The sequence below is a fragment of the Typopeltis vanoorti genome, chromosome 6 (genome assembly GCF_054136105.1).
Source record: "Typopeltis vanoorti isolate ZY-2024b chromosome 6, IOZ_Tvanoo_1.0, whole genome shotgun sequence".
Taxonomy (NCBI): Eukaryota; Metazoa; Arthropoda; class Arachnida; order Uropygi; family Thelyphonidae; genus Typopeltis; species Typopeltis vanoorti.
Window position 1 is genome coordinate 111,905,980 of NC_143554.1, and position 72,089 is coordinate 111,978,068.

Sequence of the window (72,089 nt, forward strand, 5' to 3'; positions counted from 1 at the left end):
GCATAACATTATAAATAATTTATTGCATAAAACTTGTCGTCCTTCGCTTCAAATATACATCTGAATAATCGAATTCGTAAAAGAAAAAACCGCAGCTGAGATAAGAGGTGACCATGATCCAACTACATGAAAATCTAAATATTATTTAAGTTCTGCAAGTATTTCAATATTTTTTAAATCTTTTATTGCCAAGTACAATTAGAATATAAGTAAGATATTTAAAATATATTACATAATAACATTGTTTTCTAATTACATTTATTAGATTATCTGGAATTCAATAACGTTATGAAATATATATTTATAGTACTATTGAATAACGTATATAAAATAAATGTAATTCTACAATAGCCGAGAGTTTTTGAAATGAGTAGCATATCGAATGTAAAATGCAGAACTAAATCGACAAATATAAATATAAATAAATAAATGAACGTCTCTGAACTCTGAAAATAATATAGTAGGAACGGCGACATCCTGCTTAAAGGACCAGCATTGCACTTATAAAAATGAAACTTTCGGTGCTTAGTCCTTATATGGACTGGCTTAAAGGGGCGAAGCAAGAATGCTTTTCATCTTCCCCGTTATCTGTAGACAAAAGTGTAGGGATAAGGTATTATTGAGCTATTAAGGCTCTGATCATGGCAAGAGGGTAACAGTAATAGCCGAGCCTCAGTTAGAACTTCATTGGCTAGAGCATTGCCACCTTACACTCCAAGGGTATTGGAATGAATGAATCAGTCACCGACTATGTAAGTAAAGGTAAAATCTCAAAAATACGGACGATCTCTAGGCCACTCCATAGTGGGCGAAAGACCGTCCTAATCTCAGCGTTGGTTCCACTCAGTGACGGGCTCCCCGACCACTGAGCAGAACCGCTCATATTCCGAGGAAAATAATTCACCGGCAAGTACCCCTCCGCGGGCCGTGCCGGAGAACACTTCCCCGGAGACTCAAAGTGCTCCCTTAGGGCAAAACCTAAGAGAGCGAACTCATTAACCCAGGTAACAGCAACAGCCGAACCTCAGTTAAACTTCATTGGTTCAGCATTACCATCCGTTATCCGTTACCCTATATGGGCATCTCATATATAAAACCAATCACCGCATCTCACGGTCGATTGATCCAAACCGTCGATATTTTCTCACTTTCAGTGCTATAAAAATGCCTAATAGATATATTCAATTACTGGTAAAATAATAAAGGTGTCCAAAAATATTTCAAATTTTAATAAAATATTAATTTAATTTAATTAAAAATTATTATTATTTCTGTGAAATTAATAAGCAAACAACTTTTTGCATATAATAATTATCAAAATAATAAATCTGTCTAAAGTTATTTATATATAAAATTCACTCCAACAATATGGTCTTTATAATTTATCCTTTTACTGACATGATTTATGTCTATTATTAGGAAAGAAATATGTCAAATAAGTAGCAGCATACTCATGATCTTCATTATTTAAATGACTTAATAGAAAGGATATATTTACAGTTGACTTAACATTGTTCCTGTTGAGGAACTTAAATGCCCCTCGTGGGTTCAGATCTTTAAACTAAATATCAGATCCTGTTGATTTTGGAAAATCTATTTTGGGTATAAGTTTTGGATATCAATGGATAACTTAGGTTTGCAAGGAAGATCTGATTTAGCGATCTTCTTATTTATTATAACAAGGTGACAAATACATCGGACATGAGGGATGCATATACAGTCGTAGATTTAGATTTCGCAAAGACTTTCGACAAACTAGTAGTTAAATTGGAACCGATTAGGTTGGACAGTAAATTAGTGCCTTGGATTGGAGATTGGCTGCAGGTTGTGTATGGGGAAGTGACAACCCAGAAAAAGAATGTCACTAGTGGCATGCCCAGGGATCTGTTTTGGAGTAAATGTACTTACTTTATTTTGTACTTACATGTATTATAAAAATATGGATTTTTTTTTCTTTTTGTCGATCTCGGTTTAAATTTAATTTCTCAGCTTGCATCCTCGAAGCTTTTTTATTAAGCCTATCTCAGTATGACACTAGTTACTTATTGTTGACTGGTTTGATTTTTAATATATTTTAATATTTTAGTAATAATAATAATAATAATAATAATAATAATAATAATAAGATATCCAAAATCATTTTTGCCAGTATATGCATTACTTGAGTAAAGTCTTCACTAGTGGGCGCGAGAAAATTTCACTACCTTGAAAATTGTTTTGTCCAAATAATTTTTTGTGATTTTTCTGACAGCAAATACTCGTACTACACTGCTTGGAAAAAGTCAACGGACACCATAGAGTAAGGAACAAAGAACCGAGGCGCCCACCTTAAATGTAGGACCTTCTTTCGCTGCGATGATGGTAGCAATCCTACTGGGAATGCTTTCCAGAAGCTTGCGGTAGCGATCAACGGTAATTTGGGACCTGTAGGATTTTAATGCGGTCCTGAACTATTGTGGGGAGAACGTCCCAGTCAAGTTTGGTAACGTTCATGTCCAACAAACCACATAGTTACAGCAACAATCCTATGACAGAGTGCATTCTCTTGCTGAAAGAGAGAATGGTCGTTTCCATAAAAACTCACAAAGTAGGAAGCATTTAATTATCCAGGATGTTTACGTACCTCTGGGAGTGCAACGTTGGTGATACCACAAACAGAGGTCAGAGGTCAAACCTATTAAAAACAGGACCATACCATTACATTATCACCTTCGAATTTCATACTTGGGGTTACGCACTTTTGTAAGAAGCTTTCACTGAGCATCCGCCACATTCACACCCGTCCATCTGCTCGTAAAGAGGGTGTAACGTGATTCTTCGCTCCATAATACAAGTTCCCAAGCTTCCAGGTGCCACTGTACAGGCTCATCGCACCATTGAAGACGACGCTGCATGTGGGTTCAGATAACGCGAGGCTTGCATGTTGTGTTCCTACAATGGAAACCCATGTGTTTAGCCTCGGTTCTGATTTTTTTTTCTGCAGCTTCGTGTTCCAGTTGATGCTTGGAACTCCGTATTCAACGTGTCGGCTGACGAATTGCTGTTGCTATATATTATCCATTGTAGCACTCTACGCTCATTCGGTGGGTGTGGATGGTCGTTCACTGCTGCAGCAGTTATAGTTAACGCTTCCATCTCAGTATGGTATTACTGATTGTTGACCTGAGATGACCCGTTTGGCAAAAGTTTTCCGAATGCAGATCGGCCTGCAATATGACATCCTATCACAACGTTTATATTGCTCGAATTAATATCTTTAAGAAACACTTGACTTGTAACATGGCACGATACACCTTGCCTATGATGATGTCCATTAACTTCTTTCCAAGCAGTGTATGTATCAGTGACAATTTTCAGGAGATTTTCAAACTTTATGACCACTTTAAAGAAACATTACTTCCAAAACTGATTGTAAACTTTGTCAGTTGAATCCATTCAGATTAGGATGATGCAGAAATGATTCTCAACTTTGCCAACATCGTCTTCCTATAAAGAACCTGCTCTTGTGAAGGGCAGCAGGCTTTTTTTAAGCTGTTTCTCCTGTTATTCTCTTGCTGACAATCATATACAAATCAAATGAATAGAGTGAACAATCATCTACGTGGAGTCACCAGTTGCGAAGGGGGGGGGGGGGGGGGGGGGAAAGACATTGCGGTAATCCACTTATGCTTCCCTAAGGTTGAAGGTATGGGAAATCCTCAATTTAACTGTTTCGTCAACTACTTCATGCAGAATTTTGAAAAAAAAAATTCATCTCAAAGTTTTAGTATAATGTGCAAATTTGTGGATGATCCATTTGGAGACGAGTAGAGTTCAATAACGGAGCCTAAAAGGTTTTTCATTGGAATTAAACACCATTCATCCTCACAAATGAATGCAGCTGTATGGATTATTTTCTAATTTATCAATTTTATATTTTTTTTGTCATTTTTAAATTAATTTTTGCATAGTCCATAAATCCTGCTCTAGAGACCAAATATCGAGCTCTTTCCAATCCACTTCAGGCCTCCAATAAGCGAGTGGTGGTCTCATACCGAATGATGAAATTCATCTCCCACCGAAAGACAATCACAGACATCCATGCCCAGGGCAGGATTCGAACCCGTAACCTGTTGTTTGAAGACCGGGCACGCTAACTACTTGGCCAACCAGACCGGCCAGATTGTGTGAAACTTCCACTGACTACTCTCGGGAGGGTGCATAAAGCCGCTGCTCAACTCATTATCTCCCTTACTTAATCCTCCAACTACATACAACGACATAACCACCATCGACATACAACGCCATCTACCGTCAATCACACAATAGTCTTTTTTTGTCTGTAAATTGTGTGTTTCCATTGGCTGATTTTTCTTTTTTAGGGGGGGGGGGGGAGAAAAACCCTGCTACCTCCGTATGAGTTCGGCTAACTCACCATCGGTTGAAAATGTTACAGCAGTAAATTTCTGATGTGAAATCCTGGGACGACTTAGTGAAGGTGCCTTCATATTATAATAAATTCCGTCATTCTTAAACTAAATAAAGTTTATGCTTTTCCGATATTCGGCTTCAGTAGAAAGATTCGAAAAAAATAAAATAAAATATTTCGTTATATCACAACAAACGCAATGAATTATGGATTCTCCACTTATGTTAAAGCTTGTTGCGTTTGCTGTTATAGGCATCTTCTTCAGTGTTTTGATTTTTTTTTTTTAAGTTTATTAAATCTGAACCTTTCTCTTGAAATATTGAAAAAGAGCGTAAATTGGACCATAAATAATAAAAAGAAATTTTGGAATTTTTAAGATTTATATAGATAATAAATTGAAATAAAGTAACGATCGATTGTTTCTCACTCTCTCTCTCTCTCTCTCTCTCTCTCTCTCTCTCTCTCCATCCCCACTATTATTAAGGAAGAAGTATTCTTGTTATTACACGTTTAAGACAGTAAAACAGTCCAACTGTTTTTCTTGAAGGATAACGTACGGTAAAAAAACAATAAATCTAATCCAATAAAAAAGTGCGTGGTGGGGGGGGGGGATTTTCCTCTAGGCATCGTCACATTGTTTGATTTATTCTGTCTTGGAAAACTAAATTTCTACAAGGATATCGAACGTACGATCATGTGGAACCCTCTTTCTCCTGCCTTGGCCAATTTCTGCCTTGAGCATCTAGAAATGTTCTGCACCATATAACCTCAACCATCATTCTGGGTACGCTGTGTAGATGATAATTTCTCCGTATGGACTCAGTCAACAACCCTCCTTAGTAAGTGAAATGAACAACTTACACCTTCTTTATCAACTTCCTCGTGGGGTTAGAAAAGAATGGAAAATTAACCTTCTCAGATGTCCTCCTCCAGCGCCTTTCCACTGGCTGCCTCTGTTTGCAAACCTACTTTCCTTTGACTTTGTATACGTTCTCCCTCTCAAAAAATCGGACTCATCAGAACTTTGCTGAATTGGGTTCGTGTTATTTGCATGCAACCCTCATCATCTCAAACTAGAACTTGATTTGCATGATAAGCGATATTCCAGCGTATTATACAAATCTCTCCATAGATGATTCACTTCTTTCTTATCTTGTACAGAGTTTTTTTCAATCTCTCTTCCTGGAATCTCTGTCAATAATCTCTTTGTTACTTTGCGTCAATGATAAGCAGTCTCTCCACTCTTTCCTTCCCAGATGTTTACCAAGTTCCTTACGATAGTCATATCTTTGACTTTACACAAACTGGAGAACGTTCTGCTGAAAAAAGACCTTGGAAATGACAATCGGATCTATAGATAATCAACACTTCTCAGGCTTATCTATAATAAGCCTAAGGTTGTCTAGTCTAACACAACGAGGAGTTGATACTGATCACAGGATCCTCTAGTCAAAGGCTGGTCTACCGCTTCACGTTCGAGTGTTTATTATTATTATTATCTGAACATTATTAAATGTTCAGAGAATGACGAAGTAATAATCAGATCGCCCCGTGCTGAACTCGAATACTTTCTTTATCTAAAATTTGGGAGAATCTTAAGAAGGATTTTTTTGTTTTGTTTGTTTTCAATCACATATCGCAACTATTCCACTGTATTGTGCTAGGGTGCGGCTGGTATCTTTTGAAATCCATTGTTGCTGTTCTAATTCGTTCGAGTTTTCTGATCATTGAGAATTAAGCAGATCATTCGAATCAGATAGAGCAGCGACAATGGTTTTAAAAAAAATAAAATAAATAAAATATCAGCCGCGTGCTACGTGTTATGAGTCAGTAGTGTGACTACGCTACTGACGAAGAATACAAACGTTTCTATTTGCATTTATCCAAATGGAATAATGAGTGGTAATTGAAAGGATTTATTGAAGAGAGTGTGTCTGTACATTTCAGCAATTTTCGATTCTTGTCTAGACATAATATATATAAATAAATAAGAAAATAGTTTTAAATATAATATAGAACAAAAATGTAATAGAAAACTACTATTACTCTAAAATTTTCAGAATTTCATGCAAATTTGTTAATACAACATTTTTTATATATTTTCCTACTAATATATGAGGGTTGTGATGTGTTTTAATTAATTTCATCCACGTGAAACCTTAGGAGGGTAATGGATGGCAATGCTGTAGCCAATGAAGTTCTAACTGAGGCGCGACTGTTGCTGTTACCCCCTGGGACGCTGAGTTTCGCTCTCTTAGGTTAGCTCCCGGTGAGGGGGGGGGTTTGTTTTTTTTTATGCTTTTGATGCTTTTTGATGCTTTTCCCTGGAATATGAGCCGGTTCTGCTCGGTGGTGGGGAAGCCTGTCACTCAGTGGAGCCAACGCGGAGTTGGACGGTCTTTCGGCCACTATTAAGTGGTCTGGGGATCGTCCTTAATTTTAGAGATGGCTTTAATTAATCAGTAGCCAATGAAGTTCTATCTGAGGCTCGGCTATTGCTGTTACCCTCCTGCCATGATCAGAGCTTTAATAGCTCAATAACGCCTTATCCCTACACTGTCCTCTACAGATAACGGGGAAGTTGAAAAGCATTCTTGCTTCTCCCCTTTAAGCCAGTCTTATATATAATTAATTTTATCCCCGTGTGGTTGCCGAGATAAGAATAATCCTAACGTAAATCCATGCGTGTCGTAAAAGAGGACTAAAATGGACGCTGAGTTTCGAGAGTTTTGCTCTCTCAGGTTTCTTCAGGAATTTCGCTCTCGGTGAGGAAGCTTAGATTTCGGGGGTTTCCCCCCTGATAGAGCATTTTGAGTCTCTGGGGAGGGTGTTCTCCAGCATGGCCTCGAGGGGCCTTGTCAGTGGATGCTTTCCCTAGAATATGAGCGGTTCTGCTCACTGGTGGGGACCGCCCGTCACTGAGTGGAACCGACGCTGAGTTGGAAGATCTTTCGGCCACTCGTAGGGAGTTGTCCGAGGGATCGTCTTAATTTTTAGAGACGGCTTTACCCGTGCATGTTGTACGAGACGACTAAAATGGGATACACAGGGAGAGTAATGGATGGCAATGCTATAGCCAATGAAGTTCTAACTGAGGCTCGGTTATTGCTGTTACCCTTCTGCCATGATCAGAGCTCACAGCTCAATAACACCCTACCCTTACATTGTCCTCTACAGATAACGGGGAAGATGAAAAGCATTCTTGCTTCTTCGCCCATCTAGCCAAAAAATTAAAAAAAAAAATAATAATTTCAGTAACATCGTAGCTGAAAATATTTATGAAAACAATGCGTCTAAAGTGGTAAGAGGTATGTTTTAAAGCGAATTTTTTCCAGTCTATGGAAAATGCATTCAGTGTCCCGTATGTAAATATCAAAGGAAGAAGTAACGGATTTGATCAGAGTATCATTAAATAAATTAAAAAGAAAGAAATTATAAGAAAGAGAAAGTAAAAAAAAAAAGAAAGAAACGGAAGAAGCGTTTAGTTTCCTTACTTATCAAGTTGATATCGCAACTGCATAAGAAAGTTAAATGTAATTCAGCTCTGATAGCGGATGCTAAGTGGCAATGATTGACTCATTGCACTAGAAAACAAGAATGTAAAAAGTTAACTGAAAGGTCTGACAGATGGCGCCACTTAAGGATTTTCACCTGACAAACTACGATAGAGATCGAAAGGAACCGTACGAATTAGAACAGTCTCTAAATGCAGAGAGCGTTCTAAACTAATTCAGCTTACGTTGGGGGACTATTCCCTGTAGCATGCTTCGAACAAGATACTGAAAACACAAGAGGGGAAATGCTGTTTTGCATAAAGTTTGAATTTTAGCCTCGATAACATACTGTAAAGATATTAACCACTGTCATCGATTAGATGACATTCTCCTTTTTTTCGGATGTTGGAAAATAATAAGTTAAATATATCCATTGCAATATTAATTTATTAATTTTCTTTCATTTATTAAACTCATTTTTTTCTTAAAAAGTAGCATTTAATATATTAACTATATTGTGTTTTCATATCACAAGATGGCGCCACTACTAGAACTCACTACTTTGATTTCCTCTGTGCGTTTATTCCGCTTTTTTTTTTTTTTACTTAATCCAATGCAAGGTCCGCGTGTTACACGTGATACGACTTTCCTTAGTACAACCCCCCCCCCCCCACACACACACACAAATCGGGCTGTCCCTTGGGAGGGATGTATTTTTTGACTGTAGCAGGGTGTGTTCACAGAGCTGATTTGCCTGTTCTTAGAGACCCAAAACCGGATTTTCCGGTTTTTAAAAAAAAAAAAACTTTTCACCCCCATAACACCAGCTAATTCATCTTTAGTGGAAAGAGACCAGATAAAGGTTCTTCTCGTCACTAACGGGAATCGAACCCAGGTCTTTCGGATCAATGGACTTCATCTGTACTGAACAACAACATTTGGCAATGAAATCCACTAAATGAAGTTGTGTCAAATTATTCAGTTGTGTGCCAATTGCTGAGTGTTTCTTGGTGAATGTCTCTTCTTGCAAAAGCTCTTTGCTTATATTATTCTGTGACTCATCCATGAAATTTTGTAAGCCTACAGTACATTATTAACGTGTGTGGACTCAGGCTTGTATTGTTATTTTTTTTTAAATATAAGTTTTTTTTTCTATATTAATTTTTACTTGATCTGAAAAACCAGGTCAAATTTCATATGAAAAATTTCTGATATGAAGTTTTATATAAAAACAAAAAAATATAAACTTCGTATCAGAATGATTTCTGGACCTCCTACAGATGTCCAGATTCATGATCGACTCTATCAAAAGATCTTCCTTGATTTTGGCTGATTAGTTCTAACTTTTCATTGCGACTGTTTGCAATATGGATGAGATCACTAATTAACAGTAATTTATCATGTTCTCATTGATCTCTCTCTCTCTCTCTCTCTATCTATCTATCTATCTATCTATCTATCTATCTATCTCTCTCTCTGGTATTGAATACATTTATTAGTGGCGGATACCACGTGGTCTTAAGTCGCTTTGCAATAACTTTGGAAATGATTTTGCAGCCGATTGTATTGGTAAGACGGAAGTAAGTTTCGAATGCTTGTGTGGGAATGAGATGAGTCACTGAGGCAGTGGCAGAGTGTGGTGGCACACTGGAGAAAGCCAGCCATCCATCATTTTAAGGAGGAATGGTCTGAGTTGATCCCAGAAGAACCGTAATATGAGTTCAACTATGCCATCGGGATAAGTTTTCCTCCGCGATTTTTATGCTGTTTTCAATTCTTCGAAGGTGAGTAGTTTCCCAGGCTGTTCTGAGCTGTGAGTGAAAGTCCTCCCAATATTTCATAGATGGCGTTACTGAACGCTCCACTGAAAAACGAATCTTGTTTTGTTGTATTTCGGCAGCTTACAAGTGTTTTTTTTTTTTTTTTGGATCCTCTGCAGTGCTGTCATCTTGCAGCTGAATAACCGAAATAAAGTTTATCGTGTATGGCATGGAAGAATGCAAGAATTTCTGACTTTCTTCTTGGAAGATCGAGTATCAGCTCTACAAGTTGTCTGATGATGATGATGATATTCTTATGATCACTTTCCGGATGACTATACAGCTTTGTGAAAAAATTTAACTTAGATTTCAAGTAATGTAGCATGTTGTTTTTCATTGGTTCTGTTTGATTGAATTATATTCGATATCATAGGCAGCCTGAAGGATTATTACATCTTCTCAATCTTGGAGGAAAGAGTTGTTGAAGATCTAACAGATGCTTCCTGGTTTGCATGCTTTGGAAGATAGTGAAAGTTGCAGTCTAATGATTGTAGTGATCCGAGAGGTAACAGTTTTCTTTCTTCGTCAATGCAGGTGTAAGACACTTCTCTGACAGTTAATGGCAAGAGATGCTAATTGGCTCATTTTATTTATTATTGCTTTACAATTTTGATTATTAAAATACAATATTCAACACGAATTTTGTAAATGTTGAGCAGATGGAGCGTATGGTAGTTGGGTGGTTTGAAGTGAGAATAAAAAGACATTGTCTAATAGTTCGAAAACAGTTTAGTTTCTATTTAGTAGTGCCAAACTCCTGTTTATTTTCTTATGTAAGCTACTGTTCTGAATTAAGGAGGGACTGTCCCTAGCTCTTTTGAACCTTTTCTGTTGGGCGTATTGCCCTTAACAAGCATTCTGTTCAATGTTGCTGAATTCGGTGATGTTTCTTCGCTGGAAATTCTTCTTTGCTCAATGGATTGGCATTTATAAGCGAAATTATTCTTTCGTTCTTTCTTTTTGCAGTGTTTACAGTGTTGGTCTCAGCCGCAAGTCTCTTTCGATGGTGTGTGCTCTCATTTAAAACATCTGATCCTGTACATTGGCAGACAAGCACAATGTCTGCCTAGTGACAGAGGAACAGTCGCCGGTGCCTATTTTGATGTTCCTCACATCCACTTTATGTGGATGTGAGGAACTGTCCACACATCCACATAAAGTGTGGCTGAAATACACCGGTGTGGTTCCTACTGCTTATGGAACCGTCTTCTGTTAAATCGTCATCCAAGGGAATGTGTTTCTTTGGGTAACAAATTTCACATTTCTAATTTCTCGAGAAGTGAAGCTGGCAGCAGTATTGGTTACCGAAGGCTTGTTTAGGCTGCTATTTACTAATGCAGTATTTATATTTATGCGATCGTTTTTGCAATAAGGTATCGAAAAAGATAATAGTGTAATTAAGAGAGGAAGGCTGCCTTATTCAAGCCAATGGAAGAAAAAGTTGTGGGGCAACGGACCATGGAATATAACCAGGAAGGGGGGGGGGTTCCGTATCACAGTCCTCTTCCGTATGACCTTCAAAGTGCGTCCAGTGAAGTACCCAAGCTTACGCCTAATCATCGACAACTACGGCTTGCTTCTTAGAAACATCATTTTATCCAATCAAACCTCGTTAAAAGTTGCCTTTTTTGGATGAATCTTTTTTTCCGTCTATGCTGTGCGGACGGTAGGTGGCGAGTTAGGCACAACCAGGAGAGGAGAATCACCCCAATATCATGGTGCTCAACAGGAAGGAGAGGTCAACATTAAGGTATGCAGAGTGTTTTTCATAGACCATACGATGATTGCTAGTTTCGCTTGCGTTCCAGCAGGATATTGCACCATGTTTCGTTGCGCTGTCTTTCGGGATTGATTCGCCAAACACGACATCGACTTCTAAGGGTTATTATAGCTGCTAATCTGACTGGATTCGAACTCTTTGAAACACCTCTAGGATGGAGTGGAGCGAGAGATCCGGAGTGTGAATTCTCTACTATAAACACTTGCAAATCTACGGGAAGAAATCCTGACGACGGAGTACAATATCCTCCCCCCCTCCCCGAAATTCAACGGTCTTAATCCACATCACCCCGTATAACGGCATTTCTGGCAGCAAGAGGGAAAATCTCGAACTGTTAGGACGTCGGTTAGAATATTTTGACTGGAGTGTGTGTAAATGCAGGTTCTTCCTTATAAGTCGATTCGGATATTCTCTCTCTCTCTCTCTCTCTCTCTCTCTCTCTCTCTCTCTCTCTCTGTCTTAAGATAACAACAATCATATTCACGAAATTCATCGGACATTAATTAATATTTCCTTACTTTTATGAATAAAGGTTCTTATATATACACGTATTTCATGGTACAACTGTTATTAAAAAAGTTTGAAAGCCGTATTAATTCTTGATTCTGTTGCATAGAGCTACAAAATAATAAAAGAATATCAAATTTTGTTTGAGGATCCCATTTAGTTGATGGTGCATCTAATTCGCGACTTTGATGGCAATTGTATTTTCGTGATCAAACAGTTTCTCAGTTTAAAAGACAAATCTGGAGAAAGGATTCATAAAATAAGTGTTACGGCTCGATTTCGCACTAATTAAGCTTCGGTGAATGCCATCCAATCGTGACTTTAATCCCAAATCGAGTGTAGTTGAACAGTCAATCTTTTTTTAGTCTGCTTTATATCGAAATAAAAATACGACAGAGATTAAGATATGTGCATGTGGCTTTTAACCTCATTTCTCCTTAACGCTGTAAACATTGAAATGACCATCAACAATGAAAAAAAAAATTATTATTATAAATAAGAGCAAGAGATGTGATACAAAATACAGACATATTAGCCGGCTACAACAACATACATTAAATGTAAATCACGTGATAAGCTCACCCCTATATATTTCAATGAACTCACTTTTCACCGATTTTAAAAATAATATTCTATATTTTCATTTAATTGTTATATAATATAAAATAAATAGAAACTAAAATTCTAAATGTCTCTTAATTTTTTTGATATTTTATAATTCTTATTTTAAAAGGATAATAAATTAAAATTGCTTATAATTTATTCTCTTAATTTTTAATAATAATAATCGAAGAAGACTGAATTGCATTTTTGCAATATTATTAAACAAATAATTATTGTTATGCCTTTATTTGATTGTTATTATTGTGAAGCACCAAGTCCTTTTTAGGAGTTCCAGGGTAACGGATGGCAATAGCCAATGAAGTTTTAACTGAGGCTCGGCATTGCCGTGGCCCTGGGACTTGTGTGAGTTTCGCTCTCTTAGGTTTCTTCCGAAATTTTGCTCCCGGTGAGTGGGGGGGGGGGGCTTAGATTTCGGAGGATTGACCCTGAGAAAGCATTTTGAGTCTCCGGGGAGGGTGTTCTCTGTCATGGCCCGTTGAGGGGCTATGGCGGTGGATGCTTTTCCCTGGAATATGAGAGGTTCTGCTCGGTGGGGGGGGGGGCGTCACTGAATGAAGCCAACGCTGAGTTGGACTGTCTTTCGGCCACTAAGGAGTGGTCTAGGGATCGTCCTAATTTTTAGAAATGGCTTTACTTATTCAGTAGCCATTTATTTGATTGTTATGCCATTTTACCCGTGTGGTGGCCTGAAGAATAGCCCCACTGTAACCCATGCATGTCGTATGAGGCGACTAACATGGACGCAGAGTTTCGAGAGTTCGCTTTCTTAGGTTTCTTCCGGAATTTTCCTCCCGATGAGGGGGGGATTGGATTTAGGGGGTTGCCCTGAGAGAGCATTTTGAGGGTGGAACCGCTCATATTCCAGGGAAGCTTTTCCCTGGAATATGAGCGGTTCTGCTCGGTGGTGGAGGGGCCAGTCACTGAGTGGAGCCAACGCTGAGTTGGACGGTCTTTCGGCTACTCTTAGGGAGTGGTCTGAGGGATCGTCTTAATTTTTAGAGGTGGCTTTACTTAAAAATCCCATTTATTTGAAAAATACTATGATACCTCATGTTGGCATAATCAGCCGGATTAGCTTTAAATTTCGAACTAGCGATTCCTTAAGAAATAATTTTAAAAATCCAAGTAATCGCTTCACGTTTTTTTTTTTTTTCCAGAATTCTGAAGATTGACTTTCGTTTATTGTTTGTATCAATGAAGAAGAGGTGATTTTCAATTGAAAGTTGGAATTCGTTACTTTGTAAAGAATAGAATAGTTTGCCAATGCATTTGATCCTGAACATTTAATTACCTGACCAGCGTTAAACCGCTCGAAGAAAGAGTGTCACGAGTTCGATTCTGGTCGCCGACTAGATAAACTTTTTCTAAGCCTTTTTTCGACCAGTTCCCGAGTTCGTCGATCTCTGGCACAGGCAAGAGGGTTTTTTCTCCCGGAAACACGGGTTTTTCGTTCCGTGATCTTAAGAAAATCGACCGTAGAACCTACAGTATTTCAGACATTAAGAATATCGTGTTAGGGTTACGGACCACGAGATGGCGGCACTTGTTGAGCCGTATCTTCACTGTGGATTGCTTAATTAGTGACAGCCTTGGGCCGGCTATCTCTGATCGGCTACCGGTAGAGATTTAGTTGCCCACTCAGTCTCTAAAAGTTAGATAGGGATAAAACGGCCTCGCCGAATTCCTATGAGGGAATAAAAGGTGTTAGCTGATTTTTCCTTTTTTGATTAAGGAACAAACAAACACGAAACAGTAGCATTCATTCATATCATGTTAAATATAAGACCATTGCGAGCTGATAAATCGAAAACTACTACTGATCAGACAATGCGAAACCTACAAGCTTTAGGTGAAGATCTGAAGATCCCTCTTCCCATAAGAGAAGATGGACGTCGTTAGTAGAGTGGTCGAAACAATTAAGACAGGTCAGCTATGAAGTTAAAAATTCCACATTATTCTTCTTGGTCATTTTCGGCTTGGTCTGGTCCAGGAAGTTTTAAGCAGACCATCTTTCACTTCTCGTTCCTTCCATGAGAAACTAAATCTCCACGATCACTTCATGATTCTCCATATGGATAAGGAAACAATCTGAATGGCTTCACTGTGTCAAACATTTCCCATCTTCTATCTCGCCAAAAAAAATCTAAATCCTGTCTTTACCTTTGATCCAAAAATGATATTTCCAGGATTGTTGTTGTTTTGAATTATGGCCGAAGCAACTAAGACAACGAGGGCAATGTGTCATGTCAATTAACGGCGTGTATTCTTCTGACCAGTCTGCCACTTTTGCGGGATCAAAACGTTCCACTTTCTTATGATATCCGCTAACTGACCTTCAATTAAAAATCCTTTGGAAAGGTTCTTAGCATCGGAGAATGGATTCGAATCTAGATTTTCCCCATTCAAAGGGAATAGTCAAACCGGACTGAATTATAGAGATCGGAAAATCTCCAAAAACACTTAGAATTCATGTTCGAACTCGTGGTACGACTTATCACTTAACCCTAACACCACCCAGATACAATTCTCACATTTGAATTGATCCGCTAACACTACACCCCTCCCCCATAAAAACTTGATGTTCAGAAGGGAGCATTCCTGTTAATAGAAAACTCCCCCTCTTTCGCAAGCTTAGACCAATCACAGACACTGTGTTTCTGTCTCCAGCCTTTATATTCTTTTACACTTCATGAATCATGAATTTTGCAAAGTTTTTTCACTAAACAATTTTGTAAGAATTTTCATTTTATAATATTCGTTTTTTTACTATTCGGAAATATGCTATTTTATTATTTTGGATAAATAAGTTATTATTCATTGAGATGATATGATACAATACTTCTTCCCACTGCGCGTTGATATATTAGCTCAATCACTAGGAATTACGTCACAGTTTACTAAGAAATGTATTTCTATTTCTTGTTTGTTCTTCAAATATATTATTTGTCCTCCGATACGTATTCAATGCTGATGCCTTCTCTCAAGTTTGGAATTTTTAATCTTTCACTCATGATTTTTGTTTTGTAAAATTAATTTCAAGTCCCACCAGTTTGCTTGTATTGTCCAGTTCGTTAATAATTTCCATCCAATCACTGGCGATCTTCTGAGAACATGACAGTATCTCAGAAAATCAAAAATTGTTTGGTTTGCTTGCTGAGATACTGATGCCTTTGTTTGTCCAGTCACTTTTTTTTCTGAATATGTTCAAATGTAATGTAAAAAAGTCTGGCTATTGTATGTTTGTTGAGTGGGAAATAGTCTCTTTTTTTTCTGTGCATCAGTTGTTTAACTTTTGCTGTAAAATGCTTGAAATAGTTTAACGTAACCTCTAAAAGAGGGACATTGGCTATGGGTTCAAATACTTTATTACAATTTAAAGTATATGCAGTTTCTCACTTACATCTATGGCTTTGATAGGCTTCTATAACATCTTAAGCACACTTGGATTTCCTAATCGTTAGCCCTATGCCAATAGCCTAATTTGGATGTACACTGCATGTGTTCTCTTGGCCGATTTACCTGTTTTCGGGGAATGCAAACCCTATTTTCCTGGGAAGGGGGAACCCATCTATCTCCTTATGATACTGGCTTACTCACCATCAGTTGGAATGCCTTAATGAAGGCTCTACACGAGATTCGAACCCGGGTATTTCGTTCCAAAGGATATCGTTGAAACCAACTGAGCTATAAAGGCTCATCCCCATACATATAATGTTAAAAATCATTATTCTGTGTATTTATTTTAAATAATCAATAATAAATTATTAATAAAAATGATTTCTTATCGTTTAATAATAATTAACATACTTAACGAATTAAATAATCATTTAATTAAGTAATGCTTAATTATATTTTTCATAAAATAATTAAACATAAAACTAGGAATCCCCAAATGTTTTGTGTCCATGCCCTTAGTTTTCGTTTGCATGCCTAAACTGAAGATCAGATGATGGATTCAGGTTGATCATTGATAATTCTTCTGAAAATAACTGACTATAAAATATAAATGAGTTCACAATTGCAAATTTTATGGTTGGGTTAAGGTCAAATTAGTTGGTTTGTTTATGTTTTTTTCCCGTTTATTTCGTTTTTGAGATCTTGTTGTGGCATTGTTACCCTAAGGTGAATTTCTACACTTTCATTGAGGTTATTATTCTTGCAGAACACAGATTGTGTCCTTACCTAATGAGTGATTTGAAATGTTGAGAGATCTTGGACTGTGAAGTCCTGTTTCGAAAGCTAAATAAATTGCTTAAAATAAAATGATCTGATAGAGTACAAGTCATGTCACCGAATCACTCCCTTTCCGCAAACTTTGTACGTGGTGATATCCAAATCATTCATCGCAATCCGCAGCTCAATACGCTTCCGAGACTTCAAAAGATTAAGAAGTTAGTTACGAAGGATTCCGAGAGATCAAGAAGGAAAAAAAAAAGAAACAAAAGAATACTCTAGTCATCCTATGGACATAAGGTCAATGTATGGTAACCGCGCTTGGCATTAAACCTCGAAAGATTAGCTTTCTAAAAGCTAGAAACACAGATCAAGATGTCCGCAATCAGCCTGACTGTGTTGTGGCCTTACAAAATTAGATGAAAACTTATTAGCGGTCCGCTGAGTGCTGAAGTTCTAACAGATCTTCTAAATCGAGGTTTCAGTTCTATCAAAGTCATTTCAAAGCACAAAAATGACCAGTGACACCTGTGCTGAATGCGATCAATAAATAACAGCTGAAATTAAGGATAAACAAACAGTTTACAATTTAGTTCTTGGGTGTGAGTCCTACAGAGCAGATCGTCGACCACTCAATCGCATCCTTGAAAAAATTAAAACAGAAACATCTAACTGAACAAATAGCGGTGGTCGACAACTCGCGCTAAATACAAAAGATGGACCCAATTCCTGTCGAGTCTAAAAAAAGAACGATAACTAACCAGAGCTCCAGAAAAAAAAAATCAACATTTGCGCAAGCCGTGACACGCAGGACCAAAACCGCCACAGCAGCACCAAAGAACATGCAAGCGAGTAGACTACCTTTTCCAACCAGAAAGCCAAACTCATTACCGACAATTCTTTTTGAAATGTCAACCCCCACTGGGAAATAAATTACACATATTTCAGGAAAGTGCCGCCAGTCACGTGACGAACTCATCCTTATTACTTAAACACATCAGCTTCCCTGTTGATAACCCAAAACCTCGGAATTGCACCCTTCATCGTAATAATCGTCCAGATATCAAAGGTGGATTCGCGATCTTTATGAAGACTAATATAGCGCACCCTGCTACTATCAACCTTGAGATTCAAATCGACATAACCAACGAGAGAAGTCTAATGACGTAATCGTTGTATAGTCCTACCAGTACGCGATTATTTGATTTAATCTCGAAGCGGTTTTCAGGTACAAGCTAGTGAGTACGTGTTTTTCAAAGGTACCTAATTGCAAAGTCACTGGGCTGCACGAGTGTGTACAGTTCAGTGGAAATGGTTGCCCAAACGTCTTGAACATTTCTTTGTTAAAGAATGTGCCATACGAATGCCACCCGATAGACGAGCTTATTTCGAATCACGACATAACCATGTTCCAGCTGTGCTCATAATAGAGTCATCTCTGACTGTTCACCTTCCATTAACTGAGGATGGAGACCTTTAACTTCTCTACATGAAGATATTGGTCTGCTTCCAATCATAAACTGTACAGAAAAATTCGATAGTTTAATGTCGGAACTATAAAAACGTATATTAACCGCTCACTTAACCACTGCATTTTCTACCGTCTCTTAGAGGAAATGATACATCAGTTCCGCTTTTCACATCTGTAAAAAAATACAGCAAGAGGCCCTTGCGACAGAACAATGGTTCCGGTTGACTGGCAGATGCTCAACAGGACCATGAATCTAGTCAAGCATGAGCTTAAAGACCCACGGAAACAGCAATGGAAATCGGTGCTCCAGCCCTCGAACACTGGAGATGAATCTCAACTAAGAATGATGAGTGATCTCCTTGTCTTTTGAAAAGGTGCATGCGTGCGCAGAGCAAATAAAAAAATGAACCCCGCCTCTTCTAACGAGAAAACTGTCACAGTTTTCAAAATCTCTAAGCTGGAGGCAGTGCATTTTCATCAGAACTATCTCCTTATTAGTCATGAGAAAGATCTCTGAAAGAGTAATTCTATTAAAAGTGCAGTTTATGACCTCTGTGGAATCCAAGTAGCAGTTCTCCCAGATAAACAGTTTGGATTCACATTATGAAACATCGCATTATACTTAACTACGAATATGACTGGATACAACACTCCAGTGCAATGTTCTTGGATATTGTTAAAATTTCAGAGACGGTTTGGCGCTATGGGCCAATCTACTCGACAATCTTTTCTAAACCAAATTCCCACCAGCTTTAATTCACTTCATCAAATAAGGTTTTCAGAAAGAAGATTCGCTTCAGGTATCCCACAGAGTTCCTTACTGTTATCCCTTCTTTTCAATCTTCATGGTTGATATTCATTGTACGGATTCAACTATCACGGCCTTTTATGCCAAGGATACAGTTCTACAGCAGGACTAGAAAAACCTGCAGTACTCTGTCTTTGACCTAGAGGAACAAAAACTCTATAATTGAACTAGAGGACTGCTTCAAGAAGTGGAATATCAACATCAACCCGAAAATAGTTCTTCAGTTGTTTTCACAAGAACACCGAAGTGGTCATAGTCGGTCCTGCCATTTTGTGACAACCTCAAGCTACAAATACTCGCGTTTGAAGCTTGAGGTTGTCACAACATTAAAATCATTACCACAATCCATAAGGATTATTAATTTTTAGCGGTGGGGTGGCAATATTGGATCATGAAATGTCATCAAGTCCCATAAAGGAGACTGCATCAATAAACCTGAGAAGAGTGACAATATTTTAATATCACAGCTAGAATACAAACAAATAGAAAAATTAAGCATCAGCTCGCTAGCGATGTGCTGCATCGATTAGCGGTATATCCTCGCTTGTTGCGCTTGGAGTCGGACACAGCGGCAGAGGTTGTGTGTTTGGCAGTGCGCCACTTGGTGTCGAATTGTCCTCGGCATTAAGTTCGTCAGGGACAAGTTTCACCTCAATAAATAAATCGTCTTCTTCTTCTTCTTCTTCCTCTTCGGAAGCAGATTCGTGTCCTGGGGACATCCGGGAATCTCTTGGCTCTCCTCTGAGACAAGATTCGTGCGAGTGGTGATGGTGTTGGGCACATTGGCGAGGATAGTCCTGACTTATGACGGTCTCGCTGTGGCAAGTAGGAAGATGACAAGAAAACGGGGGTAACATTTGACTATGACTTCGCACTTGGAGCTTCACACCAACAAATTGAGTATTTTGACTAGACAGCGACCTAAGGAAAGCAGGAAGACTCCTCAGGGATATTTTCTTCAGAGAGTTATCCGAACTCGCTTTGCGACGGGTGAAGAGTTTAAAATCCAGACCTAAATTGCTAAGACTACTTGATTTGGGCTTAGAAACGTTCTCTGCACTGACGTGCAGATGAGATTGGTCAGCTGGAGGATCATCCATCTGCACCACTTCGGCTATGACGTCACGACCCGCGTCACGACTAGCCAAGCCACTGTGATATCTTTTCGAGTCCAGTCTTTCCAGTTCGATGTACGGCTTGAATTCCATATCCTCGCTGTGTTGCTCTGACAAGGAAGTGTCCACAGTATCCTTTCCAGAGTCAGTCTTCTGATCTCCTGTGGATTGGTCACTTGACAAGAGAACTTGGTCATCTTTCGAGGTTGCCGCATCGCTGCTGTCTTCGTTACTCGTCTCGACCAGTCGGTTGTAGAAACAATTGAACTTCTCTTCGAGTTCCTTGCTTTTGAATTTGAGGGATGGTACGGTGTCCCTTCTGCCACAAGTCGAACACAATCCCGAAACTGGTGGTGACCTCTTGAGAATGACCACATCTGTAGATCGTGGACAACCTCTAACCAAAGGGTTATCTTCTACTGCTCCTTGTCGACAAAGCTTCGGCTTTTCCTTACTGGTTCCCATGGAGTATCGATTGAATCCACAAGCTCCTGCAAGCAACTCGGCTTGAGCCGCATTGGATCTTTCCCTTAAAGATTTCCCGTGAAGCGAATTAGAAGTGTCACTGCTCACACTGGAACGTGAAAGTCGAAACGTTGACGTAGATGAATCCTGGCGACTACACGAATTACTGGAATCTTGCGATGATTTGTGAGTGCAACTCCAGGAGTTGCGTCTTCCTCCCCGCTCTAGTAGACGAAGAGCAAAGTTCCCTTGTCTCCAACTGTCAGAGCGAGAAGAGAAGTTCTCGCTGGAAACGCTAGATCCACGCATGTTGTTATTCTCTGCGTGACGTTGTATTCTGGCGATGGCACAAGTATATTCGCTCATCTGACCATCCCGACCATTTTTGTCTCTGCACAACAAGTATCTCATCGCTAGGGCCTTCCAACGCCTTCCTCGACGATAAACAGGTGCTTGGTCGTCTTTCTTCTGAGCCGCACATTGACACAACGGATGCTCCCCTCCACTCTTTCTGTCAGCAGCCGAGTTGGTGTTAGCTGGAGTGTGTCGGTTGGAGAAGTTGGAGCTGTGACGACATCTTCCGATCCCTCTGGTAACTCGAGATTCTTCTATACGCTTGCAGATAAGAACGCAGTCTTTCTTGAATTGTTTGGTGAAAATAGCGTAGAGAAAAGGATTGGCACAACTGTTCAGTGGAAGGACGAAGATGGTGAACACTTTTGCCTCCTCCAAAGAAATGAGTTGCAGACCGAACACCGCAGTCAAAGAGAAAAACGCTATGGGAGCCCAGCAGATGAAATCTGTGAACACTAAAAGTGCCATCCTCTTGGCTATTCGAGAGTCGTTTGAATTCCATGCCTGCGATCCTCGGATGACCCAATACATCTTCAGGTAGCAACCCATCAGGATGAGGAAGGCAATGCCGTTGATGAATATGAGAAAAACCACATAAATTAAAGACACCAAGTCTTCGGTCTCGAACGGAAGACAAATGGCGAATTTTCTGTAGTCACTTATGCCAAACAGCGGTAGGACACTCATCAGCAACGCAAAGATCCATCCTCCGCCCATTATGTAACCGGCATGCTTTAGAGATAGTCGTTTGTTCAGGTGCATGGCATGGGTTATGGCGTAGTTTCTCTCCAGGGTAATGACGGCGAGAGTGTACACGGAAAGTTCGCTGCTGAGTACTCCAAGAAATCCAGCTATCTGACAACCAGCCGATGTCTGCCACTGAATAGCATAGATCTGGTGATTAAATAAACAAGATATTGAAATTAGTTTCGTTTTTTTATTAAACATTTACAATTATCATTATTTGTTAATGTTAATTCTTATTCTTGGAAGAAACTTGATTTTTTAAAATTCTGCAACTCATTATAAGGCCGTAGAATATACACACCACACAAATATATTACATTCTTTCTTATATATAACAATGGTCTCATGACAGCGTTGAAAAGCAGTGATATATGCTTCTCAATATCATTTTGTGTAGTTCAGCGTGCTCAGTGGTCTTCACACCAACCCAGAAAAAACAAGAATCAAAATTTATGGGAAATTCGACCCTGCCAGTCTTCCGTATGGTCTGAAACCCACAACCGGCCCATTAACAATACTAGGAATTCCCTTCCTAGAGACCCCAGTGTTGCAAACACAACACTTAATAGAAATGTGTTGCGAAAAACTAAAACCCTTCAGTCCCAACTACCTATCATTCGAAGGTAGAGCAACAGTTATCAAAACAGTCCTAAAACCGATGTTACTGCACACCATTAACCTCACAAACATAACAGACACACAAGACAACGCCATTCACAAACATATCACTAATTTTTTCTGGAACAACAGGAAACACGAGGTGCGCAGGGCATTTCTCCATATTCCCCCCACACAAGGGGGATTCGCCCTGCCAATCCTCAAATACTGCCACCTAACCAACGCTGCTCAGACCATACGGAAAGCACTGGCATCAAATCACCCTTCCGGCAATCTGATGAAATACTTCTTAGGATTTTTCCTACCCTACTTCGGGATCACTGGCCACGCCGGACCATGTGCGGAGACGGTGCCTGAGTGGTACTACACAATATGCAAACTTTTTAAAAAATTGGCAACGGATGGAGTTCGAGTGCTTCAGCTCAGCCCAAACAAGCTGTACTGGAAAATTTTTGACAGCTTTGACTGCGAAAAACCCGATCTGGGCACAAACGAAGAGGTGCTGTTCACCAACATAAAAAACAGCTGGGGGCAACCATTTCACCGGGACTTAGCCTGGAGAATCGCCTACGGCAGACTCCCGGTGAAACTGGTAAAATCAGCTTACAACCCGCGACCATGCAACCCCTTCTGCGACGTCTGCGGTGCGATAGAAACCGTAGGGCACCTCTTCTTTCACTGCCCGCCAGCACAGCGTGTTTGGCACAGACTGGCTGAGGTGCTTGCGATCCCAGCGCTCACATTCCCCGAAATAGTCTTTCTACAGTTTCCTCCCCCAGTAACCAAAAACAAGAAACACCTGATTTTCCTAATAAATGTGATTAAACACCACATTTGGAAAACCAGGAAAAAACACCTTCTTAACGAGGGGGATCGCATCTATCTCCGTATTAAGAACTGCCTCTCAGCCTACCTCCGCCGCTTCCTGGAGCAGGAAAGGTACTTACGGGGAGAAGAGCGGTTCCTGAGGAGATGGTGTGATCCAGGGGGGATCATAGGGGGGATGGTGTGATGGTGAGATGGTGTGATACAGGGGGGAATCCGGTTGTGTCTGCACCTGTAACACCTTCAAGTTGTAGGTGTTGACACTATCTCGATCTTCCTTCCTGTTCAGCGTTTAACCCACAGGTAGGTCTAGTCCTTTCACAGTTGAAAGTTTTTCTGATCCCAGGTTGGGGTTGACCTGAACAAACCCGGACTGCGAAGGCCAACATCGAGGTGGTCCCAAGCCCTTTTCAGGGCGGGGTCTTCCGGGCCAGGTCATCTCCCTTCTTTTCCTGGTTATACTGTTCTGGGTTTGCTCGGCAAACTCATTCCTCTATAGAATTGTCTTCCACATAGTCTTTAGATTTATTTACACTTGTTAAATTTGCTTAGTCTCTCATTTTTTTTCCTTTTCAGGATTTTTCCTTTTTAAAAGTGAAAAATCAACGACCGTTTTAGAAGAACCCCTGGGGGGTCAACAGCTAAACAGGTCAGCTGAGGCCTCTTTCATCTACTCTACTACTATGCACTCTATCTTTATTTCCTCTCCTACTATCTGCTGAATCTCAGCCTATCTTACTCCACAGGCCAATGATGAGATACGTTGAACTCACAAAAAAATTTTTTTTTTGTAGTTCTTTTGATTTAAGTTATCTTAAATACTATCTTAAATGAGTTTTGTATTTTTTCAATTTTGTTTATTGAAATTGAAATGGAACTCTTCTTTACTGATTTAAAATACTGAAAATGTTTTCATGTAATTTTCTATTAAAATGGAACAAAAATAAACTAGAAATGCTAGATTTTTCAAGAAACTGTGAACAATATTAATAGCAACCTACACTATTAAACATGCAGATAATAAAATTGTGAATAACGCACATAAAATTAATGAAATGTTAAATACATTTTAACAATGTAAATATTATTGAATAATAAAATAAAAGTTGGATTGGATGAAATGTGATATTTTATAATATGAAAGATCACACCATTCCGGATGCAACATAAAATGCATTTAAATGAAGATAGTAAAGGAAATAATATTAAATTAATCCAATACCCTTGGAGGGTAACGGATAGCAATGCTGTAGCCAATGAAGTTCTAACTGAGGCTCCGCTATTGCTGTTATCCACCTGCCATGATCAGAGCTTTAATAGCTCAATAACACCTTATCCCTACACTGTCCTCTACAGATAACGGGGAAGATGAAAAGCATTCTTGCTTCGCCCCTTTAAGCCAGTCCTTATAAGGACTATAAGGATAATATTAAATGTTACCCTCTATCCATGATCAGAGCTTTATATTTATTTATTTATTTATAATATTAAATAAAAAAAATAGGTAAAGATAAAAAAAAGTAATAAGTAAACATGTATTAAATATTAAATAAGAAATAAGTAAAATAATATATTAAATAGTAAATTAAAAAATAAGTAAACATGTATTAAGTATTAACTTTAAAATAATAAGTAAACGTATTAAATATTAAATAAAAAAATAAGTGAATTATTCTATTCATTTAATAGAAAAGATGGTTCAATACCTATCTTCTACTACCTACAAAATAAAATCATCCTTATTCTCGAAAAGCAGAAACTATCATTTCGACTTGTTTTTTATTCCTGAAATGATTGAAAATTAACACAAGAATAGGTTATGATTAAATATGAAATAGTTATATTAAAATCTTACGTGGATAAATTTAAAGAGAGAAGTATTTATGTTTCAAAGTATGCCACAATAACCTAGTTCTATTTCCAAATGTAGAAATATTAAGATTACAATGACTGAGATGATATTTTCAGTACGGTAATAATGTTTAAAACATAAGCAACTCTTTTGTAATGATCTAAAAATGACATTTCTACTTTTAAAGGACAATTTGTACGTATATATTTTTATTTTAACTTTTATAAAATAGTCCATTACCCTAAACTCCCCAAGTGTAGAAGCGTCTATAACTGCCAACATCCCCAAGTAAATACCCATAAGGAAATCAGCCGCTGCAAGATTGCACACCAGAAAGCGAGGGACGTCCATTTTGCTGCGACCAAAAAGCAGGACAATCACTACAACTCCATTACCAAGCATTGCAAGCAGGAAAACAATCCACACTCCGCAACGGAGACTCCACCATCCAAAAAGGTCTTCGCAGGGCATAAACGGACCTGCAATAAAGAAGAAAATCATTTAAATCACGTGATCTTCTGAGAAAGGCAAAATGTAGACATACAGTTGCATTGGATAAACCCCTTGTTGTAGGAAAAAATTCGTTAAAGAAATAAATGCACCCTCACCTGGTTCAGGGAGACACTGTACGGGATGTCTGCTCTGCCCTTCATCCGTGCTCTGCACCGATCGGTACTCTTGAAAGTATTCCTCGGCATGTTGGGCTAGGTTGTCCGGAATTGCGTATTCTCTTCCGTATGTGTTCCACAACTGACTAGCGAACTCTTCGAATTTGGAGGAGAAGTTTTCTAAATGCAAAAATAAATAAATAAATATATAACGATGACACCGTGCAGAAACTACGGCATGCTACAGAAGGAATTGTATTATAATTGCAGACAATATTATATATGGTTAAGAGTTATGGACACCACGAGATGATAACAGTCGTCTTCTGTTCTCTCTTCCCCGAATGCCAATTAAAATCGCTGATGCCATTGAGCCAGCTATCAGTGATTGGCTAAGGGTGAAGTTGGCGCCTTCTGGCAGTTTCCAATCCGTTTTCCAACGGAATCTATTTCTTTATTTTAACCAAGTGTTAATATTAAGCCTTGACTTACCGTAACCTGGCCAGACATCAGTAAAGTTGGTGCTCCACACAGTCATGTCCACCTCCTCCCGAGTAAGCCATACAATGGTCTCCTTGAGGGATGCTGGAAGAGGAGAGTGTCTTACAAGAGGACGAAAAGAACAGCAGTGGTATGCGTAGGAAAGGGCGAGCGTGTGGACTTTAGGAAAGTCCTCTGGTGGAGGGAATTCCTTGAGATTGCGGTTGTTGAAAGTTTTGAGTTGTCTTAAGCTTTGGAGACCTTGACTTGGAAGGTACGGATATCGATTATCCCCTAGGTTCCTGTTTGAGAAAAAAAAAAAAAGACAAAGGTCATCAAACGGATTTTATTTGAATGCAAGTTCAATTTGTATTGAAATCATGAATACTTTTGCCATGAATTTGATGTAAGAATAATACCATGATTAAGTCCAAGTTACAAATAACAAGAAGTGATACTTACAGATCTCGGAGTTGGGTTAGGTTTTGGAAAGCTTCTGGATGAATCTCAGTTATCTGGTTGTTCATAAGATCCCTGAAAGTTTAGAAATAATTTTTAAAAAAAATGCAAATGTCTCTCGATGAAATTGCATCTGATGTGAAAACAAAGCCAGAGAATAAATTAAAGTTGTAAGATTTGGGAAAAAATAAACGGATAACAGAGAAATAGATTCATTTATTTCTATTCGTCAAATAAACTGAGCACTCCTTTAGTTCTTTTAATCTAAGAGCGTGCGAAGAAGACTCATTTCTTAAATTATTTCAATAAACATGTAAAATACTTGAATTGTATTCAAATATATTTTATATATTCAAGGTAACATATTTGGAGGCAAATAATAAAAACGTTTCGTTAGAATTTGCAAAGAAAAGGTCGAATACTCAATTAAAACAAAAAAAAACGAAAGACTGAAAACCATGGGATTATAATTTAATCGAATTGCTTTCTATGAATACATTCAGCGATGTTACGGGAGATTTTTAAGCGCCTAATCCCAGTGCACAGTATTCCAATATTTTATTCTTTGTCAATCAAATGAGTGGATAACGTGTCTTTCAGTTTTTGTATCTTCTTCAAAAAAAGCTTTCATTGGGGAGGGGATAATAATAATAACGTGCAAAGAAATGTGTGAAAGACAAGAGGAATATGAACAGTTGCCATAGAGGAAAATTATTTTAAAAAATATTATATTTGAAGGGAATTAACAGTACAACTCCTCATGCAAAAAACTTGCTCCTTTTCCTCTTACTCACTCACTTGTTACACAACTTATAGGAATGACTTCTTGTTCTCTCCCTCTTTTCAGCCATTTCATGCAAAACCTCCTTCACATTAATCTGGTAATAACCTTTTAGCAACTTGTGTAGTTCAATTGAAGTGGTGTTTACACTCCTCAGCACTAAACGAAGAAAGAGCGTCACGAGTTCGATTCTAGTCGCCCACTAGATCAACTTTTTCTAAGCCTTTTTTCGAACATTTCCCGAGTTAGTCGATATCTGGCACGGGCAAGCGCGTTTTTCGTCCAGTAAACTCAAGAAAATCGACCGTAGAACCCATACTATTTTCTGACATTAAGAACATTGTTTTAGGATTAGGTATCACGAGATGGAGGCACTTGTTAGCTGTTTTTTTCCTGCGTGCCACTTAACTAGTGATAGCCTTTGGCCAGCTATCTCTGATTGGCTACCAGTGATGAATGAACTCACTCAGTCTGCAAAAGTTAGACAGGGCTAAAACGTCCTCGACTACTCCCTATACAGGAATAAAAAGGCGTTCGTTGATTTTTTTTTTCTGATGTCACAATCACATCCTCATTTCTCCTCCTATTAACAAGTTTCTTCAGATTGCTTTATTCTTAATCTTTCCTTTATACTCAACATTCGAAAGATCAGAAAAAAAACCACCTTAGTCCATCGTCTCTGAACTTTTTCCAATACATCTTCATCTTTTTGAAAACCAAGCGACCATATTTATGCTCAGTAATCCATATGTGGTTTGATCCAAGCTTTAAAATCCTTACTTCTACAAGTCAGTGTCCTCGGCATTATCTGTTGTGCTGTCCTCACAATTTTAGTAACGTTAGATAGGTCATTGTCCACAATAACTCCCAAACCTCTCATCTCCTCTACTCTTTCAAGATATTTCCACGGACTGTGTACTCTATATTCCATCTTTGCCTCCCAAACCTCGCTTCGTAATACCTCAAATACATACATACACACAAATTGCAGAATAGAATAGCTTCTTAACATTTCTTAACGAAACTGATACTGTTTCTCAAAGAAATACCATCACAATTGACAATTCACATTAATATCTTTAGGGGTGAAGCAAAGTGCTTTTCATATTCCCCGCTATCTGTTATGGTGATAGTGAGGGAAAAATTTTATGAGCTCGCCCTGAATGGGCATGGAGATTATGAATCGCTTCAAGAAATTAAAATGGTTTTGGTCTTTTATGTTTGAATATATCCGTTCCCTCGTAGGTTACAGCTTGCTGAACTAGATTGTTGGGGTGTATGGACGTTTTTAGGAAAACTTTGTTGCTAAAGACTGTAGGAAAGATAAGAGAAAAGGAATATTTGTATCTCGATGAAGTTGATTGTTTCTGATGAACCATGGGGGCGTTTAGAATCATTCGCAGGCACTTTTTTTGTACACGTTGCAGTTTGAGAATGGAGAAGTGTAAGTGACTATGGGATGTATCGTCAGCTGGTATAAAAGCAATTTGATTCTGATGTTTAGCTTGCTGTTCCTGTTAATTAGGGGGTAGATCTGGGCGATGGCTTTAGATGCCTTTCCACACGCAGTCTTGATGTGCTGGTTAAAAGTTAATTTTCTGTCGAGGAAGACACCAAGGTATTTTGTTTCTGTCTGCCAGGGAATTTTAGTATTGAATCGGAAGATGTCTCCTGCAGGAGATATCGATCTTTTCGTGAAGAGACTGGATGAGATATTTTGGGGATTCACTTGCAGTCTCCATTTGGAGAACCATTTCTCTAACTGTTGAAGGTTTTCTTGAAGTTTTTAGTAATGAGGTGTGCCAGGAGAGATCTGGCTAATAATGCTGTATCATCCGCTTATAGGGCCATGATGGATGACATTAGGTTGTGTGGAACATCTGACATGTATATAGAGAATAGCCATAGAGCCAATGAGGATCCCTGCGATACTCAGGCCAAGATATGGCGCTGGGATGAGGTAGTACCATTGATTTTAACTTGCATTCTTCTATTCTGTAGATACGATCTAACTAGATGTACCATTTTCAGTGAGATAAGTTTATGTATCAATCCGAAGTGCCGTATTTTGTCAAATGCTTTGGATAGATCAAGGAAAACAGCTCCAGTGTATTGACGCCAGTTGTAGCTATACAGCTATATTCAACTATTCTGAGGATTTGCTGGGTAGTACTATGTTTCGACAAAAAACAAATTGCTCTTTAGGAAGGATGTTTAGTTCATTTACTGAAGCTTGAAGTCGTAAGAGGATGACCTTCTCTGCAATCTTACCCAAGTCGCGGATGAGGCTGATAGGACAATAATTGTAAGGCAGGTGAGGGTCCTTGCCTGGCTTATGAATTGGGATTACATCAGCCTGTTTCCAGGTGAGAGCAAAATAGTGAAACCTTAAGATTGCATTCATTATTATGGTCAGGTGCACTACAGCTTTTCGGGGCATCATCTTGATCACCCTATTTGTGATGCCATCTGGACAAAGAGCTTTTTTGTTCTTTAAATTTTTTATAATATCATATATTTCAGCAAGTGATGTGGGTGCAATATGGTCAGCACCGGTATCAGGGAGTTTTAATGAATGTTTGACCTGTCTGTCAATTTTGTACAAGTGATCAAAGTCGAAGTTTTCATATAAATTTTTTTTGCTATGGTTTCTGCCTTTTCTACGTCTGTGTGAACAAGGCCCTGGTCAGAAAGTATAGGGGGAAGGGATCTGCCTTTGTTTCTGATATTCCTCAGTAGTTGATTCTGTTCAGGTGTTGACTTGTTTGAAGGGGCCACATCTGCATAGCTTCTTGTTTGCCTTTGGCGCCCTCTATCTTTGAAGGCCTCCGCCTGTGGCCGCCGAGACTCCGGCTGTGGTGCAGGGGCCTCTGGTATTCTTGTACTAGAGGAGGAGGACTGTTTAGCTGTATCCAACCGTCTGTTCTTCGGGTGTGCTGAGTACATCCCTTATAATTGGCAGGGGGGAGGGGCACCGCAGTTGACGCATTTAGCCGAGGTGGTTTTCGGCTTTGTACAGACATTGGTTGGGTGGCTATCCCCACATTTCAGACATTTAAACTCAGCTTTACAGCGTTTCTGGGTGGGCCCAAACTTTTAGCACCTGTGGCATTGCCCAGAAGATGATCTTTTCCGGAGTGACTTTGGTATGATGATGCGCCCGCAAATTGATTTTAAGTTGTAAATATTTTTGTGAATGTTATGGATCTCTACAAGGACTAACGGCATGGGAGTCTTGTCAGATCTATACATTCTGCTGACCTTAATAGGAGGCACATCCTGGAAGTTAAGATCAACAGCTATCTCTTCTGGATCAATGTCTTCACAGACGCCACGGAGCACAACTTCTAAACTTTTTTCCGAACTGAGTGAGAAGGTATGATACTGAATACCTCTGACGTCCATTTCCTTTGTTAATATTCTATAACCTGTCGCCGTGTCGGGTTGTATCTTGATACCCTCGTCTACATTTTTGGCCTTTGTGTAATCAGTTTGTAAACTGGACATTTTAGATCTTATAACTGACCAGCTGTGTTTTTCCTCTTAGTGTAATCGGAGGCACCTTTTCTTTGGGAGAATGAGTGGAGTCCGAAACTGAACCATCTTGTTCCATTTCTTAATAACAGAAATACCTCATGAGGGAGTAGAGATCACCGAATCAAACTGTTTCCTCCATATTAGCGGCGTCATCGCCATTGACGCTTGCTGGGGGGGGTCATAAAGTTTCACCTTTCACGGGCAGTTGTTATTAAGCAGCTTGCCAAGTCTGATGAATATATACTTCCTCAAATATCGTCTCATCTATTTGTTCTTCCATGTCTATCAATGTGATGTGTCAGAAGCTATAAAAAAAATTAATTTAATTTAAAAAAAAATACGCTTACCGACTACCGGAATTAAATACTCAAGATTAATACTCATAACATCATTGGCCAGAAGGGTGAAGCAAGATGCTTTTATTCCCCATTGTCTGATAGGGAGGATGAATTGAAGGAAAGATTTATGAGCTGTGAGCTCGCCCTGGGGGGGGGGCACGTAGATTAGTCATTGTTGCAAGTATTCAGGATGGCTTTTGGCCTCTTGTATTTGAAGAGGTCAGTCTCTTCATAGTTTGCTGCCTGTTTAACTAGATCGTTGGGGTGTGTAGAGATCTTTGAGAAGAATTTTTCTGCTGTAGTTAGTAGGAAGGGGTAGATGTAAGGGATGTTTGTATCTCTATGCAGTTGGACGTTCTTTACAAACCACGGTGTATCCAAGATCATGCGCAAACCCTTATTTTGCACTTTCTGTAGCCTGAGGATGTTGGTGCTGGATGTGTGGCTCCAGGCTGGAGATGCATATATCACTATGGGGCGGATCGTCAACAGGTAGAGGAGTACTTTGATTCTGGTATTCAGTTTGCTTTTTCTATTTATTAGAGGGTAAAGTTGTGCAATGGTTTTAAATCATCAAAGATTAACATTCAACCCACACATCAAAGCCTTATGCTTTCGCGCATAAGGCTTTGATGTGTGGGTTGAAAGTTAATCTTTTGTCTAGAATCACCCCAAGATATTTTGTTTCTGTTTGCCAGGGGATTTTGGTGTTGAATAGATAAAGGTCCCCCCTTGGAAATTACCAATGTTCTGGTGAAAAGTATCGCTATACTCTTTTGGGGATTCACTTGTAATCTCCATGTGGAGAACCATTGTTCTAGTTTTAGTAGGTTTTCTTGCAGTTTTTTAGTGACAAGATGTGGTCGTAGAGATCTGGCAAGTACTGCTGTGTCATCCGCATAAAGTGCTAAGATGGAGGATATTGGGTTGTGTGGGATGTCTGCCATATATATCAAGAATACGATCGGTGCCAGTAGGGAACCTTGGGGAACACCCGCAGAAATCCGTCGCTGACTGGAAACTGTTCCGTTTATTTTCACTTGTATGTGTCTGTCCCGGAGGTAAGATTTATTTAAGTGGACGATTCTTGATGGTATGCCTGCTGAGATGAGTTTGTGTAGTAATCCGAAGTGCCATATCTTATCAAAAGCTTTCGCTATGTCGAGGAAAACTTCTCCAGTGTTCTGGTGCCAATTGTAGCCGATGGTGATGTATTCAATTATCCTATGAATTTGTTGAGTAGTACTGTGATGTTGTCTAAAGCCAAATTATTCCTTAGGAAGGATATTTAACTCGTTTACTGAGGCTTGGAGTTTAGAGAGGATGATTTTTTCGGCAATTTTGCCAAAGTTTGAGATTAGGCGATGGGTCGATAGCTTTCAAACAGGTGTGGATCTTTACCTGGTTTATGCACTGGGACCACATCTGCGACTTTCTAATAGCTGGAGAAATAGTTAAATCGGAACATAGCGTTGATTATGGTGGTGAGATGTACGACAGCTCTTCAGGGCAGCAGTTTAATTATTCTATTTGTTATGCTATCTGGGAAAGGGGCTTTTTTATTCTTTAGCTTCTTTAGAACTTCACAGATTTCCGCTGGTGAGGTGTTTGCAGGTTTGATGTTGCAGGTGTCGTTGAGTTTTAGTGCATCTCTGACATGGAGGTGGATTTTATAGACATGCTTGATGTCCAAGTTGTCGTATGCAGGGCTACACTGTTTTTCTAGGTTCTTTGCTATCTCTTCAGCATTTTCTGCTTCCGTGTGTAGTAGGCCCCTGTCTGACTTGATTTGTTTTTGTTTCTGAGGCTTCTTAATATGCTCCAGATGGAGTGTTCGCCGGGTGCTAGTTTGGCTTCCCATGTTTCGTTCCTGTGAGCTTTAAGTGCTTCTCTAACTTCATTGTTCAGTTTGTTTAGGATCTTTTTGTCATGAGGTGCACGGGTGTTGTGGTACCTTTTCCTTGCTTTGTTTTTGTCCCTAATTAAATCCATGATGTCTTCGGGTAGTCGGTTTGGCTTAAGAGTGGTTTTGGTAGAGGTGACAACCTTTATGGCTGTGTTGATTTGCTGAGTCAGGCTTCTGACAGCATTTTCAATTTCTTTTATGGATCTGATGTGAGGACAGGTTCAATGTTTTTCGATAGTACTTGTGGTAGTTTTTTCCATGAGATGAAGGAATGTGAGGGAGGCAGCAGTTGTTCTTGCTTTCCCAGCTGGAGCAGGATTGGATTGTGATCGGATGTCAGCTCGTTTAAAGAGTCTAGGCTATACTGTAGCTTAATATTTTGTAGGATAACAATGTCAAGTATGTCGGCTGTGCCATACGTACTATGATGTGTTGGTTCTGCGGGGCCTGCCATCACTGCATAGTTTGAACTGGAGTAGCTGAAGAGTGTGTAGCCGTTTCTGTTGGTGGTTTTGCTGTTCAATGCAGGGTATTTCGCATTTAGGTCACCGGCAATGATGACTTGTTCTTTATTGCCCAGGAAGGCATCCAGATCTGAATGTAGTAGATTCTTTGATCGAGGGTTGTAAGCTGCATAAAGTGTTAGTTTCCCAGCTGAGGTAGTGAGTACTGCTATTCCTGTGAGCTCTAGATTTTTGGTTGAGGGGCGGTTACAGAGTGGTGATCGATGTGCCTTTTTATAAAAATAGCGGTGCCATCTCCTCTGTAGTTTATTCTGCCGTTTCTGTGGAGGAGGTATCCTCTAGCTTTGGGGTTGTCTGCTGGTCTTAAGTTGGATTCGTTTATTAGGATAATGTCTGGGTTGTATCTCACTGCGAATTCTTGGAGTTCCAGAATCTTGTTTCTAAGTCCGTTCGCGTTCCAAGCGAAGATCTGCAGGGAAACTGGGTGCTTTTGTTTTTATGCATTTATGAGAGCTGCTAGGATGGATTGGGTTTCTTGTAGAAATATTTTTCTGGAGTCCGATGTGGGGTTAGATTTGCTGAAGTCTTGCAGAATATTTGCGAGGGAGTTTGTGATGACGGCTGCTAAATTTGGGTGGTATTGTTCCTGAGCGGCCTTTGTTGAGCGGACTACATCTGCGTAGGTCTTCGTCTGCCGTTTGAGGTTTGCTTCGATCGGGGATTCTGGTTGCGGCAGTTGGTTCTGTATCGTGTTTTATCGACCTCTGGTGCGTTGAGGAGCTGGGACTACTGCTATGGTTTTTGTAGATTAGTAGAGGGAACAGATCGTCTGTTTTTTTTTGGGGGGGGGGGGGTGTTGTATATATCCTTTGTAGTTTGCTGGATGCGGGGCCCTGCAGTTTGCAAATTTAGCCGGGGTAGATTTTGGCTTGGTGCAGGTGTTTGTGGGGTGGCTCTCACTGCATTTCAAGCACTTGTATTCGGCTTTACATAATCTCTGGGCATGACCATACTTTTGGCACCTGTGGCACTGTCCTGATGAGGTCCTTTTTCTTAGTGGTTCCGGGCTGATTTTTAGCCCGCAAATTGATGTTAGTTCGTATATGTTTTTGTATGCCTGGTGGATCTCTACTAAGACGAGTGGCATCGGACTTTTGTCTGCTCTGGTCATTCTGCTGACCTTGATGGGTGGTAGGTCTTTGTAGCAGAGATCGGCGGCTATGTCTTCTGATGTATGTGCTCTGATACTCCACGGAGAACCACCTTCAGGCTCCTCTCGGAGGCGAGAGTGAAGGTGTGGTATTGTACACCTTTATTGTCTAGCTCCTTTGTGAGTCTGCGGTAGTCCATTATAGCGGCAGGCTGGATTTTGATGCCATCGTCTAAATTCTTTGCTGTTGTATAAGCTATCTGTAGACTAGTCATGGAGGCCATTAGTTCCGTCCACCTGTTATTTTCTCTTAAGATAATTGGAGACAATTTCTCTTCAGTGGAGGCAGGAGGGTCAGAGTTGTATCCGTCTTCCTCCATACCTTCATCTGTGGGTGGTTCTGTCGTCTGTGTTTTGCGTTTTTTCCGCGGGTGAGTCTCTCCTTGTTCCTGGGGGGGGGGCACAAAATCCAGTTTTTTCTCTGTATTAGCAGTATCCTCGCTTTCCTCATCGTCCTTCGTTGTGGAGTACAGGTTCAAGTATCCTGGCCATTCCACTTCAAATTTAATTAGTAATTTTTGGAGCAGGCTTAGCGCCAGATCTTTGTGTAGTGTTTCTATCAGGGCGTCAGTGTCTATTTCAGTCCTAATTACGTCTAGTAGCTTTTGATAGGGGAAGGGGTCAACTACTAAGACTAAAAATTAATAGCGAAACCTTACCTTTCGCTGAGCGAATCTCAATCAAAATCCACTCCTTTGTATCGAATGCACCTGGTAAAGTTTTCCACAAGTTTGCTTTCTGCGACAGCTACCGTTAAAATCCAATGACCTATTTTCTTTTTCAGAATTCACTACAATTCCGAAATTCCATCTAAATCAATCAACGTCTAACCAATTCTCGTAACCGAATTCAATTCATGAACAAAATGACTATGCAACAGGAATAAAAGTCACAATCCAATCGAACCTTGACTACCACAATTGAAAAACATGACTATTAATAAATATATAAAAAATGAAATGGTGTTTTAACCTAATGTTGTTAAAATTGGAAATTCTTCAGAAATTAAAAGTTTTATTATTTATTAATTAAGTAATTATATATAAAACATGTTTTTGTTAATACTAATAATCAGTAAACACAAAGAAATATTGAAAATATTATTTGTTTCAAAATAGTCTTCTCTAAGCATTGGTACCAGATTACCTTCATTTGTTGCTTTTTGTATTAAAGGATAGAATTTGTTTTTGAATTCTTCGCTAGTAAGAAAGGAAAACAAAATAGAAAAGGACAAAATTAATGAAATCAACTGTTGTAATGGAAACACGAGCTCTTTTAAAATCATAATGGAGTCTGCCTTGCTCATTTATTAAAGTATTCATTTCAGTGTTTTTTAATTGATCATTTTGTATTTTCCCATCTGCTTGAAATAACATATTTCTAAAAAAAAAATAAAGTATCCGATATTAATAATAGAGATGCTACATTAAGAGAAACAAGAATACATTCCACACTTAAATACATGAATTCGAAATAGCGGAAACGAAATTGTTGCATTGATTGAGTTCATTCGACCCGAAATTGTTGGAATAAGTGAAACGTGGTCGGATGAGGAGTACTGTTGATGGTAGCAGATGAGTTGTGTTCCATCTAAGGGCGCATTTGCAAGGGACAAACAGTTGCAGCAGTTTTGAGGCGACATAGTGTGAGGTGGAAGTGAACATCGTACATCTGGGAGCAAGTGGAATGAATTTCTGTAGTTTTTGAGACAATTCCCTTGGGCAATACATAACAGAGGGTACATTAGGATCAAGGGTTTTAGATTTGATCATCGCATCAGATGACGTTATTATAAATGGGGTATTAAATCTTCCATCAATTGGTGAGAATGACCAGTCATATGAGGATGTCTATTAGATAGGAATAAATGTGGAATTATAAGGCTGGTTATTATGAAAAGATCAGGAAACAGCTCGCGGTAATAAATTGGAAAGAGGAACAGGGTGGAAAGGATATCAAAGCTGCTTGGGCCCTACTCATGAACTATTTGGTGGCGGCAATATCAGAATGTATTCCAAAGGACATGAGGGTAAATTTCGCAGGTGTGAAATGGATGAATCAAGAGATAAGGTATGCAATCTGGAAGAATCTATTATGGAAGAAGCAGTTGCATGAGAAATACAAAGAGCAGGCGAGGAAGGTAACTCGCGTGATAAGGGTAGCAAAAGGGCGGTATGAGCAGCAGTTAGCTAATGCGGATAAAAAAAAATCCTCTGAAATGATTTCGATATGTAGAAGAAAGAATGATTATGGAAATGATTAATGAAGAATGGAATGATTAGGAAAGAAAGAAAGAATGGTTAATGATCATGAAGAACTCGGATAGTGTGAGGAGCAAGTACATGAAAAATTGAATAAACTTGACGTTAATAAAGCTGTGGAAATTGATGCTATTTCACCACGTGTTTTGAGGGGAGTTAAATAACAGCTTTTACATATCTTTTTAACGTGAATCTTATACCAAGTTAAGTTCCAAAGGAGGAAATATAAAAGTACCAAAGAGTGGGTAAAGGGTAAAATTGTTCCCTTCATAAGGAAGGTAATAAGACTAAAGATGTCAATTACAGGTCAGTTCTGTGTGTGTCTGGAGGTTGTGGTTAAGATGTTGGAAAAGTTAGTTAGGACTAAGAATCAAAATAGGGTTGACAACAGAAAAACCATCTTTGATGGGTAGCATGAGTTCGTTAAATGAAGATCGTGTTTTAGTTAATAGAATAAGGTGGAAAATGACTTAATATGACTGCTTACTTGACTGCTTATGAAAATGAAATGTGAAATATGAAAATGACTGCTTACTTAATAGAATAAGGTGGAAAATGCATTGGATAAGGGTGTTGCATACATAGTTGTATGTTTATATTTTGCAAAGGCCTTCGTTGAATTGCCACATGAGAAGCTGGTAATTAAATTGTGACGAATGGAGCTGAAGAGTAGATCAGTTCGCAGGATTTGCAGATTGGCTGTCTGATAGGTATCAGCGAGTTGTCTGTGGAGGAGCGATATTTCCAAGGGGTTTTCGAGTCTATTGCTGTTTAATTTGTATGTAAATGATATTTAGAGAGGTCTGAATGGTGATATGCAGTTGTTTGCAGATGATGGCAAATTGGGGGAGAGCTATCAGGAGTAGAGCGATGCTGTGGCTTTGCAAGAGGACTTGAATACACTCGTTCAATGGGCAACTTAGTGGGGTTGTCAAGTCGAAATCCTTAATTCTCGTGTATCCTCTGTTATGTACTGCCTCAGGTAACTGTCTAAAAAAACTACAGAAATTCATTCCACTTGCTTCCAGATATAGTCTCTTTAATTATGGTAATAAGATTGGCCCATAATGACCACTCGCTTCTTGCTAGCCAAGCTAATTTGCCTTCTCATTAGCCTTTATATTACCAAGTCTATAGCAATATTCAACTAAATATTTCAATCCTGTTCACTTCCACCTCACACTATGTCGCCTCAAAACCGCTGCAACTGTTTGTCCCTTGCAAATGCGTCTTAGATGGACACAACTCATCTGCTACCATCAACAGTACCCCTACTTCCTTTCTTTCCTGTCTGTCTTCACGAAAAATATCATATCCGTTCATCTCCATTCCTGTCAGGATGTCACCCTCATCCGACCACGTTTCACTTATTCCAACAATTTCGGGTCGAATGAACTCAATCAATGCAACAATTTCGTTTCCGCTATTTCGAATTCATGTATTTAACTGTGGAATGTATTCTCGTTTCTCTTAATGTAGCATCTCTATTATTAATATCGGATACTTTATTTTTTTTTTAGAAATTTATTATTTTAAGCAGATGGGAAAATACCAAATGATCAATTAAAAACACTGAATTTAATACTTTAGTAAACGAGTAAGGCAGACTCCATTATGATTCTAACCGAGCACGAGTTTCCATTACAGCAGTTGATTTCATTAATTGTCTTTTTTATATTTTTCTTATTAGAGAAGAATTCAAAAAGAAATTCTATTCTTTTATAAAAAGCAACACATCAAGGTATCGGGTTATAATGCTTAGAGAAGACTGTTTTGAAACCAATAATATTTTCAATATTTTTTCTGAATACTGATTATTAGTATTAACAAAAACATGTTTTATATATAATTACTTAATTAATTAATAATAAAACTTATGTTTTCTGAATAATTTCTATATTTAATAAGAATAAGTTAAGACACCATTTTATTTTTTATATGCCTGTTAATAGTCTAATAATCAGTGAAACGTGGAAATGTTTCTTTGTCGTTAAGAAATTATGCTTCATGTTGATTTGCACTTTAATTCAAGTGATAAATTGATGTTTGAGCAGAGAAGTACAGTTTATTTGCCTCTAGTCAGGTTTGTAATGTGTAAATGTATGTATAAATGTATATATGCATTTATAGCCGGCGTTATGGAACAACGTAGGAGAAAATCAGAAAAACGTTATTTATTCTGTTCAGGTACATTATGACGAGAAAATAACACTGTTTTCATTTGGAGATATTGGAATTCGTTGCACTACGCATTGTGATGATGTGGTGGATATTTCCACTGCATTAAAAAAAAAAAAAGTAGTTTCTTCAATGTATGGAGCCTGTGTAGCTCAGTAGAAGTGGCGTTTGCACTCTACAGCGCTTGACCGTACGTTCCTCTAGTCGCCGACTAGAGGAACTTTTTCTAAGCCTTTTCTCGACCGGTTCCAGAGTTAGTCGATCTCTAGGTTTTTCGTCCCGTAAACTCAAGAAAATCGGCCGTCGAACCCACACTATTTCCAGACATTAAATATATTGTGTTACAGTTAGGGACCACCAGATGGCGGCACTTACTAGCAGCCTTCTTCACTACGTGCCGATTAATTAGTGATACCTCGGGCCAGCTATCTCTGTTTGGCTACCAGTGGAGATTAAACTGCCCACTCGGTCTCCAAAAGTTAGATAGGGCTTAAAAACGGGGTCGCCTACTCCCTATACGAGAACAAAAAGGCAGTTAGCTGGATTTTTGAACTATACATATTTTCACGTCGTTTTCAAATTTCAAGTCGTTCTATCTAACGAGCTATTGTTTGTTGCACGCGTGCTTGCAGATTCTCGTGAGCGCCAGTATTGAACAACTGCAGCATGGCAATCAGGGATGTTATAACTCAAATTGCTGTTCAGATGTTCAGGACTAAGGATGATTTCCATGTACTCCACGATTCTCCATTCAAATCTGCAGCGAAAAATATTTTGGTATCCCAGCAAACTGAGTGACTCTGTAGATTGTCATGAAGGTTATTAGAGAAAAGAACATCTGCGCTATCCAGTCATGTTCTTTTCTCTAATAACCCTCATCACAATCTCATGTGATCTTTTATAGGAGATGTCTCTCTTATGCTCCTCAATACGCATTTCAACGGATTTGTTAGTCCAAAATAAGGAATATTACAGAGAAGATCCACAAACACCCTCTTCGCCCAATTGTGGAAGGAATTGATGGTCCTATTTATAAGCTTTCGAAACATCTTGCAGAATACCTCAAGTGTTTCTCCAATAAATCTTCATCGTTCATCAAAAACACCACAGACTTCGTTTCTGGTATCAAAAATATTTCAATCAGTGAAAATGATATCATCGCAAGTTTTGACATTATCTCATTATTTACTAACGCCCCTACGGAGGGCATATTAACATTACTTAAGGACAAATTATCTAAAAAAGATATTTGCTTTATTAAAGCATTATATCCAATCTGGCTACTTCAGATATAGGGACTCCATTTACAAATAAAACCAAGGCCTAGCAATGGGCAACCCTTTATCCTCGGTTCTAGCAAACATTTTCCTAGAAGATTTTGAAACGAAAGCCATATCGTCCTTCTCATTTAAGCCGAAACTTTGGAGACGTTATGTTGACGACATTTTCATTACATGGCGTCACGGACACAAACATCTCTCATGGATTTTCTTCAACATCTTAACAACCAACATCCTAATATAAAATTCACTGCAGAACCTAGAACGAAATAATTGCCTTCATTTCCTGGATGTAATTCTTACTCGATGCTCTGATAGATATAAAATCTCTGTATACAGAAAACCCACTCATACTAAGAGACATCTGCACTGTCAATCTCATCACTTTCCATCACAAAAGCTCGGAACTATTTCTACCTTAGGACACAGACGACGATCTCTTTTAAATGAACCAGATGAACTCCAAAAAGAAATTGAACAACTTCCTCTTATCTTTAAACAAAGTGGATATTCTGAAAAAACAAATAAGAAATTTCTTCTGGATCCTCCTAGGCAGCGTACTACGGAACACCATAACTTGTATTTTAAAGGTAGCATCTCAATACCTTACATTAGTTCAGTCTCCAATAAATTGGCTAAAGTCCTTAAAAAATACAACATTGGGACGTTTTTCACTACACTCCCTAAAGTTCGTTCTCTTATAAGCCATCCGAAGCCTATTCATCACAATCTGAAATATACAGGTATATATAAGTTATGGTGCGATTGTAATATTCCTTATTTTGGACAGACTAACAAATCTATTGAACTACGTATAGAGGAGCATAAGAGAGACATCTCCTATAACATGCATCTGCGCTATCCAGTCATGTTCTTTTCTCTAATAACCCTCATGACAATCTACAGAGTCACTCAGTTTGCTGGGATAAATCCCAAAACATTCTTCGCTGCCGATTTGAAAGGAAAATCGTGGAGTCCAGGAAAATCCTCCTTAATCCTGAACATTTGAACAGCAATTTGAGTTATAACATCCCTGATAGTCATACCGCAGTTGTTCAATACTGGCGCTCATGAGAACCTGCAAGCACGCACGCAACAAACAATAGCACGTTAGATAGAACGACTTGAAAAATACAACGTTTTTTGTGTCAATTATGTATTGCATTTTTTGCCTGTAATTTTCGGTTGTACCTGTAATTTTCGGTTTTTTGTAACTTCAATTTTTTATTACTGTATTCTACCTTTAGTGGATACCCGAAGAAGGCTGAAACTAGTTGTATCATTTTCATTAAAATTTAATATTTTATCTCGGTTTAAAGTCATTTAAAAATTTATTCTTTAAAATGTATCATTAACTGAGTAGAAGCTCAGGAATATACACACACACACACACACATATATATATGTGTGTGTGTGTGTGTACTGAGGTTGATTTACCCGGTTGTTAAGCATATTTTTTAAAAGAACTGAATGACATAAACCGAGAGTAAAGGAATAAGGTTTAATGGTATCACACGACTAGTTTCGGCTTGTTACATCCTTCTTCAGGTGTTTTTATACAAAAAGAAACATTAAACATTAAAGATAAAAAGCTGTGAACAGCACAGAAAAGTCACTATATATATTTAACGTGAAAACGTTGTAGTTAACATATTCAAAGCTGTTCCTGCTTTGGCCACATTGTTGAGTGAGTGCGTACGTATAGCATCTCGTGAGCGCCAGTATTTGATCACAGCAGAATGACAGTCTGGGAGGTTGTAGCTTAAATTATTATTTAAATGTACAGGGTTGAGGATGATTTCTCTAGATTCTACAATTGTTCTCTCCAATTCGTCATGGCAAAAGAAAATGTTGTTAGATCTATCCCAAAGAATTGTATGGTTTGATCATCAGAATCGGCAGACAAAAGGATATGGCTCGATAGAGCACTGGCACGTGTTCTCTTGTAAGCGATGTCCCTCCTGCGCACCTCCATACGCAGTTCAATAGACTTATCCGTCTGGCCAAAGTAAGGAATGTTGCAGTCACACCATATCTCTTGTATACACCGAAATATTATATGTATATAAGATGTGTGAAATTTGCCCGGTCCCTTCAAATATTTACGGACATGACCCGTTTAAAATTTCACTACAAGAGATTTTGGGGCTAAATATTGTTGATTATAATGTAATTAATGTATCCGTACAAAAATATCAAAAGGGAAATACTTACAAAACCTGCAGGCTTTCAAGACCACAAAAGGCATCTTTGGGAAGGCGTGGAATGAAATTGTTACTTAAAAACAGATCGAGGAGTTTGTTCTGGTTGAGAAAAGGGGTCTCGTCCAAGGTTTTGATCAAGTTGTAGCTGAGGTCACTGAGGTTAAAAAAAAAAAAAAAATAAATAAATAAAAAAATTTAAAAAAAATCAATTTAAAATAAAAATAGCCTAATAATTCAAATGCAATTTAAGTATAATAGTATATATTAATTGTAAACATTGCTTTAGCAAGTATGAGGGTACAAAATGGCGAAATACTTACAGAAAGCGTAATTCTTTGCAGCTCTTTAAGAAAGTTAAAGAATTGAGACGATTTGATTTCAAATTCCTGCAAAACAGTAAGAATCCGCTGAGTTGATAGAACTTGGTTCAAATAAATAAATAACTTGAGAAAAATTACTTCTTTTTTTTTTTTTTTTCTAGAGAAGTAAATGTTCAATTTTTGATTAAATATATAATATGCATATGTGGAGAGAGCTTCTACGCGAACAACTTTTGAATAACTTTAACCATTAATAATAAAAATAAAAAATAAAGTAGCCCTCGTCTAATAAGGATTAAATATTTTAATTTCAAGAAGTCCTCACTGAATACTTTACCGAGATGCTAACAGATGACGCCACTTACAGGCTTTTCAACTGAGGAACTTTACGACAGAGATCGGTTGGTACGGTACGAATTCTGGCACGGTCTAGACGCAGATGTTCAAGAGCACTCGTTCCGCTTAGATCGGGAAATGATTCCATGTCACGAGCTTCGGACAAGGTTCTGAAATTAAAAGGGAAAAAAAAAAAAGGAACAACAGTTGTTTTGTATAATTGTTTGCAACATATGTGTTTTAATAAAAACATGTGAATATAATAAAATGCACATGCTTTTAATGTATTAAAATATACTGTTTTAATGTCACGAGATGGCGCCACAATTCCAAAGCACATCCTGGCACTATAACTTCACGCGAGAGCAATAATTAAATATTTATTACGTAATTATTCCAAAAAGTAATTTAACTCTTATTCAGTAGTTAATTAATGAAAATTATGTGACTTTATTACCATTAAATTATAAAGTTCCGCAATTATGACTGCTATTAGTTTTGTTAGATGTGGCAGGTAATAATAATAATCTTTTTTTCTCGATTTTTCAGAAAAGCATCATTATAGCAATGTTGAAAAAAAATGTTTATTCTGGTATCACAAGATGGCACCACAATCGCCAACCACATTTGCCTAATTGAAGTTTATGTCAATTTAATTAGAAATGAGTGTTACGATTATACTACATAACAATAACAATTCATTTTTTGTCAATTTACGTTTAACTTAACTTTTTAATTTGCGTTAATTTACCTAATAATAACCAGGTAAAAGTAAGGTTCGGGTATTGGCAGTGCCATCTTCTGTGTGAATTAAAAAAATCAAATCGAAAGCTTGAAAAAAAAGTCAACTTTTTTTTCTATATTAACAAGAATGAATACAGCCTAATAAATAACACAGATAATATTTCTATGGATTTGTTTTCCTATATTTTAGTTTTATGCACACTTACAGCTTTTTTAAGCTGGGTAGATGGGCAAAAGTTGATTTTCCCACAGTAGAAATCGGATTGCCGCCCATTTCCAACAGCGTCAGTTTAGAATTGTGAGAGAAGGCGTCGTTGGGAAGGGACATGATGTCATTGTCGGCAATGATTCTGTAAGGAGATTTTTTAAAAAATAATAATTATATGAGTTTTTTTTTGCTATTATTAGTTTGCCTTTTAGAACTATCAAATAAAAAATGTTATTCAGTTAGATTTCTCTAGTTTGTGCACATTACGTTTGACAATAAAATAGTTTATGAAAGAATTAAATTTTTGAATACAATCATTGACTATCCTCGGTAATCGAAACTTTAAATCTGGAGATAAGAGTCTGGATTAATCAGTCCTAAGCAGTTCAACTAAATAATTTATTACAATTTAATGTATATTTTTACTTACAGTTCTCTTAAAGATGGAAGACTTGCAAGAGCATCGGGAAGCTCTGTCAATTTATTATCGTAGATCTCCCTAAAAGAAAAAGAATATATATCTTTGTGACGTTGGAATTCCAGATTAAATTTTTAACAAAAGTACGCAAAAAATAACCCACGATAATGAATAAAAAAATATTTAGACCTATATTCATCTGTACAGTAAACAAAGACTAATTAAAAGTATAAAATTAAAACTTTTTGTAGGGAAATTTCTAACAATAAGAGTCAACAATGTAGGATATCTGGCGCCACCTGCCGGAAAAGAAGGTGAAAGCCTTAACTCAGTCGCAAATAAGCTGATTATACATATTTTTATTCTCGATTTTATTAGGAAATAGCTGTGTGCATCAAGTTCTTCTCTAAACTAGATAAAGATAGTCACAGAAAAATGGGAAAATAAGAATTCGGAGAAATAACGTTAAATTCATTCATATTTCAGTTTAATTTTCGATTAACATAAAAATTTCACAACCACTGAAGTTACTCATAAAGAGAAAACCAATTGGTTGATTAATTTAAACTTTGGCTAAATAAATAAATAAACAGCTTATATTTTTATACATTTATTTTTATTCGGAAATGCAAAACTACTATTCAGTTATCAAGAAAGCCCAAACTGTATATAACACAATGCATAATTATGGATTAGTAGTTAAATACCGGCTAGTAATAACGCAATTTCTGTTTGTTATTTAATATGCAAGGCGATGTAATTGAAATGCAGATGAGTGGCGATCTATGAAACTTGGCTGCGTTAATTGCCCATATATTATGGCCATGATCTGCACGCTATCCATTACAGCTCGCTGCATGCGTTATGAATTGTTTATGAGAGGATGAAAGGGGGCTGTTGGTGCTTACTTAACATAGGAGTGTACAGAGTCGGTAATATAAAACAACTTACAGCACTTTCAACGATGTCAACCCATCTAATCCATTCTGATCAATGTGAGTGATTTCGTTTTTATGAAGCATTCTGAAGAACAAAAAAAAAAAAAAAAAAAAAAAAAATCATATTATAAAATCATGTTAGTATAATTCCTATTAAAATATCTAAATCCGATATTTAAACTCGGGTTATATCAAAAAAGTAGATGGAAAAGCTTTGAGAGAAAAAAAAAAATAATAATAAATTAATAATCGCTAGCTGCCAGTACTTTTGATGCCCGCTGACAACCTTCCATTTAGATACGGCAAGTGGTGTGCCTGTCATTCATGAAACAGCTGAATTTAAAGGCAACACGATTCTGTTCTCTCCCCCCCCCCACACACACACACACTCCACTCCTTTAGTAGATCGGTTAGGCATCTGGCAAACAGATCACGCAATCGTATATACAAAAATGACCTGTTTATGGCTTTCGTTTTCCCAAAATAACCACGTAAACACTTTAAAGTAATCACTTAACAAGACGTAGCATTTTTATGGCACTCCCATCCACGAAAAAATTTTATATTATTTAATTTTTTATATATTTTTATTTATTTTTAACATAGTCTAGAAGCCACGCTGTATAGACCAAATACTTGCAAGCTACTTCAGGCCTACAATAAGAGACGAATCTTATTGTTCACACCAGTCTAAAGCACTAACAGCTAACAATAAAAAAAAAAAATTAATTATTTTTTAAAATAGGAAAAATATCATATCCAAAAGAAACTATTTCGTCTTCTTATTATTATTATTGCAAAACATTCTAATAAGAAGCATTACGACAACGGATGGGGGGGGGGGGGAGGAAGCGAGAAATCCACCATGAAAACTACTTACAATATCGCCAGCTTGGTCAGATTCTGGAATGTATTACGTGGAATATTTTCAATTTTGTTCTCTCCCAGATTCCTGCAACAGAGAAACTGATGAGTATATTGATAAACCAGTACGTAGAAATAATAGAAAAAATATACGTTACATTCTATTTATATATATTAGATTATTTTATTTTGTTCATATACATTATATTTTATACACTACTACGTTTTAGAAATATTGGAAATTATCGGAAAATTTGTTTACAATTATACGTATTTTGTAGATTTATTTTAACACATCGACTTTCGATTGGATTTTGTAAAAATCAATAACCAATACTTTCATGTAATAGAAGAATCGTTACAAACGAACATCTTGCCAAAGTTCTATTGAAGCATTTAATAAAATAATAAGAATAAATAAGAATTTAAAAAAAAACTTTTTTTATTCTTATTGTTTTATTTAAATGTTTCTGGCAGGATGTTAGTGTGTAATGATTCTTATAACAATAAAAATAAGCGTTTTTTTTTTCTTGAATTTCAACTAATATTTTTTATTGCTATAATTGAAACATTTCGAACAAATAGTATTTATTATTTTGCAATTTTCTCCAGATGCATACCAGGTTATTTCTCTTAGGCTAATAAACTAACAGGCAAACTTCTGTCTTTTTTTTTTTTTTTTTTTTTTTTCATGCTACCAGCTCATGGTTTTTGTGACCTATTAACCTCATTTACAATTCACATGTGAACTTCTGCTTTACGGTGTAGTCTAGCGTGCATTTGAAACGTAGCTTTTTGTATGAAATGATCTTATTCTCCGGTAGCACTTCTTTTTTTTTTTTTTTTTTTGCCAAGTCATGGTTGATTTTCTAAAAGCAGTGATTCGCCATCAGCATACTTACTTGAGAATGCATTTGAATTCGCATAAAGAATCGCGTTCTTTATGCTAGTTTTTTATTATTCACTTCATAATGTTATGTGTAAGATTTCTCTCTTTCGTCGGCTGGAGAGTGAATTCAATTTCTATACTTTCGTATGAAAGTGTTATTACTGCTTATGATTTAGCCCAGTGCTGAAGCACCGTCCTCACAGAATCACCATAACAAACCTACACATGAATATCTGCTATCACCAGCGTATTTATTATTATCATTCCGTGTTTTTTTCTTAATTTGACAAACATCTCTCGTTTTGTTGACGAATGTATATAACACCATTCGCATCTTTCAACAGTCTAATGGGTTAGGATTTGTGTGAGACACATTGGACATGCTTGACAAACATCGGAATAATAACACTTTGCAAACAGATCAAAAAAAATCGAGTGGGTACAGCAATACATTATTCATATCATAAGGCTACAACGCATCACCGTATTAATAACATTGTTTGGCAAGCTGTATCTACTACTGTCGACAGAAAAGAGAAATTTTGTTTATGTGTAAACTGCTTGACTCCAGCGGTTGATGTGTCCGAGGTGAGTGCACTGCTCCCCCTTCCGAAGCATCGACACTGGGTCATATTAATATAGCAGATAAAAACCACAACTGTCAAGCTTGAAACCTGTTAAGCCTTGTTTAAACTTAGGAGATATTGTTATAACATGGAAGAGTATGCAATTGACTGATCGGAAGACATGTTGGTCAGAGAAACAGACAGATGGGTTAAGTTGACTTACAATCACGATTTATGGGAAAACTTACAATATGATTATATCGTGGTATAAAAGAAAGAACTTATAATTTACTCTGTCACTTCTTTGGCCTGCAACACACACACACCTCTGAGATTCGTGTCCCTCCCTCACACATTTCTGTCTCTTCTACTTGCAGCTACAGACGAAGTGTCTTTTGCTGAGTGTCCGTATCAGATAACAGCCGAGACAGGACGCTGACTAATCTTACAAAATTTGATGTCACCCTCCACGATCCATCGCTTCTCACGGACTATCGGGACGCTAGATTGGCTAGACGTCTCTCCTTTCGTTGGCTCCGTTCAACTGTCGGAGCATTGATAAATATGGGTAAGTCGGCATCGATTTTTGCTCAAACTTTTCTGCTTCGTCGAGAATTCAGATGCTGAAACAAGTTATCGGGTTTTACATCAAGAGGAAACTAAGTTTCCACTTCTTATTGCTTCATATCCTCTCTCTCTCTCTCTCTCTCTCTCTCTCTCTCTCTCTCTCTCTCTCTCTCTCTCTCTCTACTACATCACATTCTTTCGTTCAACAATTCGGAGTATGCATCGGGTTCTGATGCACCGTAAAAGTGATGATGAATCGTCTCAAGTTCTCGCTCCAGTTGCCTTCCCTTTCGAAGATAATAGATCCAAAGGCAATTAGATATCGTGGAAATATGGACATCAAAAAATGTAACCTTAGGGAGAAAGAGAAGAAACTGCTTCTCTCCTAATTGATTATTTATTTGCTACACACGCAGCGATTGAGTTATAACAATATCCCTATCTTAATGAAAATATCCTCAAGAACACATTTTTCATGTAAGATTTAATATTAAAAAAAAAAAAATCTTATTCTTTGGGCTATTTAGATTAGGGAAGTTTCAACAACAATCAAATACGTAAATATATTTGAATCAATATACAGTAAATTAATATTACAAGTAAATATCTGTAACTACTTATTTCCCATCAGTTATTACTGAATGTATTTCCGTATACAACATAGTTCAAGAATTAATAAAAGTGATCATAAAAGACACTCACAAGGCTTCTAGCTGAGATAATTCGGATAAACCCAATGCTGGTACCTCTCGGAACAAATTGCCATCCAACCATAGGCGCTGAAGTCCCCGAATTGGAGCAAAGCTGCCACTTGGTATAACCATCAGCTGATTATCTTCCAGATGGCTGCATTAAAATGAGATTCGTGTGAAAGAAACTATAAAAAGGAATTATAATCTTACAGGAAATCAAAGTTTTCTTATACACTGCTACTCCGAAAAGGAAAAGATTAATGTCCTATTATAGTAAACACTAAATTATATAAGATTTTATAAAAAATATGTAAAATTATAATAATATTAGGGATTAAAAATAAAAAAATATCAAATGTTAGCTAATATATATCTGTAAGTTAATACATATTCGGCTCACTAGGTGGCGTTGTGGATACATACCATGTTCAGCAAATTAATTGCTTCTTGTATGTTTCACTCACGTTACTAATTTAACATAAAAATCGCATTTGATTAGTTTAATGGATATCAGGTTATTCAATTAGGGAAGGCGTAAACACAATAAAAACCGATTTCGGAATCTTTATGACATCACTTACAGCGTCTCCAAGGCAACCAGTGGATGGAAAGATGCAGTAGGTACATTTCGAAACTTGTTGCCGTGCAAAGATCTGGAAAATAAAAGTCAGGGATATATCGATTGTCTGTGGCATAAAGGTAATTAACATTGCATAGTATTTAGCAAGAAATGAAATTAGAAATAATGAATGGTAATCATAAAAAAAATCTTGTATTGTTATTAATCTCGATTCTTTTCTATCATAATAATTAATGCTACCTTTTAATCATTAACACACACACAAATCACTAAATAAAACTACAAATTTACAAACTGTAACTTACAATGAACGCAGTTTGGATAGTGCTGCAAACGCATTTCCGCTGATGTTACCAAGGTGATTGTTGCCAAGGTTACTGAAATTTAACAATGAAAAGAAAAATTAATATCCATTTATCTGACGTAGTAACAAACAGATAAAAAAGCATTTAGGAATAGATTAACTGCTATAATTACATGACCAAATGGAAATACTGTATCAGATAATTACACTTTAGCGGGGATTATGGTTAGACAGCATTAGTTTAGGATACAAAGAATGAAGGGAGACATATCTTTCATATATTATATGAAAGATATTATTTCATATAATTTATGGAATGTACAAAAATACTCACAGTTCCTGTAGTTCTGTCAGGTTTCTAAAGGTGGCGCTATCTATCGATGATATATTGTTGTCACTCAGGTCTCTGAAATGGTAACAAAATTGGGAAGTCACACAGTAGTCCAAATGAACTTTTTTTTTTTTCATTGTTATGTAGAATTGAATAAAAATGAGCCTTTATCCAACAGCTGTTCTGCGTTCTTTCTTTGTGAGGCATTTTTAGATTTGAAATCAATACTTCTTTATCAGTAGCTCATGTGATGCAGAAAATCGACAAAATGAATGGTAGGCAGTAAAATATCACAGCACAGTGTCTATTTCCAAGAGAGAATGGTAATAATAGAACGAATATTCACCTTTATGGCCTTGGCTATAATGTACAATAATTTCAATTTGAATAAATGATAGTGCACATTATGGGTTTATTAAAAAAAAAATGTATGATGGAGTGAGAAAGAGGTAGGAGGAAAATGATGAAGTGTAGAGTGTTGGGTCTTAATAGTGAAGTTCCAAATAAGAACTTTTTCTCGGTATTGAATTCCAATGTCCTTTGTCATGTGAAGTCTCGCATTTTATTTACAAATGTCAGACTTAGTTAGCGGAAACCCACTAAAAGTATCGCATTGCTTTCAATAGAAAAAAATGAGAGATACAAACACTTTCGTGATTGTATCTGTTAAATTACTTCCAGAAAGACACAAAGAAACAGATGGCATATGTCGAGCACATAATAGTCAAACTGAATTAAAAGAAACTTGTGCAATCGATGTTTTGAAGGTAGCTGATGATGTGATATAATACAGAGTAGAGCCGAAAACTCTACACACACAGAGGAGAGCTATTTTTATATCATACATTTAATTCTATTATTTTTTTTTTATTTGAGACCTAATGGAATTGATTTTTGACAGTATTTTTTATTATTTTTTTAATGGAAGGTTGAGAACATAAACAGTTTCGTATTGTGGACAGACATGCGCCTAAATAAACAAATTAGTTATCTTATACCGCACGATTGTGCATCTGTATTAATATAGAAAGCGAATGATACTTTCTATGTGACATCCACCCATGAAAAGTAAATCTAGAGTATATTACTATTATGGATAAGATATCGATTTTTTTTCCTATTTTTTAAAAAATTAATTTATATAATTTTGTTAGCCCACCGTAGTCGAGTTGGTACAAATGAATCTCTTTGGTTGGAAAGATCCGGGTTCAGGCCTCATGTATGTTTCGTTGCATATATGAACCACCTGGAAAACTGTCATTGACTATTATCAGCGCTAACAACAATAATGAGCTCTCATTATCCATGCGCAAGACTAGATACTAAATATACAGGGTGGCCATAAATTAACTTTCCCTCTTTGGAGGTATCTGTAGCTAAAACTAATACCCGGAATGAGATCGCATTTTATGTTGAGCCTTTCGATGGCATGGAGAGATGAATTCCTCGAAAAAATGATTTAGTACCGAAAGTTGCCGATAGGGGAAATTTTGGCGCTGGAGGAGCAGAAAGCAGGCAATATTTGCAGTAAGCGCAGGTAAAAAGGATTATGCAAATTTAACTGTGCGTAAGTGACAGCAGCGCCACCAATTCAACTTAAAAGGGATTGGGAACGTTCAGGCAGTTATTCGAATGACTGACGAATGTGCTCAATATGCGTCCTACTTTGTCTCAGCGTGCTTTACTTGTTAAGTTGTTTTACCTTAAACAGTGCAATGCCGTAGCGGCCCTTCGGGAATTTAGAAGGCTTCATAACCTGCGTACAGGTCCCATGTCAGCTGTTGCACTGAGAGCTATGATTAAGAAGTTTGAAGAAACTGGATCACTAGGAGTTAGACCTGGCAGAGGACGGAAAACAGTGCAAGAAGTGACAATAACAGATGTTGCTACTGCGGTGTTCGACGACACAGGGACCAGTACTGATCCAAGCGCTCGTGCCATAACTCGCAAACTTGATATAGCTTATGGTACAGTCTGGAAAATCTTACGGAAAATGCTTCACTTCTATCCGTATAAGTTCAGTCGTGAAATTCGCGCTAACGTTTCTTGCCCGAATGGAGTTCGACAATGACTGCCCTTGGAGAATATTGCGGGGTGATGAGGCTCATTTTTATCTGAATGGGTTGGTCAACACTCACAACTGCAGAATTTGGGCATCTGAACATCCCCAAGCAATCCAACAAGTACCACTGCATTCTCCAAAAGTAACCGTGTGGTGTGACTTCACAGCCGATTTCATAATAGGACCATACTTTTTTAAGGGTATTGCCCCTACAGGTCCTGTAACCTGCTCCATTACTGGAGAGAGGTTTATCGACGAATGCGGGAAAATTTTGTCATTCCTGCATTGCAGCAAAGATAATGTTTGGACTCTATAATTTTTATGCAGGATGGAGTACGGCCATACATTGAACTTTTAGTACCGCGCCTTTTACGCCAGCATTTCAGTAATGAGAGAGTTATCAGTCAGGTCTTTCCGATGGCATGGCTGCCTCGATCCCTGGACATCACTCCATGTGACTTATGGCAGTGGGGGTATTTGAAATCCTTTGTGTATGTTGGTGGCGTTCCCAATTTGCATGTTTTGAAAGAGAACATAAAACGGGCTTTTATGAACATCCAATCCGACTCCTTATGCTCAGCTGTAGAGCATGTCGCACACCGGATGCAATTTGTTGTACACAAGAAAGGTCAGCACATTGAAAATCGTGTATGTGGTCCACTGAACCCGGATTCTGATGAATCAAACATTATTTCCTGTGAGTTCAATCACTACATTAATTTCTGTGTCTCTCGCAAGTTGTTGTTTTAGTTTAATTATTATTATTATTATTATTATTATTATCATTGTAACGCGCCACATATCCAGCTGGAATGAGTGACGCAGCTGTCGCTTACACCGTCGAAATGTTATTATTTCATTTTATCTACCTTTAATGTAATTATCCGCTTGTTTTCGGCTATTCCAGCGCCAAAATTTCCCCTATCGGCGACTCTTGGTACTTTTTTTTCTCGGAAATTATCTCCCCATGCCTTCAAAAGTCTCGATATAAAATTTGGTCTCATTCCGTTTATTAATTTTAGCTACAGATGCCTCCAAAGAGGGAAAGTTATTTTATGGCCACCCTGTATATAACTGTGAAAACAAAATCTATAGCCAGAGCAAATAAATACAACTGAGAATTTATATAAATGTGTTACATATTTTCTTTCAAGATTATTAATGCGCAACTCCTTTTAGATAATAAAAAAAATTAAAACGCGTGTTAAAAAGTTATATTTTTTTAGACTGATTTATAATCCCTCATAAAAGAAACATCTCTAACTCTCAGATACAATTTACTAATTTCATAGTAAATTGTATCTGAGAGATACCGCGATCTCCGATGTCATTGTAATATTGGTTTAGTTTTTTTTTTCTTTTTCTTTGTTCAATAATTTCTAGATTGTAACTGAAAACAAATAAACCATCATGTATTATATTTGCAGTGTTTTTTTTTTCTAAGTTTTATCTCATTTTAGCACATACTAGTAATGAATGTATCTCTCAGATACACGCGACCTACGTTGCAATTTTTTCGAGTGCAACCTCCGCAGGGTTAATATAAAGGTTCACAACAGCACACTTCGAAAGTCGACTTGCGAATTTGTATGAATTACTCGTAAATGTATGAACTTATCGTAGTACGATTATTATTATTACACACAAAAAACAAAAAAACATGCACTTACTAATGCTTAATAATAATGCCATATTCAAAGGTAAAGCCCTCTCTAAAAATTCGGACGATCCCTAGACCACTCAATCGTGGGCGAAAGACCGTCCATCTCAGCGTTGGCTCCACTCAGTGATGGCCTTCCACCCACACGCCACCACCGAGCAGAACCGCTCAAATTCCGAAGAAAATCATTCACCGACAAAGCCCCTCAGCGGGCCGCGCCGGAGAACACTTTCCCCGGAGACTCATATTGCTCCCTTAAGAGAGCGAACTCAAACTCTCGAAACTCTGCGCCCAAGGGTGTAACAACGGAAGCTCAGTTAAACTTCATTGGTACAGCATTGCCATCCATTACCCTCCAAGGGTATTAATCACCGCTCCGAAAGTACCACGTAATTCTGAGCAATACCACCACACAGGGTACACACATACACATATACTATATACTATACTTATCCTTATAAGGACTGGCTTAAAGGGGCGAAGCAAGAATGCTTTTCATATTCCCCGTTATCTGTAGCGGACAGTGTAGGGATAAGGTTATTGGGCTATTATTAAAGCTCTGATCATGGCAGGAGGGTAACAGCAATAGCCGAGCCTCAGTTAGAGCTTCATTAGCTACAGCATTGCTATCCATTACCCTCCAAGGGTATTGGATTGAATGAATCAATCACCGCATCTCACGGTCGATTGATTCAAACGGCATAATCTCATCCCTCAAATCTCATATATACTATATATATATACTATATATATATACTATATATATATACTATATATACTATACTACATATATTTGAAACTTAATAATCAACTATTATCAAATATATAAAATGGTGTATTTACAAAAAAAGATATTTATTGTTCTAATTTATAAAAAAAAAACAGTTAAAATGTAGCTTCATCGTTTAAATGAAACTTAAAATAATATTAAAATATAACAATTTTTAGACAAAATGATTCCTTTTTTTATTAAATTAGTGTTATGTCATTACAATCAATCTTTAATTTGAAACGGATTTCGCTTTTTTTGTCTTTATTTTCAATTCCTCTTCAACTGTCAGTCGCTGTGGAAATTATCAGTTCTTTTAAATAAAATTTAGCATTTGGAGCTGTTCGGAAAAGTGATTTTCTACATAATGATAGTAAATCTGTACATTTTCAGAGTGAGACTTCCTTTTTTGATATTACCTGCTTTATCGTTTCACTTAACGCAGTAATATTAGTTCATTTTTCAGTCAAATAAAAAAAATGATCTTGTGAAATTATAGTTAAAAACATGATACCTTGTACATTATTCGTTTTGAATCGACTTTCGATTACATAAAAAAGTCTTTTAAAAATTCGAAATCGCTTACAAGTATTGAAGTTTAAATTCATTCCCTGCATTTCTAGCTTTCCTAATTGCTGAACGTTTTATTTTTTTCCCTTAACCTTTGACTTTTCTTAGTTTTACTTCTCTAACAACATTAGAATATAAGCACGTTTGCTCTTTTTGTTCTACTAATGAAAGAATACAGTCTGATTTATCTATAATAAAAGGAGAATATAAATAATAATAACCATAATAGATTTTTCAATTATTCAAAACAATATATATAAAGAAACTTAGACTCTTTTTTCATACACCATAAACATTTTAAAATAATAATTGATAAATAGAAATGATTACATTGTTGGTAATTAGCATAGGTAGTCGAGCTGTGAAAATTCCAAAACATTTCGAGGGATTGTGACTGAATTGTGATTGAGAAAATTTAGATTTGGAGTGATCGGTAGTGATTCTGAGATCTTGGTGGGAATGACTTTTGTAAGTGATACTTTTTGCAGATGAGTTCTGAATAACTCGCCATTTTATACCATTGCTTTTATCCAAAATTCGGAGTTTTTCAGAAGTGCCGGCCAGGTTATAACTGCACGGTAAGAATTTATTTTTTCAACTTCTGACACTTCACATTGATAGACATGGGAAAATAAATAGATGAGACGATATTTGAGGAAGTATATCGTGAATTCACCAGACTAAGCGAGCTGCTTAATAACAACTGGCCGGGAAAGGTGAAACTTTATGATACGTTTCCCCGCCGCAAGCGTCACAGGTGAGACGCCGCTAAAATAGAGGAACAGTTGGACTCGGCGATCTCTACTCCCTCAGATTTTGAAGAGGTCCGCGCACGCAAGAAGCGCAAAACAACCGTAGAAAGATAAAGAAATGGAACAAGACGTTCCAGTTTCAGACTCTACTGCTTCTCCCAAAGAAAAGGTGTCTCCGATCACACTAAGAGGAAAAACACAGATGGTCAGTTATAAGATCTACAATGTCCAGTTTACAAATTGATTACACAAAGGCCGAAAATGTTGATGAGGGTATCAAGATACAACCCGCCACGGTGACAGATTATAGAAAATTAAAAAAGGAAATTGACGTCACAGGTATTCAGTATCATACCTTCTCACTCAGTTCAGATGGGTCTTCGTGGCGTCTGTGAAGACATTGATCCAGAAGAGATACCTGCTGATCTTAACTTACAGGATCTGCCTCCTATTAAGGTCAGCAGAATGTGCATAGATCTGACAAGACTCCCATGCCGTTAGTCCTTGTAGAGATCCACAACATATACAAAAATATTTACAACTTAAAATCGATCTGCAAGCTCATCATCACACCAGAGCCACTCCGGAAATGGGCAGTGCCACATCTTCTGGGCAATGCCACATCTTCCAAAAGTTTGACAACGCCCAGAAACTGTGTAAAGCTGAGTTTAAATGTCTGAAATGTGGAGATAGTCACCCAACCAATATCTGTACAAAGCCGAAAACCGCCTCGGCTAAATGTTCCAACAGCTAAACAGTCCTCCTCCAGTACAAGAATACCACAGGCCCCTGCACCACAGCCGGAGGCTCGGCGGCCACAGTCAGAGGCCTTCAAAGATAGAGGGCGCCAAAGGCAAACAAGAAGCTATGCAGATGTGGCCCGTACAAACAAGTCAACATCAGAAAAGAATCAGCCAACAGCACCTAGAAACCTGGCACCTGTTATTACGGCCTCTCTAGCAAATATGCTACAAGACTTCAACCTGTCAAACCCTTCAGCAACCTCCATTAAAAGATTCCTACGTGAAACCCAAGCCATCCTCATAGCACTTATAGATGAATAGAAACAAACTAATTTCAGCCTCTCTTCAGATCGTGGCATGTAATGCAAATGGCCTCAGAAACAAAATTCTGGAGCTCCAAGATTTTATTAATAGATATCAACCAGATGTTATTCTAATAAGCGAGACACATCTAATACCCTCGGGCAACCCTAAAATAAGGGGTTATCTCCTATACAGAACCGACAGGTTAAACTATAGACGCGGCGGCACTGCCATCTTCATTAAAAATTATATCAAACACCATTCTGCAAACAACCCTCCAACCACTAACCTTGAGGTCACAGGCGTGGAAGTATTCACTAGCTCGGCTGGCAGACTGAAAATCTACTCAGCTTACAACCAGTGGTGAGCTATAAGGGGCTCGCGGGAGCTCGTGCGAGCCCCTTGTTCTTCTTGTTTAATAATCTTGTAGAACTAGAAAATACCACCGTGGAATGTGTATATGCTGCTGTAATTGCTGCTTTAAATTCATATGAATTTTCTCATAACTATATAAAAAATTTTCATTGCATTTTGTTCTGATGGAGATAGTGCAATGTTAGGAAACAAATCAGGTGTTGCAATCAAACTTCTACAAAAATTTCCCAACGTTGTGATTTGGCATTGTGTTCATCGTTCACACTTAGCATTAGACGATTCGATAAAAAAACATTAAAGAAATAATTCATTTTGAAATCACTTGACCAAAAGTAAAACAGAAGTAAAACACTTGACCAAAGACTATAGACTGCAGATATGAGATTCTTGAGAAAGATTATAGGAGTGAATAGATGGCATCAATGGCAATATGATATTAAAAACGAGGATATTAGGAAAGAACTTGACATTGTCAGCATCCAGGAATGCGTTAGCAGAGCTAATCTCAGGTGGTATGGTCACCTAAACAGAATAGGCGAAGAAAGATTAGCAAAACAAGTGTTCTCTGCCAGGTTGGCAGGAAAAAAAGACCCAGAGGAAGAGCATGATATAGGTGGATTGATACGGTACAAAGTGCCTTAGAAGATAGAATTATAAGATCTGGTAATGTTGGAGTCTTGACAAGTAACAGACTGATTTGGAGGAAAATTGTAGATAGGAAGTTAGTAATGATGTAATTTTTTTATCTACAATCTACATGTACTACAATCATATGCAGGATATGATTGTAGTACAATCATATCCTGCACACCCCTTGTGGGTACATGGCAGGAATTTGATGATGATGGTGATGATGATCATTTTGAAATATTTATGGATAAATTATATGCTTTTTATCATCAATCACCAAAAAATGAACGAGAATTAAATACGATTGCAAAAGACCTTAGCATCGAAATTTTAAAGATCGGCCGTGTGCCTGGACCACGATGGGAAGCTTGCAGTTTGCGAACGGTTCTTGCTTTGTGGAGAAATTACACAGTTTATGCAAGGATTTTGCATCGAACAATAAACATAAGGGGCAGGAATTATCATATCAGTATCTCTACAAAGTCGCAATATAAGCATTATAAGGACTAAGTTAGACTGTTTTTTTTTTTTTTTTTTGTTCGACGATGCCAGCCATTTGTTAAAATTTCCATAGCTCACCACTGCTTACAACCCACCCTTAAAAACTCCACTGCATTCTGATCCATCTTAGGTGTTAGAAGTCCATCATTATTGCCGGAGACTTAAACTCCAAGCACCCTGCCTGGAATTGTAGAACCACCAACAAGAATGGCTGCATCCTTTCCGACTACATAGGATTAAACCATGCTGGTGTAGCAGGCCCACACAGAACGAACTCATCATAGTACGTTTGGCACTGCTGACATCCTGGATATAGCTATCCTGCAAGATATTAAACTTCAGTACAGCCTAAAATCATTGAACGAGTTGTCATCTGATCATAACCTAATTCTGCTACAGCTGGGAAAACAAGAATACCAGTCTCCTCCCTCTCACTCATTCATATCGTGGGATAGAGTGTCAAAAGTACTCCGTGATTACATTGGACCTGTCTCTCATATAAGTTCAAAAGAATTTGAAACCGCAGTCGCAAGCCTCATCCAACAAATTAACTCCGCTATAATAGCAGCTACCTTCTACAAATCTGTCCTCAAGCCTGGTCGTCTGCCCGAAGACATTATGAACTTGATCAGAGAAAAACACAGAGCTAGGAAAAGACTTCGCAACTCTCGGACGCCAAAAGACAAAACAGTTTTTAATAGACTAAATGGGGCAGTGAGGGATGCACTCAAACTCACAGAGACCAATTATGGGAAGAAAAGTTAGCCTCTATCTCACCTACTGACAACTCTATCTGGGGACTACTGAGGAATATCAGAAACAAAGGCAGATCCCTTCCCCCCAATACTTTTTTGACCAGACTCTTGTTTACACAGACGTAAAAAAGGCAGATATTTTAGAAGAGCAGTGCAAACCTTCTTATGAAAACTTAGACTTCGATCACTTGTATAAAATTCACAGTCAGGTCGAAAACTCATTAAAACTCCTTGATAGCGGTGCTGACCATATTGTATCCACATCACTTGATGAAATATATGATATTATAAAAAATTTAAAGAACAAAAAAGCTCCTGGTCCAGATGGCATCACAAACAGGATGATCAAGCTGCTGCCCCGAAAAGCTGTAGTGCACCTAACCATAATCATAAATGCATTCTTAAGGTTTCACTATTTTCCTCCCACCTGGAAACAGGCTGATGTAATCCCAATTCATAAGCCAGGCAAGGACCCGCATCTGCCTCAAAATTATCGTCCAATCAGTTTCAACCTGGGTAAGGTTGCAGAGAAGGTCATTTTTTCACGACTTCAAGTCTCAGTAAATGAACTAAACATCCTTCCTAAAGAGTAACTCGGTTTTCGGCAACACCATAGTACCACCCAGCAGATCCACAGAATTGTGGAATATATTACCACCGGCTACAACTGGCGTCAATACACGGGAGCTGTTTTTTCTTGATCTGTCCAAAGCATTTGCCACTCTATGGCACTTCGGATTGCTACATAAACTTATCTCAGCCGGTATCTCACTGATAATGTTACATCTAGTTAAATCATATCTACAGAATAGAAGCATGCAACTCAAGATCAATGGTACTATCTCATCCCAGCGCCATATCTTGGCCGGAGTACCACAGCGATCCCTGCTGGCTCCATTGCTATTCTCTATATACATGTCAGACATTCCGCACAACCCAATGTCATCCATCATGGCCCTATATGAGGATGATTACAGCATTATTAGCCAGATCTCTTCGGCCACATCTCATTACTAAAAAGCTTCAAGAAAACCTTCTAAAGTTAGAGAAATGGTTCTCCAAATGGAGACTACAAGTGAATCCCGAAAAAAGCTCAGCCATTCTCTTCACGAAAAGATCGATATCTCCTGCAGGAGACGTCTTACTATTCAGTACTAAAATTCCGCAAACAGAAACAAAATACCTTGGTGTCTTCCTCGACAGAAAATTAACTTTTAACCAACACACCAAGACTACGTGTTCAAAGGCATCTTAAGCCATCGCCCAGATGTACCCCTAATTAACAGGAACAGCAAGCTAAACATCAGAATCAAATTGCTTTTATACCAGCTGACGATTCGTCCCATAGTCACTTACGCTTCTCCAGCATGGAGCCATACCTCCAATACTAACATTCTCAAAGTTGAATAATTCTAAACGCTCCACGGTTCATCAGAAACAATCAACATCATCGAGATACAAATATTCCTTATCTCTTCTCTTTCCTACAAGCTGTAGCCTACGTGTCAACGGATATATTCAAATATAAAAGACCAAAAAGCCATTTTAACTTCCTGTAGCGATACACAATCTCCATGCCTATTCAAGGCGAGCAAACTGCTCATAAAATTTAACCCTTACTGTAGCCATAACAGATAGCGGGGAATATGAAAAGCATCTTGCTTCACCCTTAAAGCTTAATGTCAATTAAAAAAATTAATTTACGTACAAAGGGTACGTAAGCGCTTGTACCTAATATATATATATATTAAAATTTTAAGGTCAACGCCCTGCAATCATACCATTGGCGAACGACGTCGACTCTTCACCTACTCCCAAGCTATGGGTGTGTTTTCGCGAGTAATTTAGTCGTTGCGTACACTTCGTAGGGTGTGTTTCAGTGTTTCAATAAATGACGTATGTTCTCTGATAGCATTTTTGTAGATTTTGTAAATATCGATATTTATTTAGTTTTCAGAATCAAGGAAAAGAAAAGCAATTTCTTTAGAAACTAAATTAAATATCGTGCAACGTGTTGAAAGGTATAAAAGAAAATCTGATGTGGCACATTCTTTAGGATTTGCGCAGTCAACTTGAACAACCATACTTAGTCAATCAGAAAAAATAAAATAGTCTGCTCAGAATTGTACAGATGTTACAGCAGCAAAATTAATACGCTCAAGGAGTGTAGTTTTAGAAAAAATCGAGAAAATGTTAAGTTTGTGGATTGATGATATGTCACAACGTCATATGCGTTTAACTCAATTGGTGATTCAAGAAAAAGCATTATTTTTCTTTAATCACCTGAAATTTCAACAAACTGAAGAAACTGCGTAAAATTTTGAGGCTTCACGTGGTTGGTTTGAGAAATTTAAAAAACGGGCCAGAATTCGTAGTGTAAAATTATCATTTGAAGCTGCGAATAATTTTCCAGCAAAACTAAAAGAAATGATTGAACGTGAAAAACTTTCGCCACACATGCATTTCTGACAAAAGTAATTTGTTCTGGAAAAGGCTACCATTAAAAAGCTTCATTTCTATTGAAGAAAAATCAGCAGCTGGGTTCAAACCAGCCAAAGACCGTTTTACTCTTTGGATCAAATCAAATACCTCTGCGAATTTTAAATTCAAATTGTTATTAGTTTACCATTCAGAAAATCCGAGAGCGTTAAATGGTAACATAAATAAAAACGAATTTATATGAAATGAAAAGCAACGATCAAAGTTCTTAAAAGAACTGGGCGATGGACTGAGTCCTTGACTCTTTATCCCGTCATCTGAATGAAGATAATCTGTGTGGATGGAGTGTTATTGAGCTAAAAAGCTCTAGTCATGGCTGGGTAACGGCAATAGCCGAGCCTCAGTTAAAACTTCATTGGTACGGCATTACTTACCATTTGTTACCCTGGAAGTCCGCAACGATCAAAAAAATCCTACTGATCTTAATATATTAGACACATGCATTCATATCAAAGGTGTCTTTCTTCCATCAAACATTTAAAGCTTATTAAGCAATTTAATTGAACCAGAAGATAAAGAGAAAATTTTAATTAAAATAGAAATTAAATTCTTAATTAATTAATAAAATGAATAATTTTATATATATATATATGTTAAAGATACCAAGAAACTTTATACTTGGTTCTAATTTTATACTTGGTTTTATATATATATATATAAATCATTTATGTACAATGAGTAAGTACGCCCTTGTACCCAAAACGCTTCGTATATATTCATTTTCACGGTAAGCCGAACATACTGAAGCATACCAAGTGGCAGAGGATGCTGAGAAATGGGTAATACTTTGCCTCAGAAGCACAAGTTTGTTGGCAATTACATATTCAAAATATATATTTACCGAAAGTAAATAAAACACTGTATTTTAAGAAGTACAACACTTCATTCACGTCCGAATGACTTCGTACCATGACGGTTTCTTACATACTTAGCTAAGAACTACTGTTTTTACATCATTAACCAGTATGTAGTATTTTCTGTAGAGTTAACTTTTGGGGGTGTTTATTCCTCGAAATAGTCAGTTTAGCTAACTCAATAAACGTAAAACTTCTAAGCACTTTATTATGTGTTGCTACAATCTTGAAAACAAATTCACATCTTACTCGTGAGGCGAGATTCAAAATTGCTAACCAAAAAAAAAAAAGTGGTCAATTGTTCTTTTCCCATATAAGAAAAGAACAGCTACTTTAAGTACTATAGTATAGTACTACTTAAAGTAATATAGTACTTAAAGCCACATTATAATTGGGTTTCGCACTTCTGGATAAAAATTCATATAACAAATATTTCTGTATAAATAAAAGGTGTATTTATATTTCTATAAAAGAAACTTATGATATATATATATATATATATATATATATATGATATTAAAAGTTTTCCTTTTTAAGGAAAAGGACAGCTGCTACACATGGAAGGTGAGTACTGTACTAGTAATATATAGCACTCATAGTACTGAAGCCACATTATATAGTTGAGTTACGTACTTAAGTTCTTAAAAGAACTGGGCGATGGACTGAGTCCTTGACTCTTTATCCCGTTATTTGAATGAAGTAAATCTGTGTGGATGGAGTGTTATTGAGCTAAAAAGCTCTAGTCATGGCTCGGTAACGGCAATAGCCTCAGTTAAAACTTCATTGGCTACAGCATTGCCATTTGTTACCCTGATTAGTAAGTAAAGGGTAAAATCTCAAAAAATCGGGCGATCTCTAGGCCACTCCATAGTGGGCGAAAGACCGTCCATGTCTCAGCGTTGATTCCACTCATTGACGGCCGCCCCGTCCAAGCACCCCGACGGGCTCCCCGTTTAAGCAGAACCGCTCAGCGTTGGTTCCACTCAGTGTCGGCCGCCCCATCCTAGCACCCCGATGGGCTCCCCGACTCCTGAGCAGAACCGCTCAAATTCCGAGGAAAATAATTCACCGACTAGAACCCCTCAGCGGGCCCTGCCGGAGAACACCATCCCCGGAGACTCAAGGTGCTCCCTTAAGGCAAAAACCCCAAGGGAGCAAACTCAAAAACTCACACCCAGGATAACAGCAACAGCCGAACCTCGGTTTACTTCCTCGGTTCAGCATTGCTAATTGTTACCCTGATTAGTAAGTAAAGGGTAAAATCTCAAAAAATCGGACGATCTCTAGGCCACTCCATAGTGGGCGAAAGACCGTCCATGTCTCAGCGTTGGTTCCACTCATTGACGGCCGCCCCGTCCAAGCACCCCGACGGGCTCCCCGTTTAAGCAGAACCGCTCAGCGTTGGTTCCACTCAGTGTCGGCCGCCCCATCCTAGCACCCCGATGGGCTCCCCGACTCCTGAGCAGAACCGCTCAAATTCCGAGGAAAATAATTCACCGACAAGAACCCCTCAGCGGGCCCTGCCGGAGAACACCTTCCCCGGAGACTCAAGGTGCTCCCTTAAGGCAAAAACCCTAAGGGAGCGAACTCAAAAACTCACACCCAGGATAACAGCAACAGCCGAACCTCAGTTTACTTCCTTGGTTCAGCATTGCTAATTGTTACCCTGATTAGTAAGTAAAGGGTAAAATCTCAAAAAATCGGACGATCTCTAGGCCACTCCATAGTGGGCGAAAGACCGTCCATGTCTCAGCATTGGTTCCACTCATTGACGGCCGCCCCGTCCAAGCACCCCGACGGGCTCCCCGTTTAAGCAGAACCGCTCAGCGTTGGTTCCACTCAGTGTCGGCCGCCCCGTCCAAGCACCCCGACGGGCTCCCCGTTTAAGCAGAACCGCTCAGCGTTGGTTCCACTCAGTGTCGGCCGCCCCATCCTAGCACCCCGATGGGCTCCCCAACTCCTGAGCAGAACCGCTCAAATTCCGAGGAAAATAATTCACCGACAAGAACCCCTCAGCGGGCCCTGCCGGAGAACACCTTCCCCGGAGACTCAAGGTGCTCCCTTAAGGCAAAAACCCTAAGGGAGCTAACTCAAAAACTCACACCCAGGATAACAGCAACAGCCGAACCTCAGTTTACTTCCTTGGTTCAGCATTGCTAATTGTTACCCTGATTAGTAAGTAAAGGGTAAAATCTCAAAAAATCGGACGATCTCTAGGCCACTCCATAGTGGGCGAAAGACCGTCCATGTCTCAGCGTTGGTTCCACTCATTGACGGCCGCCCCGTCCAAGCACCCCGACGGGCTCCCCGTTTAAGCAGAACCGCTCAGCGTTGGTTCCACTCAGTGTCGGCCGCCCCATCCTAGCACCCCGATGGGCTCCCCGACTCCTGAGCAGAACCGCTCAAATTCCGAGGAAAATAATTCACCGACAAGAACCCCTCAGCGGGCCCTGCCGGAGAACACCTTCCCCGGAGACTCAAGGTGCTCCCTTAAGGCAAAAACCCTAAGGGAGCGAACTCAAAAACTCACACCCAGGATAACAGCAACAGCCGAACCTCAGTTTACTTCCTTGGTTCAGCATTGCTAATTGTTACCCTGATTAGTAAGTAAAGGGTAAAATCTCAAAAAATCGGACGATCTCTAGGCCACTCCATAGTGGGCGAAAGACCGTCCATGTCTCAGCATTGGTTCCACTCATTGACGGCCGCCCCGTCCAAGCACCCCGACGGGCTCCCCGTTTAAGCAGAACCGCTCAGCGTTGGTTCCACTCAGTGTCGGCCGCCCCATCCTAGCACCCCGATGGGCTCCCCGACTCCTGAGCAGAACCGCTCAAATTCCGAGGAAAATAATTCACCGACAAGAACCCCTCAGCGGGCCCTGCCGGAGAACACTTTCCCCGGAGACTCAAGGTGCTCCCTTAAGGCAAAAACCCCAAGGGAGCAAACTCAAAAACTCACACCCAGGATAACAGCAACAGCCGAACCTCAGTTTACTTCCTTGGTTCAGCATTGCTAATTGTTACCCTGATTAGTAAGTAAAGGGTAAAATCTCAAAAAATCGGACGATCTCTAGGCCACTTCATAGTGGGCGAAAGACCGTCCATGTCTCAGCGTTGGTTCCACTCATTGACGGCCGCCCCGTCCAAGCACCCCGACGGGCTCCCCGTTTGAGCAGAACCGCTCAGCGTTGGTTCCACTCAGTGTCGGCCGCCCCATCCTAGCACCCCGATGGGCTCCCCGACTCCTGAGCAGAACCGCTCAAATTCCGAGGAAAATAATTCACCGACAAGAACCCCTCAGCGGGCCCTGCCGGAGAACACTTTCCCCGGAGACTCAAGGTGCTCCCTTAAGGCAAAAACCCCAAGGGAGCAAACTCAAAAACTCACACCCAGGATAACAGCAACAGCCGAACCTCAGTTTACTTCCTTGGTTCAGCATTGCTAATTGTTACCCTGGTTAGTAAGTAAAGGGTAAAATCTCAAAAAATCGGACGATCTCTAGGCCACTCCATAGTGGGCGAAAGACCGTCCATGTCTCAGCGTTGGTTCCACTCATTGACGGCCGCCCCGTCCAAGCACCCCGACGGGCTCCCCGTTTAAGCAGAACCGCTCAGCGTTGGTTCCACTCAGTGTCGGCCGCCCCATCCTAGCACCCCGATGGGCTCCCCGACTCCTGAGCAGAACCGCTCAAATTCCGAGGAAAATAATTCACCGACAAGAACCCCTCAGCGGGCCCTGCCGGAGAACACCTTCCCCGGAGACTCAAGGTGCTCCCTTAAGGCAAAAACCCTAAGGGAGCGAACTCAAAAACTCACACCCAGGATAACAGCAACAGCCGAACCTCAGTTAACTTCCTCGGTTCAGCATTGCTAATTGTTACCCTGGTTAGTAAGTAAAGGGTAAAATCTCAAAAAATCGGACGATCTCTAGGCCACTCCATAGTGGGCGAAAGACCGTCCATGTCTCAGCGTTGGTTCCACTCATTGACGGCCGCCCCGTCCAAGCACCCCGATGGGCTCCCCGTTTAAGCAGAACCGCTCAGCGTTGGTTCCACTCAGTGTCGGCTGCCCCATCCTAGCACCCCGATGGGCTCCCCGACTCCTGAGCAGAACCGCTCAAATTCCGAGGAAAATAATTCACCGACAAGAACCCCTCAGCGGGCCCTGCCGGAGAACACCTTCCCCGGAGACTCAAGGTGCTCCCTTAAGGCAAAAACCCTAAGGGAGCGAACTCAAAAACTCACACCCAGGATAACAGCAACAGCCGAACCTCAGTTTACTTCCTTGGTTCAGCATTGCTAATTGTTACCCTGATTAGTAAGTAAAGGGTAAAATCTCAAAAAATCGGACGATCTCTAGGCCACTCCATAGTGGGCGAAAGACCGTCCGTGTCTCAGCGTTGGTTCCACTCATTGACGGCCGCCCCGTCCAAGCACCCCGACGGGCTCCCCGTTTAAGCAGAACCGCTCAGCGTTGGTTCCACTCAGTGTCGGCCGCCCCGTTCAAGCACCCCAACGGGCTCCCCGACTCCTGAGCAGAACCGCTCAAATTCCGAGGAAAATAATTCACCGACAAGAACCCCTCAGCGGGCCCTGCCGGAGAACACCTTCCCCGGAGACTCAAGGTGCTCCCTTAAGGCAAAAACCCTAAGGGAGCGAACTCAAAAACTCACACCCAGGATAACAGCAACAGCCGAACCTCAGTTTACTTCCTCGGTTCAGCATTGCTAATTGTTACCCTGGAAGTCCTAAAAAGGACTTAATCTTATATCCATTGAGTTACGTACTCTTCTAGATAAAAGATCATATAATAAATATTTCTGTATAAATAAAAGGTGTGTTTATATTTCTATAAAAAACTTATTATAATATTAAAACTTTTCATTAATTTTAATAATATTTGTAATAAAATTTATTGTTTTCGTATTTTTTTATGAAATACTTGATTATTGAGGAAAAATCTTATTTCTATGAATAATGACAAACTTGATTACGACGTCAATATGATAGGTATCTGTTTTGTCAATATTTGAAGCAGTTATTATCATACTATTATTATTATTCGTGACACCTCCAAGGAGTCTGAAGACGCATCGCGGGAGAACACTTACTGTACAACTCTCCTTCTCCACTACTACACAGAACCTCTATTACCAATCACCTGCATCAACGCCTACTGCCCACAACCACCACAGCTAATATTTTTTGTCTGTAAATTGGATGTGTTCTGAAGGGCCGATTTGTCTGTATGCGGGATAAAAAAACCCGAGTTTCCAGGAGAAAAAACACTGCTACTTCCGTATGAGATCGGCTAAATCACTTTCAATTGAAAAAAGTCCATATAAAGATGAAATGATAAAGATTATGTGAAAAGTTTACATTATTACTAACTTCCTATTCATCTATTATATGATAGAGCTCCAATGTTGTCAATTTTCAGTGGAAAATTAAAACGGATATGAAATTAACAAAAGGAATCACAGCTCCCGGCCAACCAATTAGAATCCTTCAAATAGCTCATATGACTACTAACGAGTGCTGCCATCTAGTTGATGATAATTAAAAGAATGTTAACAGATACATTAGCAAAGAACAAGAAAATTAAGTTTGCTAATGGACATGACGTTACTTCAGCATATAAAATAATTGGTAATATTCAATTCCATGCAGTTCTTAATTCCAAATACGAACTAAAACATCAAATAAGTTACAAAAACTTCAGGATTCCAATCAGGCGCATTTTCAATCTCACCCCCCCCCCCCAATCTTTGCGCAAGCCATTCTCTATGTTGCACTTCCGTCTCGACAGCTGGTTGCTACGTGAAGGTTACAAAGAATAGTCCTACCAGCACTTAAACTCTGATTGATGGCACACCACACCCCGCACACTCCCAGTGAAATTGGCCACACTCGTCTGACATGGAAGGCAACACTGTTTTCAAGCGACCAAACAACCATCCACTTTCATCCACTTAAGTTATAAATAACGACCGTAATTATCACGTCGGTTACCTCGCTTCGGCAAACCGCGAAAACTCGAGCGCCTCCCCGTGGGGAACAACTGAAGTACGAAATGGGAAAAGCGAGAGATAGAGACAAGGCGGGGGGTGGGGGGGGTGGAAGAGAAGTAAAGCCTGCACGTGAGGAATCCGGAAATGCTATCCCCTTTTCGTATAGCAAGAGAGAGAGAGAGAAGTTGAGTTGCTGTCTACAGGGAGAAAAGGACAAGCTATCCGGACGAAATTAACGTTGACGAAATGGAACACCGAATCATTATGGAGAGCGATCAGGAAGTGACTGACCACGAAGTGGGTAAATCCCAATGCTACCTGGTTGACACGTGTCAATGAGGAAATCGATTAATCAAGCTTTGGATGTCGATTTCCTCTCATGCATTCTTTCGCTCGCGCGACACCCATAGCAACAGTCTAATAATTACGATATAGCTGGGTTCAATTGTGACGTCACTGTGGCTATGGTAACACATGGTTAGCACGTGTCGATTTCAGAATTCGCTTGTGTGATGTTTGCAATACATTATGGAGATTGTTGGAAACTGCGTTTTTGTTGGAAGCTGAGATATTATGTAAGGTTTTTTCTTCTTCTTGTGTGAGGGGGGGGGGGGGGTGCACGTGGTGCTAGAATTCATTGAACAACGTTTGAGTAAATCGGAAGAACCCAGTTGAATTGGCGTTTTCAAAGTCTATTACGGTCTATAGGATGCTATTTAAGCGAACCCAAATTCATAAATCACGTCTAAAAAGAAGAATAGTAAAATGATAGAACGATCCTGTGATGGTGGGTGATAGATGGATGTTATTAAGACGTAATTAAAAATACGTTTTGGTTCGTTTTTCCTACGTGAAAAGAAATTAACGAGAAAACTCAAGGGTCACAATCTCCGGTGGTTCCTTAATGGATTTCTAATGAATGACCCATCTTGGGTTTGTGTGTTTAAGGGGTAACGATTTTTTCCCATTAACAAGGCGAACCTCCTTTCATTAAGGAAAGCGATGCAGAGTGTAATAGATATCACCGCCGTTTGCTCGGAAGTGAAGTCTGGCGGTGACATATTGCCATCCGACGGCGAAACTTCAGAAGACTTTTCTTTTCAAGGAAGAGGTAGGAAGTCATTTTCTCTATGGAATGAATGGACAAAAAGTTAAAGATAAAGGAGCGAAATGAGCGACTATACCAGTCTGATTAAAAAAAATAAAAAATGTATTAAGAATAAAATTTCTAAAACCTGTTTTTGCACGTAGTACTTCATCGGGCAGCGTACTTCACCAGATATACAATTAAACCTCGTATTTAAGGATTTTATGTGATCACTCAATTTTTTTAAATTTAATTATTTTTTTTATTTATTTATTTTAGTCTCCAAAAGTTAGATTGGGCTAAAACGGCCTCGCCTACTCCCTATACGGAAATAAAAGGCATTAGATGATTTTTTTACTTTTTTTTATTTTTAAATTATTTTTAATTCAATTTCAATTTTTCAATCAATTATTTTATTATTTTTTTTTTATTTATTTTATTATTATTTTATTTTTTTTTTTTTTGGTAAACTGATATTGATACATTCGTACCGTAGGTTTCCTACGGAGTTCTTTATTTTATTTTATATATATTTGTATTTTTATTCATTTTTTACCGGATCCAGAAATCCTCCTTTAGAAATCAAGCATAGAACGTTTTCAAGCCACTTCAGGATTGAAAAAAAAAGTAAGCCTTGCGGTGGTCTCACATTGACCAATGAAATTCATCTTCTACATAAAGACAATTGCAAATATCCATATCTAAGGCTGGATTCGAGCCTGTCGTCTCTTAGTTGGAGAAGGAATAAGCAAACCAAGCTGGCTTAAAAAAAAAATTAAAAAAAAATTTTTTTTTTTAGGATAATTGCAAATATTCCTGCTACTGAACAATAATCTAAACTCAGTTCAGAATACCAAACGATGTCACACAGCGTCATGGGTTTAATAAAGATCGCGACTGTCCCGAGTAATTTGCATAATGTTAACAAAAATACAAAAAAAAAAAAAAAGTAAGCGAAAATATTTTTCTTTTTGTATCTGAATAGGCCATAGCCCTTCCCTTCCATCTTTCAAGGCAGATCTTCGCCACTTCAAAGAAGAAACATAAAAAGAAATTTCGCTTCGGTCTAAAAAATACTTCCCGACATGGGAGAAAAATTTCTTGTGTCGAAGTCTGAATGGTGGAGACTGCATGCAGAGTCTCATTCTAATCGGCCTTTTCTACATCAAGCAGCCATGGAGACAGACGAATTTTTCCTCGGCGCAGGAAAGCTATCAATCAGCTCATAGAGTGTAAAGAAGGGTGGCTACGAGTGGAGAAATGCTAGCGACAAATAAGAAAAAAAAAAAAAAGGTTGATAACAATATCACACAACGCTGATGGGTGAAAGGGTACCGCTAAAGGCAAACGGAATGCATAGAATGGCAGTACGTCATTGAGTTCCGTCCGAGACTTCAACAGATCTTTGGATATTGCTGCCCACTAGCAAGAAGTTGGCTCGTAAAAAATTCAGCGACGAAGCGTGTTGTCCACCAAACTACTAAAGATGCTAAAGCAATAAGATCTTTTCTTCGCACCACTGACAGCCCTATTAAAGCACGGTGATAAATAGTCACTTTTGTTGACTACCAGGGGGCATTAGCACTATCATTAATCCTACATCCGGTACTTTGTTGATTCGCGCTTCTCGAATAATTATTCTTTTACACCGATTAATTTAAAACTACTTCCGCTTTGACGTCATTGCTTCTGTTTGCTCTACCGAACATCATTTGTTATTTTAGATTTATCTGTCATTTTTCGAAACTTAATCACAATGTTGGTGGTTTGGGTTTTGTGATTTTTAACCCACGTGAAATTGTTTGACTGTTCAACAATAGCAGATTCTTAACAATGCAACGTAATGGTGTTACGTTACATTGTTTAGATTGGTATTGGATCGAAATTGAAATGTACGTGCTCTTTTGCCCTTTCATTATTTTGCTTGCTGATGTCAATTGCTGAAATATACAATGCGCGTGCTTCTCTCATTATTGTTATTACTGTTATTATTATAT

At 38.5% G+C, this 72,089-nt stretch overlaps 1 protein-coding gene across 1 annotated transcript; it reads right to left on the minus strand.

The window, feature by feature from the left end:
• Positions 1–19,591: 19,591 nt before the first annotated feature.
• Positions 19,592–49,449, minus strand: LOC150105814 (uncharacterized). The gene is made up of 13 exons (XM_090394569.1): positions 49,320–49,449; positions 46,612–46,683; positions 45,745–45,816; positions 44,806–44,874; positions 44,374–44,517; positions 43,453–43,593; positions 43,088–43,153; positions 42,778–42,921; positions 26,612–26,683; positions 26,162–26,451; positions 25,670–25,849; positions 25,302–25,540; positions 19,592–21,913 (listed from the first exon to the last, which is right to left on the minus strand). The coding sequence occupies exons 1-13, from the start codon at positions 49,439–49,441 to the stop codon at positions 19,592–19,594; spliced, it is 3,933 nt and encodes a 1,310-aa protein (XP_090250695.1). The 5' UTR covers positions 49,442–49,449.
• Positions 49,450–72,089: the final 22,640 nt, after the last annotated feature.

Excerpts from the sequence above, each read along its gene's own strand:
- LOC150105814 (XM_090394569.1), bottom strand. The coding sequence starts at position 49,441 with ATGGTTATACCAAGTGGCAGCTTTGCTCCAATTCGGGGACTTCAGCGC. Across the intron at positions 45,817-46,611 it reads CTGACCAAGCTGGCGATATT|AATGCTTCATAAAAACGAAA; the intron begins GTAAGTAGTTTT and ends TTTGTTCTTCAG. Across the intron at positions 44,518-44,805 it reads CTTCCATCTTTAAGAGAACT|AATCATTGCCGACAATGACA; the intron begins GTAAGTAAAAAT and ends ATCTCCTTACAG.